This window comes from Peromyscus maniculatus, chromosome 10 (assembly GCF_049852395.1).
Source record: "Peromyscus maniculatus bairdii isolate BWxNUB_F1_BW_parent chromosome 10, HU_Pman_BW_mat_3.1, whole genome shotgun sequence".
Classification (NCBI taxonomy): Eukaryota; Metazoa; Chordata; class Mammalia; order Rodentia; family Cricetidae; genus Peromyscus; species Peromyscus maniculatus.
The window spans coordinates 82,471,645-82,543,733 of record NC_134861.1 but is presented as its reverse complement, the minus strand read 5'-3'; the positions used below and the strand labels follow the sequence as shown (position 1 = coordinate 82,543,733).

The window sequence follows — 72,089 nt, the reverse complement described above, 5'->3', positions numbered from 1 at the left end:
TCTGCATGTACAACTTTATACCAGAAGAGGGCATCAGATCCCACCAGAGATGGTTGTGAGCCACCATATGGTTGCTGGGAGTTGAACTCAGGATCTCCCGAAGAGCAGGCAGTGCTCTTAACCACTAAGCCATCTCTTCAGCCGGTAAAATGGTTCTTAATGTGAAGTGATTCTAGATATTCTAGTAACTTTATTTGGTAAATCTCATTCAGTAGTGGGAGTATGGCAGGTTTTTTTTTTTTTTTCACTTATTCAATACAAATTATAAGTGTATCTGGCTACAGATCAATCTGACCAATGCTGCTTGGCTGAATTTTTTTTTATTATTATTTATTTATTTTTTTAAGTAAATTTATTTTACAACATCATTTAGTTCAACATAATAGCCACAGATTCCCCCGTTCTCCCACTCTCGCCCCCCCTCCCCCTCCTCCCACCCCATCCCCCATTCCCACCTCCTCCAGATCAAGGTCTCCCCCGAGGACCGGGATCGACCTGGTAGACTCAGTCCAGCCAGGTCCAGTCCCCCCCTCCCAGACCGAGCCAAGTGTCCATGCATAGGTCCCAGGACTCAAACAGCCAACTCATGCAACAAGCCCAGGACCCGGCACCAACACACAGCTGCCTCCCAAACAGATCAAGCCAAATGACTGTCTCATCTGTTCAGGGGGCCTGATCCAGTTGGGGGCCCCTCAGCCTTTGGTTCATAGTTCATGTGTTTCCATTCATTTGGCTATTTGTCCCTGTGCTTTATCCAACCCTGGCTTCAACAATTCTCACTCATATAAACCCTCTTCTTTCTCACTAATTAGACTCTCAGTGCTCCACCAGGGGCCCAGCCGTGGATGTCTGCATCCAGATTCCTCAGACCTTCCTTGGATGGGGTTTATGGCACAACTAACAGGGTGTCTGGCCATCCCATCACCGGAGTAGTTCAGTTCCTGCCGTCTCTCGACCATTGCCAGCAGTCTTTTGTGGGGGTATCTTTGTGGATCTCCGTGGGCCTCCCTAGCTCTCTGCTTCCTCCCCTTCTCATGTGGTCTTCATTTACCATGGTCTCCTATTCGTTGTTCTCCCTCTCTTTTCTTGATCCAGCTAGGATCTCCCACTCTCTTTCCCTCGACCGTCGCTCTTCATTGTTCCCACTCATGACCAGGCTGTTCATGTAGATCTCATCCATTTCTCCGTGTCTTTTTTGGGGTCCCGTTTTCCAGGTAGCCTCACTGGTGATGTGAGTAGCAGTCCAGTCATCCTTGTTCCACATCTAGCATCTTCCTATGAGTGAGTACATACCATATTTGTCTTTCTGAGTCTGGGTCACCTCACTCAGGATGATTTTTTCTAGATCGATCCATTTGTCTGCAAACCGTATGATGTCATTGTTTTTCTCTGCTGAGTGGTATTCCATTGTGTATATGTGCCACAATTTATTTATCCATTCTTCAGTTGAAGGGCATCTAGGTTGTTTCCAGGATTTGGCTATTACAAACAATGCTGATATGAACATAGCTGAGCAAGTGCTCTTGTGGTATGATTGAGCATTTCTTGGGTATATGCCCAAAAGTGGTATAGCTGGATCTTGGGGGAGATTGATTCCCAATTTTCTAAGAAAGCGCCATATTGATTTCCAAAGTGGTTGTACAAGCTTGCATTCCCACCAGCAGTGGAGGAGAGTTCCTCTAGTTCTACAACCTCTCCAGCATAAAGTGTCTTCAGTGTTTTTGATCTTAGCCATTCTGACAGGCGTAAGGTGGTATCTCAGAGTTGTTTTGATTTGCATTTCCCTGATGATTAGGGATGTTGAGCAATTCCTTAAATGTCTTTCAGCCATTTGGGTTTCCTCTGTTGAGAATTCTCTGTTTAATTCTAAAGCCCATTTCTCAATTGGACTGTTGGTCGTTTTGATGTCTAATTTCTTGAGTTCCTTATATATTCTGGATATCAGTCCTCTGTCACCTGTGGGGTTGGTGAAGATCTTTTCCCATTCTGTAGGCTGTCGCTTTGCCTTGTTGACCGTATCCTTTGCTCTACAAAAGCTTCTCAGTTTCAAGAGGTCCCATTGATTGATTGTTTGTCTCAGTGTCTGCGCTACTGGTGTTATATTTAGGAAGTGATCTCCTATGCCAATGCATTCAAGACTACTTCCTACTTTCTCTTCTAGCAGGTTTAGAGTAGCTGGATTTATGTTGAGGTCTTTGATCTACTTGGACTTAAGTTTTGTACACGGTGACAGATATGGATCTATTTGCAGCCTTCTACACGTTGATATCCAGTTATGCCAGCACCATTTGTTGAAGATGCTTTCTTTTTTCCATTGTACACTTTTGGCTTCTTTGTCAAAAATTATATGTCCATAGGTGTGTGGGTTAATGTCAGGGTCTTCAATTCGATTCCATTGGTCCACATGTCGGTTTTTATGCCAATACCAAGCTGTTTTTATTACTGTAGCTCTATAGTAGAGCTTGAAGTTAGGGATTGTGATGCCTCCAGAAGTTGTTTTATTGTACAGGTTTCTTTTAGCTATTCTGGGTTTTTTGTTTTTCCATATGAAGTTGAGTATTATTCTTTCCAGGTCTGTGAAGAATTGTGTTGGTATTTTGATGGGGATTGCACTGAATCTGTAGATTGCTTTTGGTAAGATTGCCATTTTTACTATGTTAACCCTGCCTATCCATGAGCATGGGAGATCTTTCCATTTTCTGACATCTTCTTCAATTTCTTTTTTCAGGGACTTAAAGTTCTTGTCATATAGGTCCTTCACTTGCTTGGTTAGTGTTACCCCAAGGTATTTTATGTCATTTTTGGCTATTGTAAAGGGTGATGTATCTCTAATCGTCTTCTCATCTTCTTTGTCCATTGTATATAGGAAGGCTACTGATTTTTTTGAGTTGATCTTGTATCCTGCTATGTTGCTGAAGGTGTTTATAAGCTTTACCAATTCCTGGGTGGAATCTTTGGGGTCACTCAAGTATACTATCATGTCATCTGCAAATAGGGAAAGCTTGACTTCTCCCTTTCCAATTTGTATCCCCTTAATCTCCTTATGTTGTCTTATTGCTCTGGCTAGAACTTCAAGTACTATATTGAATAAGTATGGGGAGAGTGGACAGCCTTGCCTCATTCCTGATTTTAGTGGAATTGCTTTGAGTTTCTCTCCATTTAATTTGATGTTGGCTGTTGGTTTGCTATATATTGGAGTATGGCAGTTTTTAATTTAAATAAATTCATTTGTTTTAATCTTTAAGAAAATCATGTTCACAAAAGGCAGTCCATTGTTGACAAAAATGTAGTAGAAAAAAAGGGAAAAAACAATTAATTTTCACCTAATCCTTAGAAATTCAAAAAGTAAACAGTCCACCAGCTTCAAAATTGCTAGATAAATTATTCTCATAGCTAAATGTTTGTGATGATTTTCAACTTTAAGTTAAAATTTATGATTTCTGCATTTGCCTCTGAGTGTGGCATATGGATGCATCATACTCAGCGCCTCCTTGGACCCTATGGGGAGTGAAAACTCTAGTCCTTTTCCTTAATATGATACAGTGAACTTGGGAGTGCACAAGGAATCATTTCTGAGTAACTCTTTGAATGGAAATTAGAACACACACACACAAAACATTTTAAATGGAGGTCGTAAATAAACATAAATCTAATTAAATCTTAAGTGTTGAAAGGAAATAAATATGAAGGAGATGATCTGTGATATGTTTTCAGAAAAATTCTAGGTTATAATCTGGCTGGTGTACAATTACATTTTATCAATATATTAAAGTAATGGTTTAGAGATGATTCATTTGTTCAAGTGGTTGCCTTGCATGCATGAAGATCTGTGTTCCCCTTAAACAACATACAAATGTGGAGGATTTTAGTGCACACTTGAAACCTCAGCTCTGGAAAGACAAGGGCAGAGCATACTTAGCCTAATAGAAGGTCCCTAGGAAGATGAGAAGTCCTGTCTCAGCACAGCTATTGTACCTAAGCTAGAAGATCTTGGGGATGAGCTGGAGGAGGGAATCATAATAGAGGAACAGGAAGAGGGGATCATAGCAGAGGAACAGGAAGAGGGGATCATAGCAGAGGAATAGAAAGTTTGTGGTAAGGATACTTGTGGTAAAAATGTCATTGCAGGTACATGATTAGCATTTGATTCAAGATTACATCCTAAGCAAGATGTGAACAATGATAGAACAGTAGACAGGCTAATGTGTAAGGGGGGAAGCTAACCAGGCTTCAACTCTATAAAGAACTACCTGCAAATAAATGCAGAGAGTTGAAGAAATACTCTTCCCCAGGGGTGAGTCCCTCAGTTATCCAAAATGAGGTGATCAGCCCTGAATCACAAACATAAAAGTAATATGATATGGAATAAACACGTTGTATTAATGTATTTAGGACTATATACATATATTAAGAATACATGTATAAAATATAATTGTGGCAAATCTTTGCTATAGAGCAAATGGTGAGTATATGAAAGTGGCTAAGGGAGGAAAATGATATATTTTATTGTATTTAAAAAGAAGTCAGTATATACATTATATATATTAACCATATATATGTATACGTGTATTAACCATAATAACAAAACATGCTGCCAGTACCTGAGGGACAACACAACATCTGAGGATTTCATTTGTCCATGTATGTACACACTAATACATGCACGCATGGAAATTCAGAAAAATAACTTAATAATTCAGTGAAATTTGACTTTATCATTGTTATTTTCTAGTGTGATTTGTAGCTATAACAAATCTGATAATACCAATCAAATCTAGAGTATATTGACAGTGGGAAAAAGATTGGTAGTGTCCTGTACCTACTGAAATAAAACTGATGATAAAAATCCAAGTATTACTTAAGTCATTTTGAAAGTGTCAATGATATCCTTCTTTCCTTATTTTATATTGTTTTATTTGTCATTTCTGTCATTTCAATGATTTTTACAGTAATTTTAGATAATCTAATTGATATGGTTGTAGCAGATCTATGATATCTATAACAAAGTGAACAATAAACAAATTAATGATCCAAAGGCACTGCCAACCAAAAATGCATGCTACTGCAAATGGTTAAACACTGTGGTTATACTAGAATCAATTCAGGAAGTAGGAAATGTTATCACTCTGTTACTTATTTTCTGTTTCAACAATTTGGAATGTCAGAGATTATTCAAGACAGGGGAAACAGGAATAGTGAGCTCTAAATAGAACTAACATTCTTTTGTTAGTTATCATTTCATAATGCACAATAAAAGGTCCTTTGAGCACACTGATGACAGAGATCACATTTTGACATTTATAATTAATTAAACATGTATGTATCATCCACTTGTCACTACACAACATGCTCATTGAAAAATGCCACATCATCTTTTATTAGGGGAGCATCAATAAAGGGCTACAAGAATAACACTTGTGTGACCTTAAAGTGGGAGCGTCAGCTTACATACAGGAAGCAATATTGACAGTGATGTTTAAACAAGATTTAGTTCTTCCTTTTCCTCATCTCTTTCATTTATCCTGAGAATTGAAGCATGCTGCAGGATGTACTGGAAACTCATGATCCTTACTAAACACAAATAATTATTTTCCTGTTAGAATGCGTAAAGTAGAAAATTCTGACACACATACTGCATTATATCTGTCTAACAAATATTATAGAGTTTCTCTGGTGCTAGGAACACTTGGTGGTACGCTCTGTTCTTGGTTCTAGTGTCTTATCGTACAATTGATGAAACACTCATAGTTACAACAATCAGTTTAAAGGTATCACAAAGTCAGTTACACATGTTTACATTTTGAAGCAACATGTTTATACATTTTATTAAATTTGAGCCTTTTTGTGAACTTATTGACTGTAGTTAAAACCATGCAAAAAGAAGAGGTTATGACAAAATCCTTCATTGAATCACAAGTGAAGTGGCTGGAGACAGATATCTCATAAATAAATAACCCTGATGTAATATGATGGAGGAGAATATGAGAACAGAGGAGAACTGGTAAAGTCTATGAATATTGTGGTAGCAACAACAACAAAAAACTTCAAGAAGGAAAGCCATATGTCTGAAAATCAATGTTGCATTGACTTTGGATGATCCTTAATGGCAGGAATTTAAAATTTTAATATAATAGGTACAAGAATGACCAAATACTATATTTCAGAGAACAAGTATGCAAACAAAAATGGTTAGTATTATTTTGATACCATCATAGGTTTCATTCAAAATAATATGATTATTGAAACAATTCTCCATGAGTAATATGAGACATAGTGAGAGATAAAATGTCTACAAATAGCATGTGCTATATATCAGCTCTCAAAGCTGGGGGTGGGAGAAGCTAGAAATTAGATCACATGTAGATTCTTTTACAGAATGTTGAGATTGGGAAGTTTAACAGTGTTACAATAATTGGAATAAGTGGGCTCATTAGTTTGGTCTTGAATTGACTGCTGGTTAGTTGAATTAAACATTTCCTATGTTTAACCATGCATGAGGCTAGCTAACTATCATTTAATTGAAAGATATGCAAGATAAAATAAAAGGAAAAATGTACTAAATAATTATTAGCTGTACCTTTAAAAACATGTAAATGGCCAGGGGTAGTGGTGCATACCTTTAATTACAGCAAGTGGGAGTCAGAGGCAGGTGGAGCTCTGTGGATTGTAGGCAGCTGGTCAATATAGAGAATTCCAGAATAGCTGGAGCTACATGGTAAAACTTCGTCTTGAAAAAATATTTATTCTTGTAGTTTTTTTTTGGTAGAAACAATAGAATATGTGTGAATTTCTAGAGTTACTGAAATATTGAGGTTCACTGGATTTGTTTCATACATTTCATAATGATAGATATGTAGCCTTGGTTTCTAAAATAGTGAATTCTACTTAATTTAATACAAATAAGTATGTGGAAATCTTAAGATCATAATATTTTCTGTTTTGTGAAAGAGTATGTTCTCAACCTTTGCTTCTTTTCCATATAGTACATGAAATCATGTTCATGTGATTTCACTAAGCTTTTCAAAATCAAAGGCTGAATTTAGTTTTTTGGTTTGAAGAGCTGGCATAAACCAAAATCATTATTAGACACGGAAGGAAAAGGAAGTGTTCAGTTCCTTTTTCCAGATAGATGTGAATAGTTTCTCTTTGCCCTGCCTGAGTAAAAAGATTCCAAGCATGATGGAGACCAACGATATTGTGAAAGGAAGGAAAGGGATATTTAAGTACATGGATTAGTTACTTTATTGTCATCTATGGGACAAAATACATGAAGAGAACTAACTGAATAAAGGAATTCTGTTGATTGAGAGCATGGTCTGACATGTCAGGGAAGACATGATGGCAGGTGACTTCATGCTTATGAGTGGAATGTTGCCATTACAAAGAAAAGCAGATCAAGTATCTGATAAACAACACATCTTGAACTCAGACACTTATTCTTATCTAACCCAGTACCCAAGCATATTGAACAGTGCTACCTACATTTAGGATAAGTCTTCTTCACCCAGTTAAAAATTTTAGAAATGCTCTCACAATCACACTCGAGGTGTGAATCATTACTAATTTAGGTGTCTCATACATCGATCATAACATTCCAAGCTACACATTGTTATCTTTAAGCCAAACATTCCTTAAACCATAACATTCTGCCCCAACTCCTAAATTGTCATGCATATTTCATAGTGTAAAATGCATATACTGGATTACTATGGTGTAATGCTGTAACTGAAACAAATTCTTTACAACACAAGCTGACTTTAGTCATGGTGTTTTATCACTATAATAGAAACCCTAACTATGACACAAATTGCTTGTAAAGAGTTTTTTCTCTATAACTTAGATGGAGTTTTCCATATCATTTATGATTAATAAAGGGCCTACTATCTCTAACAATGACTACTTTCTTTAATTTTTCTATTAATCAAATATCCTTCATCTTCCTTCAATAACTTTTTATTTTGTGCTCTTTCATGAGTTTATCTTTTGTCAGAAAGAAAATGTGTCCTATAAAATAACGTAAGACATTGAGTCATATTGCCACGCTGAGTAACAGACTATGCCTGGTACAGTTTACACAATGACAATGAACTAAAAACAAAATATAAAAATACCTAGTGAATGGAGTGTTTGAGACCAAGAATCAAATTTCCTGGGAACATGGTAGAACTATTTGAAATGAGGGAAATGAATGAAGAAGTCCCGATAAAGAGAAGTAGACATATAGATTCTTCTCTCTTGTTTCTTGAATTGACCCAGATCCCCTCCCCACCCCCAAAAAATCTCTTATCTGAAAAAGAGTAGTCAGAAGGACAAACTCAAGCCAGAATTCTGAGTTTTTTCTATGGGAGAAGCACATGGCCCTTACAGGTGCAGTTTAAGAGCTAAGTTGTTATGTCACTTTTCCATTGACCCAATGAAAGAGCTCAGCCAAGACTAGAGAGTTTTCATGAACTGGGTATAGATAAGAATGTATGAAGACAAATTATCTTTCTTTGCAGATGACGTGACTTAAATGTGGAAAAGTATACACAGCATCACCAACAGAAATCTGATAGAACTGAATACAGTAATTGCCAACAAAGTGACGCACAGTAAGTAACTGTATGCAAAGCAGTTAATGGGAAAAAGTCCAATAACCTTAGAAATAAGTCTGCATGAGAAAATGAATTACATCCTTTTAGAATACTAGAAAATATATTATAAATTCAATGACGCTTTTTACCATATAGTTTTCCAGGAAATGGATATTTCTCATCCCTTTTTGTGGATTAGTTGCCTAGGAAAAGAAAGAAAAGAGCTTTGAATACATCTCAATTTTAAAATTCAAGATTCTACAATCACATTATTTATAGTAGTCATGATTACACAAGTTGAAATCATAGTCTTGAGCTAACAATAAACAAGAATTATAATTTTGTTTAATGGTATTTTTAGAACTCTTCAATGTTATTTAAACCTTAAAAGACATATACCTAGTCTTGCTCTGTATTGTGTATTCCTATGTAGTTTTATATTTATCAACTATATCTTTTATTGTATTAAAGTTTGTATGCACTGTTCTGAGATTTTTTAACTATGAAAATATTTGTACTTAATTGTTTTTGGAATAATAGATGTTAGCATTTGAATTTTAACTTTCATTCCCTTTATACGATGTGTTAAGTTCATTGGCCTTGATATAATGAACAACACAAAATCAACAGATAAATCCATCTTGAGCATAACTTATGTTCTGTTTAAGTAAATTAAATCATTTCAGAATAGTAAAATATAAGCTAGAAATTTAATTTAATTTTCATCATAAGTTTTCTGGTAAATGAAGATGTCTTACCTTTTCTTGTGGATTAACTGTCTCAGAAAACAAATAAAATAGTTTAGTTTCCCTTTAATTTTTCATTTAGGATTCTACTATTATATTATTCTTCATAGTTGTGAATAAGCAGATGAAGACAAAATACTGACTAAATAATAAATACATATTTTTCTCCTATTTAATGGTAGTTTTCAAAGATGTGACAGTGGGTTTTATATAACGTTTAAGCATCAATTTAATTACTTCATATTTTATGTCTAAATGGGAAGAAAGTTTTATTAGTGAAGAAGGGCAAATGAGTGATAATTTTCTACATTGCATCATGCAGTGTACCATCCATCCAGCGGGTGTGGCTTCCTGCTCAGGCCAGCTTGATATCTCCATGATGTAAGACTGAAAAATAAGATTCTCCAGCAATAGAGTCTTACTATTAAGTTCTGGAGGGTAACCAAGAGTAACAGCAATAGCCTGTAAGTTTGGGGTTTTGTGGAAATTTAATGGCTAACAATTCCAAAAGAAATAACCCATTCCTGCACAGAACCTTTTAATTTTTATTTGTTAGCCCGTGGAGCATAGTAGAGCTATTGCCATTCAGTTATAGGGTAAGTCCATATTACCTATTCCTCACTTCTCCCCGCCCCCCACACACAGGAGAGTGAGTTTCTGCCGAAGTAGGTAGGTTTCCATATGGCTTTTTAGAAAAGTCTTAGTCTGTTTACCCCTCCCTGTATTTCCTCCTGTACCCTGCCCTTTCTTTCACTATTTCAGTTTAACATTACTTGTTCCTTTAATCCTTTAAATTCATTTAGTCTTTATATCACTACTTTCTATCAGGCTTTATTTTTAGGCGCACCCCACCATTCCCTGACCTCTCTGTGTATTTCTAATGAAATGTAAGTGTCGGGGGATTTCAAGATACAAATCCTTCTTCACAGGGCTCAGAGAACTTTTTGAAAGGGGAGGCAGAAAGAGTGTAAGAGCCAGAAAAGATTGGGGGGAACAGGAGAACAAGACTTTCTGAATTAGTGGAACAAACTCACATAAATGCACAAGATTGACGTAGCAGGCGCAGGCCTACATGAGTGTGCACCAGGTCCTCTGTATATATTATAGATTTCAGTTTAGTATTCTTATGGGACTCCTGAGTCAGGGGTGGTTCTCTGATTCTTTTGCATTCTCTTTGACTCTTTTCCCTCTGTTGGTTTGCCTTGTCATGCTTCAATGTGATGGTTTTTATTTTATCAAATAACATTTTATTCTGTTATGCTTAGTTATTATCTCTCACAAGCTTGTTTTTCTCTGAAAGACATACAAGAAGTGGATCTGGGAGGGACAGAAAGTGAGGAGGAACTTGGAGGGAGTAGGGGGGACTGTAGTCAGTATACATTGTATGAGGAAAAATTCCATTTATTATCAACATAAGGGAAAAAGAAAAAAAGATAACACTCATAAATTATATCAAATGAATAGCATTTATCTTTCTGAGTCCTGGTTGCTTCACTTAGAATGTTTGTATTCAGCTCCATATATTTGTCTATGAATTTTATGATTCTATATTTCTCAGTAGCTGAACAATATTACATAGTGAAAATATACCACATTTTACCCAATTGTTAATGCAGACAGCTACAACAACATTTGTCCTGGATAAATGCCCATTGATGCAATAATACCATGAACATCATGAAAGCAGTTGTACTTTCTACTTGGATATAAATCCAGTTATACAGGTAAAATCGATACCTGGCATCATTGCCAACCTGGAAATCTGTGGCTAGACATGTCACTGACCCTAGGGAACAACCTACTACTATTATTTTACAACTGGTCATAGTATTGAACATATTCCCAATGGCTTCTTATATCCAAAGTTTAATGCATCTCTCAACTCTAATCAGAGATCCTACAATTTGCAGTAGACAGATTACTATCACAGAGACCCACAACTAGCCAAAGTGCAGTGAGTAAGAGACGGTAGAATGCTCAGCTCTGAAAAGGACACCTGTACCCCAGGTCCTTTTCCCATAGCTCAGGAATCACTGTGGAATCGTAGACAGAAAGACTGTATAAGTGCCAGAGGCAGTGGATGAGTACAAGTAAACAGTGTTCTACAGACTAGAGAAGAGGATCACCTGTGAACTCACAGTCGTTGTAACAGCACAGGCTGTTACAAGTACTTTAGGGGATCAAGACATAGGTGATGCACATCGTAAATGCGTGCTTATATTTAGAAATTGTGTTTGCTTTAGAGGCTTCAAGTTCTCATGTACATTAACAAAAATATTGTTTCAGTATGTGTTGATGGAGGGCTTCTCTCCAGGTTCCATCAAGCCCCGCAGTCCCACAATCCACATATAAAATAATCACTCAGATGCTTATATTATTTATAAACTGTATGGCCGTGGCAGGCTTCTTGCTAACTGTTCTTTTATCTTAAATTAACCCATTTCTATAAATCTATACCTTGCCACATGGCTGGTGGCTTACCGACGTCTTTACATGTTGCTTGTCCTGGTGGTGGCTGGCAGTGTCTCTCTGCCTCAGCCTTCCGCTTCCCAGAATTCTCCTCTCTCCTTGTCCCACCTACTTCCTGCCTGGCCACTGGCCAATCAGTGTTTTATTTATTGTCCAATCAGAGCAAGTTGACATACAGACCATCCCATGGCACTTCCCCTTTTCTTTTTTTTTTTTAAAAAGGAAGGTTTTAACTTTTACACATCTCCAAAGCCAGCTTGGTATATTTGAAAATTTGGGCGTAGCTTCTCTTACTACTTCCTGCTGGAGGGGGGCGCTGTATCTTATGGATACACAAAGAAAATTTTAGGATCATGGAGTAGTCCGTGAGGCTGTATCGTCTGAGCCAGTTGCCTTGAAACGATTCTGGATGTTGGATCCTCTGGGCCATGGTGTCATCAGAGACCTTTCAGGTGGTCTTGGCTGGTCAAACCTGATGTATCTTAATCTGGAACAAATCCATAGCCTCTGGTTTTCTGTAGAAACAAAAGCAGAACCTCTTTTCCAAAGCAACATATCCTTATATCCAAATTTTGAAGTCAAGGTACCTTTAAAATACACATTTTGGCATAACTCAACAGCTTTTGCAATCAAATGTTTTTCTTCAGTTACAAATATCAAAGAGAACATAATCCAGATTCTCTGTGTGGTAGCCATCTTTACATGGCTTATTTTTTATATTACCTTGAGCCTATTGCTTTAAACTGCAGCCTTTTAAGCCTGCTGACTCCGCCCACCTCAACTTCCCAACATGGCGGTGGTACGTTTTCCGCCAGCTTTGGGAGCCATCAATTCTCAGAAATAGTGGGTCTATGCTTCTTATTAAAGCAGCTTGTAGCCCAGAAACCTCTTTTTGTTTTGTACTAGCAAAGGCTAAATCCATCATGCAGCTTAATGTGCCACTTGCAGAGGCCTCATTCCCGCTACTCTGCAGATGGAGCTCGCACACTAGGAACCCGCCAGTAGCTCAAACCAGCAGCTGCCGCTCATTTGAGAGAGACAATTAGGAAGCTGTTTTTAGCTCCATTTTAGAATCTTTTCTCAGGTTTTAGGTAGAAACTCTTGCCAACACATTGGGCGCCATTTGTAGCTTTAGTTTTCCTGCCTTGCCCACAGTCAGGACAAATCTTTGTCACCCACCAGTCCCACAGCCGCTCAGACCCAACCAAGTAAACACAGAGACTTATATTGCTTTCAAACACCAGTGTTTTATTTATTGACTAAATTTTTTACTTTGCTATTAAAACTAGATAGTTATGTTTAATTATATGCCCAAATACATTTAAAGTGGTGCACGCCTTTAATTACAGCACTTGGGAGGCAGAGCCAGGTGGATATCTGTGAGTTTGAGGCCATCCTGGGCTACCAAGTGAGTTCCAGGAAAGGCGCAAAGCTACACAGAGAAACCCTGTCTCGAAAAGCCAAAAAAAAAAAAAAAAAGTGTTGATATCACCTCATATATTTTCACTCAAACAAAGGCATCTCCTCTTTTAGCTGTGTAATAATCCTGTATTTTTGGTATGTAAATATTTGATATTTTATAAAATTTAGAATATAGTGTTTCACATAAACAACTTTACTTTGAAACTTTTAAGTTGGTGATATTTATATATTGTTATGTTGGAATTATGTTATTGGTTTGAATTTGTATTGCTCATGTAATTTGTTGTGATCAGATATCTTAACCTCATTGTCTTACAAACCACATTGGAATGTTATCAAAATGGACCTTCATACTCCATGGCTTGTGTATAATTTCCTGCTCTCAAGTTCTCCTACTTCCCCAGAAGACATGTGTTTAGTGCTTATAAGATTGTGCTTTGGGAGGAAGAGATTTCATCAACATCCTGGGAAGGCCCTGGGTAAGGATGTGCTCTGTGTAGTGGGATGTAGTACTTCACATTGTAATGCTACCTGTTTCCTGAATGGCAGTGGCTAGACATTGCTATGGAAAGTGAGAACAATGCCCTGTATGTTTCTTCAGGAATAGATAGAGCAAACTTGACACTATGATCTAATAACAGTGTCGTCAAGACCAAGTAACTTAAGAACAAATGTAACCATCACATGTCAATCCCTCTGGTAACCAGAGAAAAATAAAGTAGAGAGTAAGAAGTGCATGCCACAACAAAACAAGCAGAAGGGCTAGGGAAGTGATGAAAGTGTTTCTCGAGAGCAATGACGCCCCCGTACAGCATGCATATTCAAGATGGCAGGACACTGTGCCACAAATTGTAGCATATGATGTCAATTTTACCAGTTTCTGAATAACGATAAAGATGTGATAAATGCAGTCATTGTTTATTTCATATATTTCCCTGCAGACTTCTATTTTAATTAAGCACTGTTGTAATCTATTTGCAATTGCTTTGACCTAGCAACCAATCTAAAGTTCCAAAAGCATTGACTAGCAACAGTATCATTCCAGAGAAAAGTGGTAGTTAAAATCTACAGTTAAATTCCATTCAACAATACTTAGGTTGATTTCCCTGAAAAATATGATATTTTATTTATTTTTTGTTTTGAAAGTCAGGAAGGTCATCAGTTATTCATGCACTTGGAGACAGACATAGTGGAGTACAAACCCAGACTTAACCACTTACATTGTAACACCACTATTCTGGAACAATCTTTGTAGGAGATGATAGCTAAGAACATTTTACACTTTGTGTCTAATATCTACTTATGAATGAGTACATACTGCATTTGTCCTTCTGGATCTGGGTTACCTGACTCAAGATAATTTTTTCTGGTTCCATCCATTTGCCTACAAATTTCATGATGTCATTATTTTTTTTACTGCTGTGTAGTACTCTGTTGTGTAACTGTACCACATTTTCTTTATCCATTCTTCAGTTGAGGGGCATCTAGGTTGTTTCCAGATTCTGGATATTATGAATAATGCTGCTACACCCATAGTTGAGAACATATCTTTGTGGTGTGGTTGAGCATCTTTTGGATATATGACCAAGAGTGGTATTGCTGGGTCTTGAGGTAGGTTGATTCCTAGTTTTCTGAGATACCGCTATACTGATTTCCACAGTGCCTGTACAAGATTGCACTTTCAGCAGCAGTGGAGGAGTGTTCCCCTTTCTCTGCTTCCTCTCCAACATTGTGAACATGAGAAATTGAGAGGGCCAAGTCTGGGGAGGGACTGAAAGAAGAGCAATGAAAGAGATATCTTGACAGAGTAAGCCGGTATGGGGTTAGCAAGAAACCTGGTGTTAGGGAAATCCCCAGGAATCCCCAAGGATGACCCCAGATTAGACTACTAACAATGGTGAAGAGGGTGCCTGATCTACCTTCCTCTGTACTCAAATTGGTGTGTACTCTAATTGTCATCATAGAACCTACATCCAGTGACTGATGGAAGCAGAGGCAAAGATCCATAGTCAAGCACTTGGCCAGGCTCCTGTAGTTCAGGTGAGAAGAGGAAGGAGGAATTATAGGAACAAGGGGGGATCAAGATCATGATGTGGAAAACCAGAGACAGTTGACCCAAGCTGGTGGGAGCTCATGGACTCTGGACTGACAGCTGGGGAACCTGAATGGGACTGAACTAGGCCTTCTGAATGTGGGTGACAGTTGTGTGGCTTTTTATCTGTTTGTGAGGCTCCTGGCAGTGGAGCCAGAACTTATCCTAGGTACATGAACTGGCTTTTTAAAGACCATTCCCTATGTTGAGGATGCCTTTCTCAGCCTTGATGTGGATGGGTAGGGGGAGAGGGGCTTAGTCCTGTCCCAACTCGGAATGCCAGCCTATGTTGACTACCCAAGGGACGCTTTACCCCCTATGAGGAGTGAATGGGGGGGGGGTGATGCAGGGGAGAAGGAGAGAGGAACTGGAGAAGGCAAGGGAGGGGGAACAGTGGTTGGTATTTAAAATGAAAAAAATTATAATTAAAAAAATATTTTACACTTCAGAACTACAGGTGTCAATTATCTATGACTCACAAGTTGGTCCTTGTAAATTTTATGTTCTTCACTTATAAGAGAGAAGTCATCAAAGGACATACGTTTACTATGAGTGTGGCATCAACTTGGTGGATTAAGAATACCTAATTAATATTTAAGCGGGCCTTTCTTCTTCCTGTATATGCACAAGCCTTCCTTTTCTTATGGAAACGAGAGATTGTTCTCATTAGACAAAGATACAGGAAGTTTATTTATTTAGCTAAAATATATTATTTGCCTGATCAGATATAAAACACCTAAGATGGTTTAATAACCCAAATATCAGGCTATTTTTGAAGACTTATAAAGTCCTTGGGTATTTTGAAAAAATGTCAGACAAGACAACATTGGATTCCAATGACTTCATATACCTGCTATAAAAATTTCTTCATTGTGTACAATGGGAAAAGAACATAATAAAGGGTTGTTCCTTCTTATGCAGAGTGGAAAATGGAAATAAATACCACAGACAGAAAAAGGTGCTTGATTTATTGCTTTATTTTTGAAATGGATTTCAGTGAAGTAGAATCATTAGTGAAATCAGATTTATAAGTCGGAAGTTAAAGAAGTCTAGCCCAACATGAATTGGAAAGCAAATATCATGAGGCAGAGAATAAACCAACAGAGATCTTTCTTCATTCCAAATAATTGCTTAATTATTCAGTTGAAACAGTATGACAATAATATGTGAATGTAGAGATGAAAGACACATTATTAACAGGATTGAATCAGACCTGAACGGGAGAAGAAAATAGTGGGTTATAATAAAAAATGATGTACTATAATAATTTTAATATAGTAACAAAATTATCTCTATACAGGTAATGTTACTTACTAAAACTCAGCACCCATTAAATATCACATGGAGAAGAAAATAAAATTTAAGCAAAAATACATAATTTATAATATTATCCATGTTTTACAATTTAAAATTCATTAAGCCCTTCAACAAACTACATTTTCCCATAAAAGAATCTAGCCATTACCTTAATGTTTGTTGTTTCCAAATAGTATCCCAATTTATGGTACGATTTTAAAACATCTTAATCATAAACATAATGACTAAGTGTTCATTTTCTGATTCTTCCTCTTTACTAATCATAACCTGAAATCAACTGGAATGAAATGGACAATGTATTTATAACAAATTAAACTGTTTTGCCTTTCATCTTTGAACTCTAAGATATTCCTCTATTATCTGACTTTGTATGACATGAATATTCCCATTTCTCAGAATTTGGAATGTGTCAGGATGTATGTAAATTGACATTCTAAAAAACTTGTCATTTTATAATTTTATACATCTCTATGTTAGAATTACGCTATTGTTTTTGCCTTAAATTTTATTGGTTTCAGCCAAAATTTCTCATCGGTATTGCTTAAGCTTTGAGTTTTATAACACTGTGCTATGAGTCACATAAGCAATGCTCTTGACGTACTTACTCTAACTTGTAAGTGTGCATATTGTTTCTTTTATTCTGTAAACAAGTTCCCAGATGGACATGTATAGCTCTATCAAGATTGTGTTTAAGAAAGATGATTTTTTTTTTTTCGAGACAGAATTTCTCTGTGTAGCTTTGCACCTTTCCTGGAACTCACTCTGTAGCCCAGGCTTGCTTTGAACTCACAGAGATCTGCCTGGCTCTGCCTCCCAAATGCTGGGATTAAAAGTGTGTGCCACCAGTGCCCTGCTAAGAAAGATGAATTTTAAACACTATCTAGAAAGTCTTTATTGTTCACACCGCCTGTGCTCATGAGTTCATGAGCATTCATAATACTTACTATGGCATTTATGCCTTATAACTTGCAAGAATCTTTTAACTGTATATTGTCTATTGCATTATCATATATATTTTGTAGATCTATGATAAAACCAATGTTAATGAACTTAGAAATAATTTATGGTTGAGTAGCAATTGACAGGCTAAGATAGAAACACAGGGATCTCCTTTACCCCTAAACCCAGACAGTCTCTTAACTGTGGCAGAGAATATCTTTCTCTTATCAGGATCTGAATGAATAATATTATTCATAAACAAAGTATTGATTTCTTAATTTGAGTTTTAGCCTGATTATTGGCTCATTTCTCTTCTTTTTTACACTTTTAGCATTGGTAACTTTTATTTTTTGAGAATTTCATATGTACATATCTGCATTTTGACCATATTCACTCCCCTTTCTTCTCCTTCAAAATAATATGTACTATAAACATATTATTTTATATATAACATATGATTCAACAGAGTTTGGGATTGGCTGAGTATTAGGAATAATGGTTGTCAGGCCAGGAGAGAGAAGACTGATATACTCTTCCCAGACCCACCTCTTGATTGGGTATAATCAGACTCTTTTGTTTTCCAGCATTTCAATAAGTAATTATACTTCCTGAATCATGAGGGCTATTGAAGTCCAGCCCCAAATAATCCTCTCCCAGGGTCTGCAGGAGAATCTGCAATGAGCTGGAAATCTAATTTTAAGGATATCAAAAGAATCTACGCACACTGTGTTCTTTTAGTCCGTTTACTTTATTATTCTATATATGCTAATTCCCTGTCTCTGATTTCTCTGCTGTTCTCTCTTTTTTCTACTGCTTCTCTAAATCTATAGCTTCTTTTCAGCTCTCATTCTTCTCTCTTGCCTGACTTCTCACATTTCTAACTGGAGACTCCTTGCAATCCTGAGAAAAGTTTCAAAACCTTCAAGGTCATAGAGCATTCCTAGAATAAAGGATAAAGAGCAGAACCATTACCACAGTAAAGCAAGGTTCCAAGGTCTCAGGACAAGAGGTAGGGGGCGTAGTGCTTGGTGCCACAAACACTGAGACATAACTTTTTGTCAGCAGACTTGGCAAGTGAAGAATTGGCAAGCTTTTCTTAGGTTGGTTTGTGTTAGTAACCTTGATAGACACCTGCGATTCTGACCTTGTGCATAACTAAAGTTTTAAACTTATGATCTATTTACAAAGACCTTTAGTCTAGTTTGAACTTGCTCTGAGATAAATGTGTGCAGTTTGTATTAGACTGAGGAGAGATTATTATTTTCTGTGTTAGTCTGAGCAAAAGGAACAAAGTAGCTTTAAGTGTCCACAGTCTCATGGGAAAATGGTTCTGTCTATGAAGCATATTCTAATATATTTTCTATATATCAAAATTATACAGCTAAATGAAAAGCCATCTTCCTGACCACCCACAGATATATGTGTCCATAAGTTAAGATATAATCATGAGATTACATAAATACATTTTATGAAAATGCATGGTAGTGGGGAAATATCATATCTGTTGTTGCACAAGAAGTTTACAACAAAAAACAGCCAATTCATTTAAAAGACAGTAATTCCAAAACATTTTGCACAATGGTATTGTCCACCAGAAACCTTGGTTCTGGTAGACTGACCTTCTGAACACTAGTTGTCACCTGCTGTATACTCTTATATTTAATTGGACTTTACTTTGTTCTGATGGGTTAGTTCTTTCTTTTTCTCAACTGACAGTACCAGTAAGTTTTTTTTTTTTTTAACTAAACACATATCCAGATCCATATTACCTCTTTAAACATTTCTTGTGGTTAGTAACCCCAAGTATTATAAGGTAATCCTCTTCCAACAACATACTGTGGAAGATCAGTAGTAGTGTCTACTACTGTTACAGTTGGTACACATCGACGATGATGTCTCTGCAAACACAGAAAGAGAAAGTTAAAGTTTTGAGACCACATGACTATAAGTACTATATCTGCCATTAATGAATTGCATGGCCTGGAAATTACTGTAGATTTATGTGTGAATTACATGATGCTATTCATACAGCTTTATGAGATTTTATATTGTATGCAGAAGATCAAGTTTCAAAGGTGGAAAAAACAATGTATTTATAGCTTATTAGTTTTTTATTTACAAGTTAGACAACTGGTAAAAGGAAAACACATAAATGAGCTTTAAATCTCTTTTATGATGTTATCTTCACCTGACCACCCCCGAATCCTTGAATCTACAGGGAAGTGACTTCAAACTTAGAGTTTCTCTATAGCACTGTTGAGTCCTATCAGCCTCTGGTCTCTTGTGCTGCCTATACTTATGACTATTCCAATGAACCTCTCTCTGTCACAGGTATCCTGAATCATTTTAAGCTTTGTATATTGTGTATTAGAGAAGAAATTTTGGAGACATCACATTGATTTGATACAATTTAACACAGCACCAAAAAAAATGTCAAGCTAGTCTTAGCAGTTATCTGTCACTCTAACCAAAAGACTGGAAAAAGAGAAAATGATGTGTCCCGCAATAGAGTGTTTGGGGAAGAACATGAAGGGCACTAGAAATAATGTCAAATTGAAATCATGGAGATACATGACAGCCTTATGCAGAAAAGTATTCACAGCTTCCTCCCTAGTCTTTTAAGATCAACAATGAACTGAAAGTTCAGCTAATACCATAACTGTCATAATAGAGCCTTTGTCCAGTGACTGATAGAGGCAGATACAGAGATTCATGGCCAGGCACTAGGCTGGGAATCCAATTGATGAGAGAGAGGAGAGATTCTGCAGGCAGGGGACATGGAGATCATGATGGGAAGATGTGCAAAGATGACAGGCCACACTAGTGGAAGCCCATGAACTGTAGACTAGTGGCTGTGGAGCCCCAACGGGAATGGACTAGGCCCTCTAGATATGGAAGACGGTTGTTTGGCTCGAACTGTTTGGGGGGCACCCAGGTAGGGGGATCGGGATCCGTCCCTGGTGCATGTACAGGCTTTTGGGAATCCAGTGCCTGTGGTGTGACACCTTTCAATATTAATTGTGATATTTCTGCTTGGCCTTGCTCAGCCTTGGTGCAGTGGGAAGGGGCTTGGACATGCCTAGACTCAGTGTGCCACACTCTGCTGACTCTTCATGGGAGACCTTGATTTGGGACATGTGGAGATGCATGGTGGCTTGGGAGAGAGGGCTGGGGTGTGGGAGGAGAAAGGAGGTGGGATCTGTGGGTGGTATGTAGAGTGAGTAGAAAATTTAGTAATAAAGAAAAATGAAAAAAATATTCATCTCAGCAAAGATAGAAAGCAAAAACAGAACATTCAAATTCTGGCTTTAGTGTCAGCTAAATAATTACAAACTTTAATTTTGTGTCTTTACTATAATAAATACATTCTCTGTTTTAAAACAACCCATGCTTAATTTAAATTCATCAAGTGTTCATGCTATTATGAATCCTACAGACTCTAGTTGTCTTTGACAAATTACCAAGTCATATATTAATACACACTTCTAAGATAAACATCACACAGCCATTCAGTTTTTTAAACATTTCTGCTTTATATTTTCATTCACTACCAAGGGTTCATTAGAAATGTATGTGTTGCTGTAGATACAGGGGTAAGGATGACAAGCACACATTGTGTAATGTAGTTTATAACATATATCTATGCTGGGAGCTATTAGTGCTTGTCAAGAGTTTACTAATGACTTTTTTTTTGCTTTTCATAAAATGAGGTTCCAGAGGTGTATGTGATTTCTACCATTTTTTCATTGCATAAAGTGTTATCATTAAAAAAAAAGAAATACAACTACTTAGGTGAAGACAAATACTAATGAGAGAATGTTGGGAGCCAGAACAAACACAAGACTTCTTAGAAGTAGAAGCCCCGATGAAAGGACAAAAGGAACTTTAACTCTGTGTCCTGGTTCAGGAAAGACTTGGCAAGGACAGTCTGAACCTGGAGTCAGTGCCGCTCTGCTAAGCGTGGACATTTCCCTCCTGCAGATACAGGGTGCTGTACTTCACTATAAACTAGCTTGGCACAAGACACAGCTTGTGTAAGACTTCTTGAGGCCAGGTTTTATCTCCCCTATCTTCTGCCTTCTCATTCTCATCCCTAGGTGTACTCTCTGCCTGGAATCTTTTATTGTAACAGCCTACTGGTCCAGTTCAAGAGAAAGTCATTTTACTTTTAACAGTAAATTGGTTACCTTAGAGTGACATTGTAGAATGGTTCCCTCAATTATTTCATAAGACACTGAGCACTTTTATAGAGAATCAAAAACAAGTGAAATCTTTGGAGACATTATTTGTTGGTGATACACGTTCATATTCACAAAGTACTATTGCTTCTTCCTATGGAGTGGATGCTTGAGAATAATATATAAATTATACAACATAATCAAAACAGTCCTTACATGACTTCTCTCACCATGACTTCTCTCTCTATGATCTCTCTCACCATCATCTCTCTCATCATGCTTAGACTGTCTCTGCAAAAATGAAAAAGAAATGTTAATAATTCAGTTCATGGCCCTGCTGTGGTGCCACAGGTCTTTAATCCTAGTACTTGGGAGGCAGATGAAGGTGGATCTCTGTGAGTTCGAGGCCAGCCTGGTCTACAAAACAGATGCCAGTATATCTCAGACACACACACACACACACACACACACACACACACACACACACACAGAAAATTCAGTTCAAGTATGATTATGAAGTTCCCAAGTTAATGAGAAGATCTTACCTTTCTAGAATGGTCAGCAGTCTAGGGGGGAAAAGAGAAACAGGAATTAGAGAATACACACCACTTTTTCTCATATTGACTTTATATTTGCCATTTTTATATACTGATATTGGAAAGCATTAAAATCGGACTTCTCTATGAATAATTTATCCTATTTAGTAATAATTTACTTTATATATCTTTAAAGTGTGCACGATAGTGAAATTTAGTTTATACAGATGGAGGAACGACAATGGAGAGGAAAAATTGAGTTTTTCTTTTACAAGGATAAATAGTAAGTGTTCAAAATCTGCCCAATACTGAAATTATTTGGGTTATAAAATCCATCCTTATCCATTTCCCTATATTTTATAGTTGAATTTTTCTTCATGTAATTTTGTAGAAAAATGTGACAAATGGTTATTTTTGTTTGTTTTGGAGACAGGGTTTCCTTGTGTAGTTCTGGTGCCTGTCCTGGATCTCGCTCTGTAGACCAGGCTGGCCTCGAGCTCACAGAGATCTGCCTGGCTCTGCCTCCCGAGTGCTGGGATTAAAGGCGTGTGCACGACCACCGTCGCCTGGTGACTAATGGTTATTTTATAAACAATGTTTACTAAAACATTGTTTTTTGGGGGGGTGTATTATCACGTTTTTATTTCACAGTTTTCAAATTCTAGATATAATTAAAGAGAGAACGAGCAGTAGGAGGCAATGGAAGCGCGACAGTAGGGGGATGGGCTGGAGAGACGCAGGATCTTTTCTCTGACACAGCAGCAAAGAAAGATGCACCGGGCAAATCTATGCTTTCATGATGGTGTAAAAGGCTCATAACTTCAAGTCGGAAAAGACAGCTGGTTAACTGGAATAAATGAGCTGTAGAAGGTATAAGAGAAAATTCCCATTGAGATGTAGGACACCCATTGGGGTTCATTATTAGTAATCTCATTCTGTGCTCAGTCTCCTTACTTCACATGTACCAGAGGTTTTATTTTTTTTTTCAAGTATAATTTCATCAGCTTTCAATTTCTCCGTTATTGATTACTTCTCCATATTTTTCATATGAAAACACACTTCCATGTTTGGGACGAGTTACTAAGAACTTCTAGATAATGTGTAAACTTACATAGATTGATTCCAGAAAAATCAATGCATGAAAACATTCACAGTAGTAAAGCTTCATTCAAATAATAAGTTACTCAAACATTACTCAGAGTGTTAAGAACAAGAGCAAATTTTTGGTGAGTTGCTGAATACCCCTTCTTCACACTTTCTGGGTATACTTACCAGAGTAGAGACCAGGAGAGCCATGATCAAGGCAAAGATAAGGAGCCTCATGCTTACTGAACCCTGTAAAAGCACAGGCAACATTTTATAGCCATCTCCTTTGCAGCTCCCACACAAAGGCATTAGTGACCATGCTGTGCTTTTAGTCAATTATTAATACCCTCAGTGTTAGCAATGATTCAATGGGGGAGTAGGCCAATCGGAAATGAGCTGATAAGAGTGAGCTGATAAGAGAACACTAAAGTTAAGTGTAAACACACTAATTGACAGCATAATGAATTATTTATGACCATTTAGAAGTTAAAATAAAAATACTAGAGAGAGTCTTATAGTATAGTTAATGAAAATGATTCAATGATCTTTACTTAGAATTTTCATATTAATGATAGCTTATAAAAAGTTAACTTGTAAATGAAAATAGAAAATACATTCATAGTTACACAGAGAAATTTACTTTTAACAATTTATTTACACAAATTATGAAATATGAACATTGGGCGAAGATAAAATAAGAAGTCTTTCAAAGATAGGGTAGAAGGCAGACAGAGAAACAGATAAGTAGTCGCAAAGAAAGACACACACACAAGTTGATATCAAAATGTATATTAATTGATTCATTGTTTGAGAAAATATTTACCAAACACAAATATAATATTTGAAATACCAAACTCTTTTATGAAATGTTATTAGATAAATTGAAATGAGTTAAAGAGAATGAATAGGTGACATTATGTGCATCATTAATAATGTAAGTACTGATGAATAAAAGATGTGTTGTCTGTGCTAAAAAGTATTATGGGAAGTTGGTAGAATATCAACAACAAAAAAGAGAGTTGATTGTTGAAATAGAATAACTCAGGGAAGTTGTTGTTTGTGTAACAAATTCATCCCAATTGAAAACATCCCTCCTGAAAGATTAGGAAAGCTTGCTTGCAGAACTCAGGAAGCTAATACACCTTAAGACTATGGAATCTCAAAAAGACACAAGTATCAGAAACTCCCTGTGTGTGCATAAGCAGCAAGCTAGTGCTGAAGAATATGATGCTCCTGGGAGGAAGTTCATTAAAGAATGACAGAGGGTTACAGAAATGCAGATTTAGTGAGGCCTCAGTCATACTGAGATGGTTTTTACAGTGGCAGGTTGCTTTTGGGCCCTCCCATGCTCCTGCAAGAAACCCCTACACAAGTTCCTATGCAATCCTTGTAGGCTCAGTTCAGTATCAAACAGGCTAGTTAGAATTCTTTCATTTCCTCTGTGGTCTGTGATCAGTGCACTGTCTTGTATGAGCAGACATATGTTCTCATGTCTCTGAGAAACATCACCCAGTGCACTTCTGTCTTGGATTTTGACAAGCACAAACATTTTCACAATGGATCTTGTGCTGTGTTCCTATGAATTTTAAGCTAACATAGAAGATCAATGTAAAAGTCATGATTGAGAAAGTGAATATTGTCTAGTGAGGAATGAAAATAAGAAAGATACAGAGATTTTTAGGAAACAGGTGAGAAGGAATACACCACTCCTAATTCCACATCCTTTGTTGGAAGATTTCTGGAGTCTGCTCATAGGACTCATATAGGGGCCCCCATATGTTAAATGATTTCTGAACAAAACTTTACAGTAGTTAAGATGCTCCATCACAGTTTACATTTGATCACTTTTCACAAAGAACAGTTTAGCCAAGACAGCAGAGGAGAAGACACACAAACATTTACCTTTACCCAGGATGAGCCTCGAGTGTCTGAGCAGCTGAGATGCAGCCTCCGGGTGACGAGGCTACCCAGAAGGCTGAGCATTTAAACACACTGAAAAACCAAGCCTGCTATTCAAATAGTGCCAGTTACAAGGTCATGGTAAGGAACCTGAAAATAATGCCCAAAATCTGTCTCTAAAAACTCCAGTAATCAACTTGAAAAGGTGATTTCTACAATAGGAGTTTGTGAGGAGCAGGTGACCAGGAAATAACAGGAAAGGGGCCTCTTCTAGGCCTTTGTGAATAGTCAGGACAGCTCATCCTGAAGTAAAGAATCAGAGAAATAATGGAAATATCAAAGCCAGGTTTCTGTAGAATCACTATTATTTTCTCTGTCTTGGGAAACACAGTTTCAAATCAGGGAGATCTTTTAGGAAATTTTACTGAGTAACATCATTTTTTTTCCTACTCAGTAAAAATAATGATGTATATGACAATACTTGAGCCCAATGTTTATTTCACATGTGTTTCCTGCAGAAAACTATTCAAATTATACTTTTACAATATTTTACAGTATTTTCTGCATAGGTTACAAGCAAACATTTGCCCAAATACATCATTGTCTTGTTGAGTTTAAACAATAAAAGTATCTTCTTCTTTAAAATAAAGTGACTCTGGGAGCTTGGTACTATGTATCTCAACAATAATTGTGTCTTGACAATTGGTAATTTAATTTACTGCCTTTGAGTTTTCCTGCACTCACGAGTCTGAATGGAAGTCAGATATTCACACAATAGAGAAAAAGAAGGAAAACACTGAGCATTATATTCTTGGGAAACTTTGAAATCTACTGGCTAGCTACTGTTCTTATTTCTGAGTAGCACAGACACTATTGCTTGCTCATAGGCAATGCATCTCTAGAACTTTCTCAAGACTGTACAATTACACAGAATATAGAAATAACTTAAATATGTATGATTTTTTAATTGAAAATAGTTTTAATATACTATATTCTCATTATTGTTTCCCCTCCTCAAACTTTTTCCAGAGCCTCTCCACTTTTCCAACCCTTCCAAGTCCACACCCTTTCTATCTCTCTCATTAGAAAATGAGCAGACATCAAAAAAAGAAAGAAATGGAAAAAATTAATGATAAAATAAAAACAACCAAATGTGAAAAGAACAAAACAAACAAATGAACAGAAAAAAAGAGCCAAAGAAAAAGCACAAGAAACACACATATATGCTAAGACACACATTCACACACAGAGAAATTTCATAAAGACACAACAACCAGAAAGCATAATATATAAGCAAAAGGCCTTTAAGGGAGAAAAATACCCAGAAAGTATTGTAAGACAAAAACAAAATAATCTTTCAAAAATGTTGTTAAGGTCATTTTGTGTTGGCCATCTAAAGCTGGGCATGGGGCCTGCTCTTAAGACTGCTTTGTATATTCAGTGAAACTCCGTGGGATAAAACTAAGTTTTCCTTTGTGAGGGGTTATCAATTGGAGATGGGTTCTGGGTTAGGGATTGGGGACTTATGTCTACTTCCCCTCTCTATCTTGGGATCCCCATCTGGCTTAGACCTGTGCTAGTCAATATGCATGCTACCAACAGTCTGATTAAAAACAAAAAACAAACAAACAAACAAACAAAAAACTCTAGTCATTTTGAATTGTTACATGACATTTTTTTCTCTTCTCTTTTGCTCTCTAATTACATTCTTCCCTAATTCTTTCATCTCCAATTCACTCACCTAAAACTGGAGTCATGGTGTTAACAGATCTGACCCTGAAAAAGAATATTAAAAATGCTCTATACCAGTGGTTCTCAACCTTCCTAAAGCTGTGGCCCTTTTTTTAATACAGTTTGTCATTTTGTGATGCCTTCCAACTGTGAGATTGTTTCACTGCCACTTCATAACAAATTTTGCAACTATTTTGAATCATTAAGTAAGTATATGTGTTTTCTTATGGCCCTAGGTGACCCCTGTAAAAGGACCCTTCAACCCCCACATTGGAGGACACATCCCACAGGTTGTGAACCATTGTTCTATACTATGACCTACTTCAGGAAACACACAGTGGTTGAAATATTTGAAAATTATAATTAAATTTAAAGTTTATTCATTTAGGTAGGAACAGTATAATGAAAGCATTATTTCACTCATTATTTTGTATGGTCATTTCCAGCTGTTTAAGGATGGAATGTGATGGTGGAATAGCATTCTTTCAACACTCCAGTGTGCTCTTGTCATAGTTATAGCCGCGTGATCAGGAAGAATAGGAGATTGCTCTAAAGTTTCATGTAACAGAACATGACTGATATTCCCTTACTATCCAGAGCCAACACTGTGGCCTTTAATAAAAGTGTGGCATTAATCTACAAAGGAAGCACCAATAAATGACTATAGGTTTCTGGCAAGGGTGTCATGTTATTGACACTTAAAGTTGCAACATCAAAATGGATATTTAGAGAAAATATCATGTTGCGACTCCTTCCCCTCCTCCACTTCCTCTTCTCTACCAGCTCTACCTCTACACTTCATCACTACCCCTAGCTGTGTAATTATTTTACATTTGAAATATTACGTTGACTGTACTGTTTATTTTCCTTCCCTATACCCATTTTTATTGAAGAGTGTTTTGAATATTACCTAGTACTGCCTACATTTGTAAATAGCTATACAATCTTAAAAATAATACAATCTCAGAATTTTATGGATTTGCATTTCCATGATGACTAAGGATGTTGAAGAATTCCTTAAATGTTTTCCCACCATTTGAGATTCTTCTGTTGAGAATTCTCTGTTTAGATCTGTGTCCCATTTTTTAACTGGAATATTTTGTGTTTTGATGTCTAGTTTCTTGAGTTCTTTATATATTTTGGATATCAGCCCTCTGTCCGATGAGGGGTTGGTGAAGATCTTTTCCCATTCTGTAGGTTGTCCTTTGTCTTACAGAAGCTTCTCAGTTTCGGGAGGTCCCATTTATTAGTTGTTGCTCTCAGTGTCTGTGCTACTGGTGTTATATTTAGGAAGTGGTCTCAAAGTGCCAGTGTGTTCAAGGCTACTCCCCACTTTCTCTTCTCTCAGATTCAGTGTAACTGGATTTATGTTGAGGTCTTTGATCCACTTGGACTTGAGTTTTGTGCATGACATCAGATATGGATCTATTTGCACTTTTCCACATGTTGACATCCAGTTATGCCAGCACCATTTGTTGACGATGCTTTCACCTAACTAGACCCTCTGAATGTGGGTGACAGCTGTGTGGCTTGGTCTGTTTGTGGGGCCCCTGGCAGTGGGACCAAGATTCATCACTAGAGTATGAACTGGCTTTTATGGAGCCCATTCCCTATGGTGCATACCTTGCTCAGCCTTGATTCAGGGAGAAGGGACTTGGCCCCACCTCAACTTGACATGCCAGACTTTGTTGACTTTTCCTGGGAGGCCTTACCTTCTCTGAGAAGTGGATGGGGGAGTGGGGTGGGAGGAAGGTGGGAAGGAAGAAAGAAGGTGGGGGAGGGGGAACTGTGGATTGTATGTGGATTGTAAATGAAAAAAAATTAAAAACTAATAAAAAACCCAAAACAAACAAAAAACACAAACAAACAAAAAATACAATCTCTCAGGTTTGAAGTTTTCTCACTTAAGAATATTGTATGAATGATTTCTAGGATCTCTTCTAGTCTTTACTTTTTGAGTGGTGGTTTACTTTATTTTACTTTTTGTATTGCAATTTTCTCCTTTTATGCTATGTATATGACCTCACCTGTTACTTTTAGGGGTCACTCAAAACTTATGTTTGCATATTTCAGACCCATCATATAAATCCTAGGACACAGTGCACTGATTGTATTTCCTTGCCCCAAGGCTGTTGAGAAATCTCAGTGGGTATGACTCTTTTTTTTTTTTTTTTTTGTAAAAACTGTATGTTGAGCAAGACTGGGTTGCTGTACACTGCTTCTTATACACTGGGGGTCTAAAGCTTACCTTACTCCAAAAATTTGCTTTATTTTAAGTCTAGTTTTTCAATTTTTTTTCTGAAAAATTCTCTTGCTTTAGTTTATTATTCATGTTTTTCTGGATCATGATTTTGTTTAATTTACTGGCTCAGACCAATCTGTAAGTACACTGATTAAAACATTTAAAGTTGCTGAGAGAGTCTCAAGGAGATGCTGTAGCTATTGCACAAGATGTAAAGCATTTTACTGAGAAAATTAAAAGGAAATGTTGTATGAGGAACGTATGCTCACTTTGTATTAGTTTTCTTGGAAATCATATGTTGTTGCCTGTGATATTGGCAATCCAGAGACCTGGCACAAGAACACACAATGAAGCTAAAATATTTCCTAAAATGGCTTAAGACATTGGAAGAATTTCAACATTTCATTTCCTAGATGCTCCTTGGCTCAGAATGCTCACAGACTTAGAGAGAATAATCACCTGAAAACAACAAACAAAAAAACAAAACCCAACGAAATATAATAGTCATTGACTTTGGTTTCTCAAGGACTATAACACAGATTTGACTATCAGGATTGTCACTGTCTACCATAAATTTAGTGTGATGTTAATGTAATACCTGTTCAGAAGAAAATGATGGTTAGCCAAATGGTAAAGTTATTACTTGAAAAGAGAAATTATCTTTTACAGACAGAGTAATAGAAAGAAATATTTAAAAATAACCAGTATCAAACACAAACAGGTAAATATTTTTAAGAGTATCAGTCCTTAAGTGGACAATGAAATTTGAGACCTACCATTTGAAAGTCTTTGCAAACCAAGTACTTTGAGACTTCCTTCAGTTTCTGCTGTGGTACTTCTGCAAAGACTCTGCATCCCTCTAAGTTTGGTTCTGTTTTTTTTCTTTTTATTTTTCTTACTACTATCTCCTTGAAATGCTTTCTATCACTGCAAATAAGAAAAAGAGAAAGGAAAGAAAAAAATGCCCATACATGGTCCTGTTTAAATTACTCAGTGCTAAGATAATTGTTCTCTGGAAACAATCATGGTCCAAATGCCTCTCTCCTGAGAACCTTCCATGCACCCCTGCCATTTCTATAGCACACAAGTCAAGAGACTGAAGACAACAACATTCTTTGCTTGTCACTGTCTGCCCCCTTTCTTCTGGTCCAGATAAACTGCTTAAACTAATTTAGCTACTTGGTCCTCACACCCAGTCTCTCCATATTGATTCTTGAATACTCTCTCTCTCTCTCTCTCTCTCTCTCTCTCTCTCTCTCTCTCTCTCTCTCTCTCTCTCTCTCTCTCTCTCTCTTGGTCAGATCAACCCAGTCTTCACCTGTATCACTGTTCTGCCCAGAACTCATGACTCTGTGCATCTTCTTTTCCTCTTTCTAATCATCATTTGAAATTAACCAGCTATCCCTTCTCTGTCTGTTCTTCTGTATCACAGATTTGTAAAATGCTCATTACTGTTCAAGTGATGGGATTTCAATGACATCAGCATTCAGTTATATCATGTATTTTGTTCATATTGACTTCCTATATCCCTTTCTAGTCTCTCGCTTCTTGCTAGTTATCTTCCTTTCCCAAAATTATCTCCCTTCCAATTTCAAATTTAATTTACTATTCTCTATCTAATTTCTGCTGTTTTTTGTATCTTGATTTGTATCACAGTTGACATTTCAATCACCATGCAGACATAGCCTATTCATTTATTTCTCCAATTCCTACTATTTCCCATTTTAACAACATCTTCTTTTCCATCATCCAAGTTCCTTAGCACCGTCTCCCTGCTTCAAGTAATTAAATATCTGTCTTAGATTCAGTCACAATTTCGTATAGTCACATCCTTTAGCAGATCATTGGTTTTATATATCATGTTTCAAAATCCAAAATACTTTACAATGCTTCTTTATTTTAAATCTTTAATATCATTTCATGTTTCCAATGAGTAATGTCAATAAAATATCTGAAATCCACAAGAATTTGTGATTTCATTCTATCAAATATCTACCACAGTAGCTTGTACTGTCTATGCTTTTTGGGTCCTCAGAGATGTCATATTGTACCGCTGATTGATATTTCAAAATTCTACTTATCCTTTATGACCTAGCTATAGTAGCAAACCCATCTTCCTACATTCATTAAATATGTACCATTTTGCTATTAGACAAATTAAATTCTATATGTTGCAACAAAAATGGTACATTCAAAACTGAGAGTTTTTTTCTACAACAAAACCTCTGAAAAGTTAAAGTCTGGGCTGCAGGACTTACATGTGACTCAATAAAATTACTTGTAGACTGATGTCGAATGGATATGACAACTTTGCTATTAAATATAACATGACTGAACAAGGTATTTGATCATCTGCTGTCTTCATTTCCTACATGTTAAATGAGAGAAAAGAACAATTTCAAATTGTTTATGATAATAATTCTGTATTTAGTGGCTAATATGCACATAACATTAAGTAAAGTAATAGTCTATAATCACTATCTTGGTTATTATAATTGAAGTAGAAAATGATAACTGCTTATTAAATAGATAAATCTCTATGGCTATATTCAAGAAAAAGGAAGAAAGGAAGGAGAGAATGGAGTTAGAAAGAGAGAGGGGGAGAGAGAGATAGAAAGAGAAAGAGGAGGACAGAAAAGGTAACATATTTACTGGTGTTGGTTGCTGAAACCTGAGGCTTTGGATACTTTAGTGGCTGATCCTCAGACCTTTTTGCAAACTTTTTGCTACAGATTCATAGTTTTATTTTCTATACAAATTTTACAGATTCCTTCTCTGATTTGTTTTAGTGCTGTATAAAATACATCCATCTGTATCGTAAATATTGGTTTGAATTATCTATTTTTTCCCAAATCCGGTGAATGTGAGTAGTAGTTTGCTGCACATGACTTAGATATCTTACAATCATTGAGCTCTTAGTGCTCAGGTTAAAATGAAATCCTGACCTCTGTAAAGCTCTGTGTATCTCTGATATCTATAGATAATTGCCCCACAACTGAGGTGAAAGCCCCCACAAGGATGCAAAGGGAACTGAATCTACAGCAACTGGGTACTAGACTGGAGGGCCAACCAGTTATTCTATGTTATTAGACAATTGCATTTCCTGGATGAGTTTCCTACACCAGCTTCTGAATTGTTGCTTTGTTTAATGTACCCCAGAATTTATTGGGACAGACAATTGAAAGAAACCATTTTCTAATCATGTGGGCTTCTTGGAATTGAAGGGACTTCTTGAATATTTTACAAACCACAAAATTAGCATATCATTAAATACAGTATATATACAGTCCCAGAAGCAGATAGACCATCATCCTCCCAGCTTCTCCTTCACTCTTGGCCTCCACTAAGGGTAAGAATTTCAGACATAATTTCGACATATTATTTTGCTAATTTATTTAAAAATAGACTAGATCATAGAAATAATACAGTTACTTAAATACAGTTTTTTGAATTAAATATTTAAGAAGTGATGAGATTATTTTAAAAGCTAAGCTTAAAAATGCAGAAATTGCCTAGAAAGATTTGATACAAATACATTGACTATTAGCTTCATGAAAATGAGAAAATAATAAATACAAGGACAATGAATAGTGTAAAGATGAGACTGAGAATTTATTTCTTATAAGGTATCTTATTTGATTTGATGCATTTTAGTAATAAAATGCACTCAAATTATATCATAGATAGATGGATGTTTATTAATAAGGCAACAATTAGAAGTTGCAAATTATATGCTTGTGAACAAAAAGATAGAAAGCATAAAACTTGTTCAGGCTCTTGGAATTCTTGATCTAGTTCATAATACTTTAAAAAATATTAAGACACGTGGAAAATAGAAACAAAGTATTCTATTTGTAAAAAAATTCTAGAAAGGTCAGAAATGACTTAGAAACAGTGATATGGAAATACGATGAGTTGAAAGATCAGAGGCCAGTAGCATACCAGATAACAATAATGAACTTGTTTAAACATAGGTATATAAAATGGTAAGGATAAAATATAAGAACTGCCATGTGATTCTCCCTACAGGCATAATATATAAGGGTACAACTTTCTTTTAAAGTAGGAAATCGAATTATGTGGAAACCCACAGAGGAGGCTTTAGACAAATACAGGTTAATAATGAATTATGCAACATCCGTCAGAAAAACCAAAAACTAATAGAATAATTTTCACTAATAGAATAATTTTCCACCTTCATGTATTGGAAGGAATGCTATGTCAATATATTAAAAATTTTATTTTTCATACTGAGATCACTCACAAGCAATGCAACAATTTATATGCATTGTCTATCAATTCATTCTAGAAGTGAGGCTCCCTAGTGCTGAGAGCTTCATATTCTGTTCACTGTCTGGCCACCTGTAAGTGCTAAATAGTTTTAAATAAATGGATCATCAAAGGTTCCCATAGTTATGACTTCTTCATAGCTTATGTAAGCATCTATATTCCTGTTAACAAAAGAGAACTAGCAAAAAAGAATAGATGAAAGCTGTGAGCTGAAAATCCTGCTGGTGGCTGCTGAAGTCTGAATTTGATGTTTAGTAATAGAAGTATTTAGGAGCCCGAGCAGGGCTGGACTTTAATAGCCTGACTAATCTCTTATGATTTCTTCATCTTTTCATTCACAGGACTTGACAGCCATGAAGGTCTTCATCCTTGCCTGCCTCGTGGCACTTGCTCTTGCAAAGGAGGTGTGTAAAGGAGCTCCCTAAGTAATTGAGATGTAGAGAATGGTCTGCTCACTTTTAGACAGTAACAGCAGTGACAACTCAGTGCATGATTAATGGAGAGCTTCAAATCTATTTAATCACTTCTTCTTTGAGAGTCACGTAGTGTCACAAAGTTTCTGTAGTGTCTCGAAGCTGGAACAAATGTTTACTGCATTATTGTACCACCAATTCCCTAACAAAAAGTAAAACAGACAAATAAGAAACAAAACAAGGCACTAGAAATAGAAATACGTGAAACAAATATGATTCCTCAGAAGTAGACTCATATATACAGCTTGAGTACCTTATTCTGTATGCATGTATGCATCTCTTTAGATGCCCAGGTCAAGTTTTACTGTGTCTGTCTAAAGACATTCAGAGGAAGGAAAACAATTGAGAATTGTGGTAGTCTCACAGGTACAATAAAAAAAGATTTTAGTAGAAATTAAAGTAACTTCTCTTTTGTCACTCATCAAAAATTATGCACGAATTCATCTAATGTAAGAATGTACCAATAAAATTTTACTAAATTATCAGAGAGATAATAAATATAAACTTTCAAGATTCTAAAAAGTATATAACCATTTTTTTTGCTTTTTAAGTTTCTGAAAGAGGTAGATGACATAAAAGTCAAATAGGAAGCATGTTTAGTAACAAGGTAGATGTAGTGACTAATAATGTTTTTGTTTGTTTGTTTATTTCTTTTTACAAAAGGAATCACTCAGCATATCCTCTGAGGTAAGAGATTTAATTAAGCACATTTTCTAACCCTAAAATAACTACATTAACTGGAAGTTCTAATTGGATCTAAAAATGAAAATATACGTATTATTAATTTTTTTTACATACTGAGTGCATTTCCAGCAGTGAGATAAGACAGTTGTCACTCAGAGGTAGCTTCTAGACTTAGAACAGTGAAGTGCTGTCTTTCTGTTGAGTTACATTGTGTTAGCCACACTATCCCATATCCCACTTAGGTAAATGTGCTTTGCATTATATTTGGGGCATAAAATATCTGGATAGCTGCATATTCTGGAATTTACCAAGTTGGTTTATTATTTGAAGTGTTTTCACTGCCTCTTATGCCCCTTTTTATTTGAGAAGCTCACAGTCGTATTCTCTGCTAAGAGCTCTCCCTAATTTGACCTGCATTTTTAATATTTACTATGTGCATTTTGTGGATCACTCTGGCTAGGAGCTACAGTCTGAGGTAAAGACAGATGCCAGGAGAAATAACATACTTGCTCTATAGTAGGTAAACCTGCTTGTAGAAGGGATGCATTTGGTTATTAAAGTTGTCATGTAGGTAAATGAAAATAAGTGAGATGCACCGCAGTCCAAAATATACCTGAGAGTATCACATAGACGTCTTTACCTTGAACTACTTATTTGTATGTGTTACCATTTGTTTATTGGAGAATACAAGTACGTAGTTTTCTCTTCAGAGGAAGTATTTATTTCTCATCATTTATTTGGAAGCTAACGTATTAGCAAGTGAACTAAGAGTGACTTCCAGAATGCATTGTCATTAGACTGCATTTTCAGCTACAGTGCTTTTGGTTTTAAGAATCAAATGGAATTTAAAGATCATTTGTAACCAGAGAAAGAACCATGGTTGTAGGAGCAATTAGCATTGTTCAGATGTCTCTTTATATACCGTGTTCACTAATTCACTTTCTCTCTTGACTGTACACAATAGACTTATACAAAATGTTTTAAGTAGTTTATAAGTTTCCTCAACTTTCCCATTAGGAACCTATTAAAAGAGCTACCAAATACCTTAATTTTTAATATACATTTAATTTATTATTTACTCAGTAAAACTCAATGTTTTTTTTTTTTCTTCCTGACACAGTCTACTGAACACACCGATGAGGTAAACCCATTATATTTAATATCCCTGGTTTGGTTTGGAAGTTGACAATTTCGAGGTCTTTAACGTTCACTTTCTTTCTGTCAGAAGCTTCAAATGGTGGAGGAGATGCAACAACTGCAAGCAAAGGTAAATTGCTCGTGAAGAATGCATGTCTCGTTCTTGGTGTGGGTGATGCCAGAAAGTCATTACCCTGTGCATGTTGAGTAAAGAGTGGTCACACACCAGGGCTACACATGCACACTCGGGTGTCAGCACATTTTCTAAACCATAATTGCAGTTACGAGTGGTATTATGTGTTCTTAATAGTTAGCATATGCATTTCTCCAGTAGAAGCCATGTTCCTTTTATTTTCTACATGAATCGGATGATAAAAGCAAGTATCAACAATGTGGCAGAAATCCTAAACCAACCACCTACCAGCTGAATAATCTTGCTTATTAGTCTCTTTGTAGTTCCCTTTCTTCACCTGTAAGCTGAAAACATTCTTAAAAATTTCCCACAGATGTTATTTGGCTTTCAGTTGAGTCAAGGGTTTTTACTTCAACTTTTGGCTTATGATAACATTTGTGCTTTATGTTTACCTAGTTTTGATGGCATTTCTAGTCCAAAGATAGGATGAGTGAGATATAGAACAACCAGATGAACCACTGCTTACGCTGTGATAGAATGTACAAGAGCTTGCCTTCAAATCAATGGTTTTCCACTATTAAATCACATGGATGGCCATATATCCAATGCAGTATAATAGTTCAACTTTGACAGTTTTTTTATTTAGTAAATTGCTTGCTGCTCACATTATATTTTCTAAATCAAACTAAAAATTTTAAAAATCGATACCTCTTGAAAAGGTTAAGAAAACTATTTTTACCCAGAAAAGCCATTCTAGAAGTTGACCAATATTAAGTAGCTCACAGAATTTAGACACAAATTAAGGCTGATTTTTTTTCTTTAAAATCAAATAAAATACACTTTAGTATGGTCCTACTACACCTTTTAAAATTAAATTGCCTTAAATTATACAAAAAAAATGTTCTATTAGCAATCTACAAAGGTTGAAAAAATCAGTGCTCTCTCATACCTAAGAATATATATTAGGGATAGATGTAGAAATGGCTTTGAAAAAAGCAAAAAGATAATAAAAAATCCTGAACATCAACTTCATTTTGCACCATAATTAGTCTATGAGTAGAATATGTTAGGGTGAAATTCTTTGAGACCACTTTAATTATTTTCTTAAAGTCTATTTTGTGTATCTTAAAAAAAAAACAAAAAAAGAAGTTGAGATCGCTTCTTACTCTGTACCGCAGGCTTGTCTAGAATGCACCATTTAGCTCTTAAAGTTGTAACACTCCTCCTGCCTCAAGCTCCCAACTGATAGATTTAGAGGAATTAGACACCATACCCAGCTAGGCCAAGATAGTTTTTTAAGCAAATGAAACATGATAGTTTCCTGAGCAAATTCACTCCTTTGCTCAATTATCATTGCCTAAACGATTATTAATTAAGAAAGATGCTGCTGCTGAATTGTGGACTGAAAGGTTGGCTCTCTTCTTTCTAGGATGTGCTCCAGAATAAAATTCCCCCCTTCATCCAGTCCCAGCCTCAGGCCTTTCCTTATGATCAGCCCATCTCTTGCACTCCCATTGCACAAAACGCCCAGCCTATTGCTCAACCCCCTGTGGTGCCTTCTCTTGGGCCTGTCATTTCTCCTGAACTGAAAGCCTTCCTTAAAGCTAAAGCCGCCACTATCCTTCCCAAAACCAAAGCCACACCCTACGTTGACTCTGAAACTCTGCTCCGTCTCGTTAGCCCTCTAGTCTTTAGCACTGCTGATTTTGCCAATCAGCACATTCCTCAGTCTCAGGCCCAGCTCCTGGCACAAGCCTTGCAGGCTTTCTCTCAGACTCCCCTGGTTTCTGCTCAGGCCCAGCTGTCTGTTCCTCATTCCAAAGCTCTGTACCTTCTCCAGCAAGTAGTACCTTTCCTTCAAAGTGATATGTCTGTCCAAGCCCTTCTGCAGTACCTAGACCTTCTGCTTAACTCCACCTTCCTGCCTTCCAATCAACCACTCCATCAAGTCACTGTAAGTATAAATTTACTTCCCTTTCTAATCCTTTCAAAATGTGCATATGATGACATTAATAGAAGAAACAGGAGCTCTGGAATGGAAGAATATATATATATATATATATATATATATATATATATATATATATATATATATATATATATATTTCATTAATAAATCGATGATCCTCAGCTATGAAATAGAATCACCTAGAGATCTTCACGTCAACCTGATTCCCAGTGCCTAGTGACTTACAGGTTCTGGTGGAACTGTTATGATTGCCAAGACAAAAGTAATGGCCTGTTGGAAATAGGCAATCATAAAAATGCTGACTTAACTGGTCGACTGGAATTCTGACCTTGAGAGTACTAAGGTTGACTAAACCACAATTAAACTTGGCAATTCAACAGATTTGAATAACAAAGTTTCTTTTGTAGAGTTCTAAAATTTCCTTGTGTATATGTATTATCCACATACTGCAGTTCATTTGTTCTTTTTGAATATATGTACATGGAGTCAAAAGATTGAGATGTTTCATTTGTTACCTAGGACATACTTAAGGCAGGTGTTACACTAAGAGGGGAAAACGTATACTTATTTATTTGTATTTGTTTGCATTTAAGGTCTAAGAGGATTTCCAGGTTAATATCTTCTCCTCATTTTTGGTAAGTTTCTGGAAATTGAAGATGGAATGATTATTTTTTTGTAGACATCTTTTTATATTTCATTCTCCTATAGAAACACAGCAGAGTAGCAAATTTCATTGAAGTATTAACTTACTTATCACTGTGTTCTCACTGGTTGACTGCTTCTTACCAACATAACACTAGGCATAGCTTACATTTCAAGGAAATTTTAATCTTGTTTGTTTGCCATTAATATAGATCTGTTTCATTCCAAAAGCTTTTATCTTAACATATTATATCATTAAGTTATATGAAACTCAGAAATAAAATTTCCTTGTGTTTTATGTGAACACACTGTAGCTTTTGTTACAGATCAATTTTAATTTTAGTGCATACCTTATGTTTCATAAACTTTATGTTTACTACATTTAAAATTGTTTTTTAATTCATTATTCAAAAGAAAATTACTCAGCCCAGGTATTAAAAAATACAATAGGGCAGAGAATGTAGCTTTGAGATTCTAAACTACAAAACCATTTGGGACTGAAGAAAGACTAGATATTTTGCAACAATAGAGTACTTTTGTAAAACAAATGTGTGTGTGTGTGTGTGTGTGTGTGTGTGTGTGTGTGTGTGTGTGTTTGTTTTGTTTTGTTTTTGTTTTTTTTTTTTTGACAACAAATGGTGAGAGGTGAATGAATATAAAATCAGGATTCTCAACCTGTGGTTCAAGACCACAGTATGAGTTCAAAGGCCCTTTCATAAGAGTCACATATCACATATCCTGCATATCAAATATTTACATTACAGTTTATAACAGTAGCAAAATTACGGTTATGAAGAAGCAATGAAATAATTTTATGTTTGGGGTCACCATGACATGAGGAACTGTATTAAAGGATTACAGCTTTAGGAAGGTTGAGAACCACAGATTTAACAACATAAAACTGATTCTACATCCTTTCTTTCACAGAATTGACTGAGACTGGAAATGCATCAACTTTTTCATCTTTGGATCATGCTACAAAAATGATATATTTCTGAACGAATCTACATAGAAAAAAAGAAATTTTATTCTTTTATTTATTCTATGTATTATATGGTATTCATTTCATTGAATTTGAGTCATGAACTCTTTGTACTTTCCAAATTTCATGTAATGTAAAAGATCAATATTGAGTTTAAAACGCATGTCAATAATGTATACAAAATTTGTTTGTACAATTGGATTTGCTATTATTTCTTTGAGAACCTATTTCCTTTCCAGTCATTTCAATAAATAATCCTTTAGGCATATTTAAATTGTCTTGTCTTTATTGTAATTTTTCAAACTTTCTAAAGATTATTCAGTGTTAATGTAAAATTATTATGGACATTTAAAATTAACATACAACTAACTACTGTGGGGATGCACACCAATATTGCTTGAACTTGAAGGCGAGGCTTGATAGCCAAGCATCTGAGGCCAGGCTGACCTACATAATGAGTTGTAGGTGGTTTGGGCTACCTGGTGACACCTTGTCTAAAAGCAAACAAAATAATGCAAAAATAAATTTAAAAAATCTAAACAATGAAAATAAAATAGATATACTAATGATAAATGTGAAAGAGCATTTTGAAATCAAATGCAATGTTTTAAAATGATGATTAAACAAAAAACAAGGCACAGAAGAAAATTTAGACTTATGTATATTCCTTTTGTTTTTGAAAATCTTGGTTCATACTTATTTTCCTGTGCACGCATAGCATCTGTGACTTACACTCAAATAGATGCTATACTGGGTGGTAAATTTTCTAGTCATCTAGAAAGATAATTACAAATGTGAAATCCGTGACACACTTCTGTCACATGGTAGCTAAGTGATGCTCTGGGAGATGTTTATTCTCTTATTAGTTCAATTTCACATCCATAATGTATTGCAAAGATTCTCACTAAGGTTTTTTATAGTGTCTTAGCAACAACCTTAAGGAACTAGAGAGAATACGGCAGCATCTCACTGTGTCTGTGTACTTCCAATGCCTTTACACTGTCATATCAGTACTCTACCACAACCGTAACTTTTTTAGCCCCAATTGTCCAGTGAAAAAAGTTGTAGGTGATGCTCTGATCATAACTTCCTCTGACTTTGTAGTGACTGTTACATCGTGATGAACTCTCTCTCTCTCTTTATAGCAACTTTTTTCATTTATACAGTATTTATTTCATTTTTGTATTTTTTCATTATACATTCCATCTCCTGAATTTATGCAATAACTAATATTTAACCATTAATACTTCTTGTATCAAGTGTTTCCCTTGCCTTATTATACTATAATTGCAATGAAAACCTTCTGTGTGCTGAAACGTCCATCTTAAAAGGAAAATCTCTTCCATGTAGTACTTCTAAATTGTTCCCACTTCTTTGGTTCACTCTAGACAGTCTTTTAAATTTGAAATCCACTCCAGGCAATTTTTGCTCAACACACACACACACACACACACACACACACACACACACACACACACACAGCGCTCTATTTTTTGAAGAATTTCAACAGTTGTCACCTCACTCACCGGCTTTTGTTTATCCAGTGTCTCTGTGATAATTGATAAAGTTGACTATCCTTATTATTTAAATACACTTCTCCTCATCTGAAATCTCCAACCACATCAACCTTTGATTTACCGTAACTCACCTGACGCTCTCATTTGTTCCTGTGTAAGTTTTGCTGCCACACAGTACTCTATGTATGGGTCTAAGCCTGAGTAACCACTGTCAGTTTGGCAGGTCCTCTTCTAAGCCAAGTTTCAGCTAACATCTCAGACTTACTCTGGTAGACACAAAACTTACGCCCTCAGTTGCCTTTTTGACTTGACACTTCATTGTCTAATGAGTATCTCACGCTGCCATGGACAAATAGAGCTTTTCATCTGGAATCTCTCCCAGTTTGCTTGTTTCTCAGTCTTCCCACAAAATGAAAATTGGAAACTTAGAAGTCATTATTAATCCATCCCCTTTATTCACTGTTAATACTGGATAGCACTGTTACCTAAATCCCATGTCCTCCTGGAATCTAAGATTTTAACTTTATTTGGGCTGTGACATCATGTGGATGTAGGTTTGGCCTTTAATTCGATGCGACAGTTACCCTTATGAGATGAGAAAAAGAAAGACAGAATTAGAAACAGAAGGAGAACATCTACTACAGTGGAGGTGGGATGTAGGATATTGATGTCACAGGTAAGGGAAGGCAAATGTTGACATCACAAGGTAAGAGAGAGATTTCAGATACCTACCCTTAGATCTGTTCAAGAAATCAAAGACCTATTGGCATCTTATTTTGTAGATCAGCTTCTCAGTTTAGTAATTTTTTTCTGAAAGTGGCATGTAAAGGAGTAGAGGGTAAGGACACAGGCTATGTAAATATGTCTCCTAGGTTTAAATGGGAGCACCACATGCATACTTAAACATAGCCGTTCTGAATTACTTTATCTTTCTGTCCCAGTTGCCTAATCTTTAAAATGTAATTAACATTTTATTTTTCAGGTTGTAGTATTCTTCAAAACTTAGTCATGAAAAACTAATAAAATGCTGATTGATTCTTCTTTCATACAAAACATCCTGATTGCAGTTTCCCCTCCCTCCACTCCTCCCAGCCCCCCTCCCACCTCCCATCTTCCCCAGATTAATTCCTTCTCTGTTTCTTCTTCAGAGAAGAGCAGGTCTCCAAAAGATGACAGCCAAACATGACTAAACAAGATACAGTAAGACAAGGCAAAAGCCCTCATACTGAGACTAGACAAAGACAACCTAATAGGAGGAAAAGGGTCCTAAGAGTAGGCAAAAGCTTCAGAGGTCCACCCACACCCACTTTTAGGAGTCTCTCAAATAATCAAGCTGGCAGCCATATACTTGGAGAGGACCTAGTGCAGACCCCAGCAGGCTTCAGGGCTGATGCTTCAGTCTGTGAGCCCATGTTAGCCCTGTTTAGTTGATTCAATGGCCCATGTTCTCCTGGTGTTCTTCATCCCCTCTGACTCATACAATCTTTACTTCCCCTCTTCTGTGGGGTTCCCCAACCTCAGCTAGGAGGGACCCAATGGAGACCTTCAATTTAGATCCCCTCTCTACATGCATTCTGCCATTTCTGGTGGGAGCACAAACTTGTGCAGCCGCTGTCGAAATCAGTAGGGTGGTTCCTCCGAAAATTGGGAATCAATCTACCTCAGATCCAGTTATATCACTCTTAGGCATATATCCAAAGGATACTCCATTCTAACAAAAGAACACTTGCTCAAGTATGTTCATTGTGGCTTTATTCATAATATCCAGAAACTGGGCAATTTACATGTCCCTTAACTGAGGAATGAATGAAGAAAATGCGGTACATTTAAAACAATTTTTAAATTTGAATTATTTTGATCATATTCTTCCTCTCCTCCAGGTCCTTTCAGATTCTCTCCTCCTCCCTTCCCACCAAATTTTAAATTCTTTTAAAAAAAAAAACCAACACAATAACAACCCCCCAAAATTCAAGAAAGCAACATAAAACCACCCCAAAAGAAATGAAGAAACAAACACCAAACTATAACCAAATGAAAACACACACACACACACACACACACACACACCAAAAAAAAAAAAAAAAAAAAAAAAAAAAAAAAAAAAAAACCTGTGAAGTCAATTATTTGTTGTTCAACTACTCCTGAATATGAGGTCTTTCCTGGAGGGGTTGATATACCTGATTTTACTTTATTACAAAAAAACTGATTTTCTCTCCCCAGCAGGTATAAATGACAGTTTAGTTGTTAACCTTTACCCTAGTGGCTAGGTTTTCATTCATTCATTCATTCATTCATTCATTTTTAAATATTAAAAATTAAAATATAATAAGGTAATACAAAAACTATCATGTCAGAGTTGGACAAGACTGTTGCTGGAGGGCTTCTCTCCAGGTTCCCCAAGCCCCGCAGTCCCACAATCCACTTATAAAATAATCACTCAGACGCTTATAATACTTATAAACTGTATGGCCGTGGCAGGCTTCTTGCTAACTGTTCTTCTATCTTAAATTAACCCATTTTTATAAATCTATACCTTGCCACATGGCTGGTGGCTTACCGGCGTCTTCACATGCTGCTTGTCCTGGCGGTGGCTGCAGTGTCTCTCCTTTCAGCCTAACGCTTCCCAGAATTCTCCTCTCTCCTTGTCCCACCTACTTCCTGCCTGGCAACCTACTTCCTGCCTGGTCACTGGCCATCAGTGTTTTATTTATATAGAACAATATCCACAGCACAAGACAAACCAACAGAAGGAAAAGAGCCCTAGAGAAGAAGGCACAGGAATCAGAGATACACTCATTTGAACCCAGGAATCCCATAAAAGCATTATTTCCAATAAAGGGAAAAATGTATAGAAAGACATCATTCTTTGAAAGAGATCAGTGGATTAAGTTGTCAATTAGAAATCCCTATGTATATGTTGTGTTTTGACAGATACCTTAATATCATTGAAATGTGGATGTCAGATTTAAAAATGAATAGTAAACTTTAAAGACTCCCAGGAATTAACTTTGGAAATGTTGATATCAGCAATTACTTTTACTTTAATAATGAAGTTACTAAATCATATCATTTGTAAAACAATGACTGAGACATATGAATTGTTTATGAATTGACTTCCTCAAAGAACTTAAAGTTCATTACAAGAAGCCATTAAACACGTGGAATGGAACATAAGAGATGGGGGAAAGAATCCACACTACCTGTAATGGCTTACATATGAAATGTATAAAGAACCAAATTCAGGTTAGTAAGACAATCATCACTACAGTGTATAACCTATGCAACAGAAAGGGTCACTTTTGTATAAATAGCCTAGCTACAAGATGTAGTAGTTGGGAGGAAAATGGTCCCTAAAGGAAGTAACACTATTAGGAGCTGTGGCCTTGCTGGAAGAAGTGTGTCACTGTGAGGGTAGGCTCAAGCTTCCCTCAGTGTGACTCTCAGTTAATTTCCTGTTGCTTGCAAGATGTAGGACTCTTTTTTTTTTGGTTTTTTGAGACAGGGTTTCTCTGTGTAGCTTTGCGCCTTTCCTGGAACTCGCTTTGGAGACCAGGCTGGCCTCAAACTCACAGAGATCTGCCTGACTCTGCCTCCCAAGTGCTGGAATTAAAGGCGTGAGCCACCCTCTTAACACCAGCACCATGTCTGCCTGCATGCCACCATGCTCCCCACTACGATGATAACAGACTGAATCTCTGAAACTGTAAGCAAGCCCTCTCAATTAAATGTTTTCCTTATAAGAGTTGGCATAGTTATAGTGTCTTTTTACAGCAATAGAAACCCTAAGACACCTGACCATTCTTAAAGTTTGCTAAAATAATTTGTTCTATTCTAGCCTCAGATACTTGACTAGATAGAACAAGAAAGAAATTTTGATGACCAATAAAATCAGGAAGGTGTTCACATCTCTAGTTCTCAGTGAAAATACAAATCAAGACGGTATATAATAGCCACAGGGGCTGAAATGAAAAGAATTAAAGTCCAGAAATACAGTATAAAATCAGAACAAAATGAAACAACAACAACAAAAAGAACAGAGATAAAAGAATGCTTTGCAATGCTGACTTAAATAAAAGTTGGCAAAGAACATGCAAAATATCTGTTAGTATTTGTTAAAAATTGATGATAGTGTATTTTGACTACTGGTCAATGACTATTGGTCTCATTGTAAGGCATGTTGTGTTAAAAAGATATTTAATAATTATTAAAACACAATAAGGAAGAGTTTGTTCAGAATCACACACACACACACACACACACACACACACACACACAATGACAACAGCAATAGGATTTTGCAAAGACAGCAACTTGACTTCAGTAAATGTAAGTCTGTCCATAACAACAACAACAACAACAAACAGGAAGGGAGACAGTCCATGCTTACTTACTAAGAGAAAGGATCAGGAGTTAGAAGGATTCTAGTAAAACCAAACTCATATGACACTGAGAACAAGACAGAGTGACCAGATATTATTTAAGGGAATGATACAAGGAACTAGACCCGATAGTGAGAATAACCAAATACTGAGGGGCGGGGGTGGGTGGGTGGTGGTGCTATTAGATCAACTAAGAAATGTTCTTTGCTAAAACTTGATTTTCCAAGTGAGTACATGGATGGGATTATATATTTCAGATGCCTGTATAATATATGATAAAGTGAAGAATAATTGCCAGTTGCCGTGATAAATATGTTCAACTAAAACATGTACCAATGGCAATAGTAATATATGTATTGATCCCTCAAACTAAAATCCACAAAATTGTGATTTAATAATATTTTGGATAAGTTGAGTACAATGGAATGGAGTATTTTACTATAATTAAAATGAATGAATTCCCACTACCTAAAATAAAATGAATGGATTTTGTGTGAATAACATTCCATGGCTGTAGCTCAAATGCAGGATAGAAGAGACTACACAAACCATAGTAGAATATACTAGTATCTTAATAGAATATATAAATAAATCTTTATTTATTCTTCAGTGCTTTGCCTACCTGTATCTTTTGCCCTGTGTGTGAATCACATGTTCATTGCTTTTAGAACTGATTGAAAATCCACACTGATGCATAAAATCTTTTAAGATTAGTGCTTCATTCAGGTCACAGGTACTAGATGAAATAGCACTTGAATTTACAAATTTTGCTGCTCTGGTATATCATTCTATATTCTGTGAATGTGTGTTGCTCTGATTGGTTGATAAATAAAACACTGATTGGCCAGTAGCCAGGCAGGAAGTATAGGCAGGATAAGCAGGCAAAGAGAATTCTGGGAAGAGGAAGGTTGAGTCAGGAGTCACCAGCCAGACACAGAAAGCAAGATGTAAAGGCAGAACTGAAAAAAGGTACCAAGCCACATGGCTGAACATAAATAAGAATCATGGGTTAATTTAACTGTAAGAGCTAGTCAGTAATAAGTCTGAGATAACGGCCAAGCAGTTGTAATTAATATAAGCCTTGGTGTGTTCATTTGGGTCTGAGTGGCTGAGAGACCATGGGGCTCCAGGAGCTGGGTGGGACCAGGAAAACTTCAACTTCACTTTGCAGGTCTTAGGTGACATTTAGGAAAGTGGAACATCAATGATAAAATCTACTGTATCAGAAAATACAATATTAAATAGAAAACTCCTTAAAATACTCAAAAAATTCTATTATGTTTATCTTTATCATGATAAGCATTGCATAAAAATGGTTAGACAAGAAGTTATGACATATAAGTCTTATTATTTCTCCATGAAGCATTTAATGGCAACAATAACAGAAGATGTATTTATTATTGGAATATCCATGAATGATGAGCATATTCTAGCTATCATTAGAAACACTCTCAGATTCCAAACAAGAATCAATTGTATGTTTATATCCCTTGAATGCAGAGAAATTAAGTCCTATAGGAAGGATCCTGCAATTAGATCATATTTCTCAGCTTAATGCTTGCTTTCTACCTATGAGTTTTACATCCTTTACCTGGTGAAAGAAATATAATCTTACGAAGTCTGAGATCCATGCTTTTGCTCCTTAGTACTTAGTGTGGAGAATGCTTTGAAGAGCTGTGGTTAGTGACTCAATTTCTTTAAAGTCAAATAATACATGGTGTTGCATGAGATTTTGCCTTCACTAATTCTAGGATGAACATAAACCATTCCTAGTTAATTTTCAGGCTGCTCAGGTTGCAGTATATAGTTTGAATGGCTATAAAAGACGGATTCCCCGATGTATAGAGTAAAGAGGTAGAAAAGGGTGCACTAAAAATTATGTTTCCTATAGTTAAGGTGTAAATTAACAGTGTACTCTATTTCTAGGTAAAAAAAAAATGCTATTGGCTAAAAGGGGGAGTGTTAATGAGTCATATGGTAATGTGATTCTATTTCCTGATGTTTCTTGGAGGATAATGAAGGATCATGAAAAGTTCACAAGGCAATGATAGGTACTTGTAGTAGAATATTTTAAGGTGTGTTACTTTTGTTTATGTTGCATTTGTTAAACTCTGTGAAGTTGTGTTACTGTGCCTGTCTAAAACACCTGTTGGTCTAATAAAGAACTGGCCAATAACAAGGCAGGAGTAAGAATAGGTGGGGCTGGCAGACAGAGAGTATGTATAGAAGGAGAAAACTGGGAGGAGAGATCTAAGATCTAGCAGCTAGAGGAGGAGGACAATGCTAGGGGTCAGCCCACCCAGCTACACAGCAAGCTACAGAGTAAGATTTACTGAAGTCAGAGAAAAGGAAAAGACCAGAGGCAAAAGGTAGATGGGCTAAGTTAAGAAAAGTTGGCAAGGAACTAAGCTAAGCTAAGGCCAGGCATTCATAATTAAGAATAAGCCTCTGTGTGTGATTTATTTGGGAGCTGGGTGACAGTTCCCCCCCCTACCCCCCCCCCCCCAAAAAAAAGAGAAAACGATAGAACAGGCACTTATTGCAGGTGACACATATTTTAAGTGCAGAAATTTTAAAGTTCCTGGTATTTGTCTTAGACATAGCAATCTTGTCTATCTTCTTCAAACTGATTTAAAAAGTAAGGAAAGAGAAGCAATTTGTTTTATTCTAAAAATAAAATGTCTCACTTCACTCAACAGTCTCACAGACAGATTTAACCTACTTTGGCACTACAGTTTAGACTGCAGAAAATACAGTTGTCTGTTCTGTTAATAACTTTGGATTCAATTGATATGTTTTCTCTTGTAGGGTTAATTTTTAACATATGATTGTGATGCTGCCTCAAATGTATTTAGAGGGTAGAAGTAAAGCATAACCAGGTTCAAACTCCCAGTGTCCCACCACTCACATAATGATGCATAATTCTGTATACTCAGGTGGTAGATAGTCTGTGATAAAATCAACTTTAAAGATGCTGTATATAGCTTACAAGTATCCTTTATGACTTTCTGTACCCGCTAGAAGTAAAGATATCTAAAAAAATTGTTAAAATGCCATAGAGTTAGCTCAAACACAATTTCACACACACAAACACTCCACAATGTTATGTAAATATCCAGTAATGACAAAAACATGATTTGTGCCTTAAAAAGTAATTTATTGAAAAGAGGAGAAAGAAAATCTCAGTTACTGCACACAATTACTCCAAATGATAGCATTTACAGAAGAATCAATTAAATGACTTTTAAAACAAAATTTCCATTATAGAAACTTAGTTAAAGACTTTGATTCTCTCTGCTCGGGTGTTTTCCCTACTGGCATGATGCGACCAGAATTTAAACAGAATCTGTCTATGAAAGGTTAGCTTAAGGACGGGTGCTGTGCTATCTAATATGCAGTAGACAACTCAAGGTGAATGAGTGCCTTCTCTACAGCGTTTTCCTATTCTAGAATAGCAGGTAAGCCTTGGTAAGATGATGGTTCCATATGATGGATGGAGAGGAGAAGTGAAGAGGATAGAGTCTCCGGTCACATCTGTAAGTAGAGGTGGAAAGGCATGGTTAGCTATAGTATTGGATTTTGAAGGAAGAATTGTTATGATTTTATATACTTTGCTAGTCATTTTCTTTTTAACTCATAGGGTCATTTTATTTGTCTACTACTGATAAACTTTACTCCTGTTTTTTTATGTAAAGATAATTTTTTACTAAGCTGTAACTTTTTGTGTTATTATTACAAATGCCACCAGGTAAACACAAGAAAATGCTGTCACGTAAGATTATCATTTTCATTAATGTGATATTTTTGGCAGGGGAAATAAGGAACATCTTATACCACAAACAAACATAAACACTCACACGCACTTAGTGTAGCTGAGATGACTAAAACACCTGTTTAGTTTTACTGTGTGATTTGCTATCAATTCCTACTTTAGTATCAAAAAGCACAGAACCTTACTGTTTGGCTTTACATGTGTCAGAGGCACTATTCCATGAAGAAGGGGTAACATTCATACAGACACGCATAGGCTTTTCCATTATTATAACTTTTACTAGTGAAACATTATTTGCTATTAAATACATTTTAATACTTATGCTTTTTAAATATATAATTATGAAAACTCAAATTTCAAATGAAAGTAGGACTGAACACTAGACATATAGCCTATAAACTCACCAAGTGTTATAATTCTGGAGTTCCTGAGAGTTGACTTAAAGTCTCTGAAAGAACAAAAATCACTCGCATCAGTGGCTGAATTTATTCAGTAGTAAAATTTTAATGAGGTGATGATGACAGTCACTTATTAAAGTGCATGTTTTGATAATACTATGATTGACAAAGATTACCAAAATCAATTACCTTAAGGATAAGCAGAAAAAAGTGTTACCATAGTGTTTCAAATGAGGAAAAGGCCAGGAGTTGAATTCAGGGTGAATGTGTGTTTACATAGGTGCTCTTAATTCATATGTAGCATTTCCATATTGATCATATGTATACACAGATGGAAAGTGCTTAGAGATTAGTGAAAACTGAAGAAGGATAATGTTTACTGTGTGTTGGCAGTTTTTCTGCTTCCATCAATACAAAGGGTTGCACTTACTGAATGGAGAATTCTGCTCTGCATGCTTCTGAGGAGTGATTTTTAAGTCTTAGATACCAGAAAGTTATCTGACTGGTCATTTTTATTTTAAATATTTTCTTGCAGATGCTCTTTAAGCTTCCTTACTTCCTTTGGTAGAGCACCAGCATTCAGTAATTTTCATAAACTTACCACCATACTTTGGTTTCTTCGGCATTCTTGGGGACAATGGCCTTGAGGGTGTTAAGTACAGCTTCGGAAGTAAGGTGCTGCATGTCTTGTGGAAAATAAGCCCAAAGGGGATAGACATCATACTGTGGGAAGGCCTATAGGGAAAGACAAACAACAACAACAACAAAATGTGTGTGAGCGACTGCTGTTTGAGTCCATGAAGAGCTAGATAGCATTCTCACTTCTTAAAGTCACTGTTCAAAACTGAATCCCAAGGACCAACGTTGTCCATACAGAATTCAGTTACCGGAGCCCAGAAGAAAATAAGAACATGAATCTGTGGGGCCCTGGCAGTGAGACCAGGACTTCTCTAGGGTGTATAAACTGGCTTTCTGAAACTCATTCCCTCTGGTGGGATACCTTGATCAGCCTTGATGCAGTGGGGGAGGGGCTTGGTCCTGCCTCAACCTGATATGCCAGACTTTGTTGACTCCCCAAGGGAGGCTTTATACCCTCTGAGGGGAAGGGGGTTGAGATGGGGGTGATATGGGGAGAAGAGGGACAAGGGGTGGGAGAGGGAACTGTGGTTGGTATGTAAAATAAAAAAATAAAGAAAAAACTATGAATCTCATTAGTTCTTATTCAGAACTCGTTGATATTTTAACTACAAAAAAAAATTGTTTTGCTAATTTAAACCTTTTTAACTTTCTTAACTTTTTTAAAGACTCTGATGTCCAAAGAAGGGTCATTTATCCAGGGTCAATATAGCTGATCCCTGAATGTCTTATACGTAGAAAATAATTTTCTAAATGTTAGCTCAGAATCTCCCAAGAAACTGGTTTGGGGTACAAAAGAGTGTGTTCCTTTCCAAAATATTGGAACAGCTTCCTCTATTGATCTATCATAGAATTTCTGTTAGAAATTTAGGAATTTCTACGCTAATGCACACAAAGCTCCCTATATAAGTGGAATTTGTATTTTATGGGTTCAGGAGTAAAATTAAAAATGTCAATTTTTCCTGTGAACATTTACATAAACAATAAAACAAACTATATATGAAATTTTCTATTTTTCTTAGTAATACATATATATATATATATATATATATATATATAAAATTAAATTAAATAATAAAACTAACTGACCTGAACAAAGAGCTGGGCCAGTTCCTTGGTGGAGACAGAGAAAAAAAAAACAGTCTTTTTAAGTTACATATAGCTGGGGACCAATAGACACCAAATTATTGTACCGAACTTGTAGAGAAGAAAATCTATATGTACAATTTTCACACTGTCTTTTAAAAGAATTATATGAAAGGTGAAACCAATATATTTATTGTATTGTAATAAAAACAAATCATTGTCCTTAATTTGCCTTTACTTTGAGCAGTGAAAATGATTGGAGTATTCAAGAATGCAATCAACTTAAAGCACACTGTCAAATCATTAAGCAACTGATTGCTTCAATATTTAAAATCTTGGGAAACAATTTAACCATAATCATTTTCACAGAAAGAAAATTTCCTCACTTTTCTACACATTCTTTTTAATATTAGAATATTCTATGTAAGATGTACAAGTGGAACCATCCATCAGTGGCTACAGGGCTACAGTCTCCAACTTGAACATGACTTCTTTTAAAACATAAAGATATATATATATCAGATGTGCGCATAAATGAAGCTTTACCTGATCCATTGCACTCATAGGCTGTCTCTGGAAAGAAAAAAGGAAATAGGAATTACAATTTGGGATCTATTAACACTGTAAGGACAGAAGAAACAACCTGTTTGAAACTTTCCTTGTCAGTGATTTGGGAACTGACACTAATTTTGTCAACTGCTATTTGATTACCCAGTGACATCTTTTCCTCTAAGACACAGAGGCACCCCCAACAATTACTAATTCACTAAATTGTGAGTTCCTGTTAGAAATCTCCATGCCTGGTGTGCAATTGGTCTAGTGATCTGCCTGATTCATAATCGCTAGGCAACAGTTCTTCCATAGTAACTGATTTTTATCTCAAATCCCAGAGACACTGTGGGACCAGTGGTATACAGAATAGAGCAGACAGTGTCTACTGTTTATGACTGGATAAATTCACCTCATAGGTGACAAGAGAGAAAGTTGAAGGATATTGATCCAGTCCCCTTGGAATCCTCAGTCTATAATCTAGATGGTCTCTTTAAAGAACAGCAAGTCAGTCAGTAAATCAATTTCCAACATGTACCCATTAAGTGAACGTGACTAAAACTGATCTAGACATCCCCAAACCACATTGATTAAGTTTGACAATCCTAAATATACAGGTACAGTTACATGACAATAAAAGAGGCATTGACATGAATAAATGTAAGTGTAGAAAGTGCCCCTTTGTAATGTTTGTGATTATAGCTGTGCTGTCCACAGGAACTGAGATATGCACAAGGAGGCACAGGAGCAGATCCCACCCAAAGGATGGAGACTGACCATTCTTTTTCTTGTAGTTAACCAACACAAATTAGTTTAGAAATGGTAGAAAGAGAAAGAGGAAGAGAGAGAGGATTCTATACAAGAGTGAGAAGTTTTAAAGCAAAAATTTAACAACATATTATTATTTTATAATACAAAAAGAAATATTACCATTTGAACTTGGTTGTGGGCATTCATTCTGTAAGCCTGCTCCTGTATAGAAGGAAATGTGTTCTAGATTACTCAGACATCTGACTTCACACTACTGTGTTCACTACAATGAGTAGAGATTACATCACTATCCATGAAACTTACAGTATACAATATAGATATTACTCAAGGATTATTGAAAAAAATCTAAAGTTTCATATTTTGAGTGTATAAAAAACTTAGCTCAGGCTAAATTCTCTGGAGTTTAAGAACATAAATAGTAAATAAATTTTATTTCCTGTAATACATAAAAGCCTATAAATTATTTAAGACTATATTTTATTTTCATACCTATTTGTAATCATTATTAACATCTTTGCTAAATTTCAAGTAAAACATTACCATATTTGGGTAGTAAAACTGGCTCTGTCTTGGAAGATGTTTCTGTGTTTAGAAAAAAGTACAAGTTATAAAATTGTAACACAGAATATAAATATTAAAATATTTAAAATTGAATAAATTATCTCACCTGGGCAAAGACAGATTGCTAAAGAAGAAACATATTTTGTTTCTTTTAGTATACTGGTTTTTATTCATTAATGAATAGTCAACATTACTATGCACTTCTCTTGTTGAGAGACTGTAATTAGTGCTATGAGATATAATGAAAACCTTGGGCAAATCTAGGATGCCGCTAACATATGTAAAGTTTATTATATAAGCAGAAATACAGAGCTAAGACAATCGGCTAGTTTCTGAGAGGAGTAATGACATTTGTGCTGGTTAAGTAAAATATTTAAATTTTTGTAGATTTGTTCTAGACAGAATCAACTTGAAAACTAGAACAATAATATCACATAACACACAATGGAAATATTCAAATAATTTAAATTTTAGTAAATAATCTTACCTGGGCCAGGGAAGATTGCTAAGGAAGGAAAGTAATTCTCCTTTAGTATATTGACATAGAACTTGTATTGGCAGAGTATTTGAAAAATAGTAAGATAATTTAGATTTAGTAAAAAAAAAAAAAAATCCTACCTGGGCCAGGGAAGCTTGCTAAAGAAGAAAGATAATTCTCCTTTTAGTATATTGATTGACATAGTATTTAAGAAATAGCATGATAATTTAAATTTGGTAAAAAAAATCTTACCTGGGCCAGGGAAGCTTGCTATAGGAGAAAAATAATTCACTTTTTAGCATATTGATTGACATAGAATTTGCATGGGCATAGATAGTATTTAAGAAATATTAAAATAATTTAGATTTAGTAAAAAAAATCTTACCTGGGCCAGAAGAGCTTGCTATAGGAGAAAAATAATTCTCCTTTTAGCATATTGATTGACATAGAATTTGTATAAGCATAGTATATAAGAAATATTAAAATAATTTAGATTTAGTAAAAAAAAAATCTTACCTGGGCCAGAGAAGCTTGCTATAGGAGAAAAATAATTCTCCTTTTAGCATATTGATTGACATAGAATTTGTATAAGCATAGTATATAAGAAATATTAAAATAATTTAGATTTAGTAAAAAAAAAAATCTTACCTGGGCCAGAGAAGCTTGCTATAGGAGAAAAATAATTCTCCTTTTAGCATACTGATTGACATAGAATTCGTATAAGCATAGTATATAAGAAATATTAAAATAATTTAGATTTAGTGAAAAATCTTACCTGGGCCAGGGAAGCTTGCTAAGGAAGAAAAGTAATTCTCCTTTAGTATATTGACATAGAATTTGTATGGGTATAGTATTTGAGAAATATTAAAATAATTTAGATTTAGTAAAAAATCTTACCTGGGCCAGGGAAGCTTGCTGTGGAAGAAAAATAATATTCCTTTTAGCATATTGAGATAGAATTTGCATGGGCATAGTATTTTGAGGATTATTAAAATAATTTAGATTTAATTAAAAATCTTACCTGGGCTAGAGAAGCTTGCTGAAGACAAAAAATAAGTCTTTTAGTATATTGATTGACATGAAATTTGTATTGTCATAGCATTTAAGAAATATTAAAATAATTTAGATTTAGTTAAAAAAAATCTCACCTGGGCCTGGATAGCTTGCTAGGAAAGAAAAACAATTCCCCTTTAGTATATTGATGGAAATAGAATTTATATTGGAGTAATATTTAACATTGACTCCACTAACATAAATTGTTCCCTAGTTAGCAATTAAGTATGTGATGTCTCCTTTAGCTCAACTTGAAGAAGTCCACATCCACTCTACAGTATGTAATAATATTCCCTCTTTCTCTCCCCCGTCTCTTAATGTCATGTTTACGTCAAAGAGTTGATAAACCTGATCTCTGCTCCAGAAAAGTAGAAGGTGTAAACATTGCATCTTGATATTCAGATCAATAATTGGATAATTATTATTCATTTCAAAGTTAGAATAAAGTTTACTTAGGAAGAACGATCGATGTGAGTAGAACTCATTTATATGATCTTCATAATTGAATAGGAATATTATAATGAATAAAACATTACCTGGCACAGTTGGTTGCATTTCATCTGTCTCTTAAGCTGTTCCTGTTTAAACTGAAAACATATTCTCAATTTCATGCACACAATTCAGTAGTTTTAGATAGTAAAACTTCAATGTCTTTTCTCTGGACTAAAGGATGAGGAATTACTAATTTTAATTTAGTACCCGTTCTAGCCCCAAATGAATTTAGCTGTTTTACAATCATTAAGAAATTATCTGTAAAAATTGCTTTCATTTAAATCATAATGCAGTTATCTCTAAGTGTGGGTATTAGGCAGCCACACTGATAGCATTCCTCAGTCTTCCAGAAGATGGAAGACTGTTTACTTTCTAACTGTAAAAATTAGATTTTACCAAGCAATTCGAGCTCATCATGAACCAAGTTAAAAATGTTTCTAATAATAGTTAAAGTTCATTGAGAGACTACCATGTGTTACCTTTAACACTATTATAATTTAATATTTATATTATCACAAGATACAGTGAATGCATCAGATTGACCGAAAGCACAGCTTCAATTGGAGCTTAAGTTTGACAAGTTAATGTGCCATGATTTAGTGTGTAATTCAGATTCAAAAATGATAAACCATGAAAACATCAAATAAAATATTTAGCTGAAATGAAAGAATCATAAACATAGGATAAATGTTGTTCATTTAAGTTTAGAAGTTGGCAAGTGGCCATTTAGATTTTGTGAGACTACATATTGTAAGTCAAGCTGCTATCCAAAAGGAGACACAGCATCATTATAAGGTTCTCACTGATGCCTGACTTTATGCTTTTGAAAGATTCACTGAAGTCTTACCAGGGTGCACTGGTTGAGTATGTCTTCTCTTGAAATGTGTTTAGCCTAAAAAAAAAATTAAAAAAAATAAAAAAATAAGAAGAAGAAAGAAAAGATAAGCAAGAAATAAACTACAGATGTCTAGGTATACTTTGTTTACCTAAGTTAACAATAGCACATGGTTAACTTAGGTTAAATTTAGCAAAAATACCTTACCTCACTGATATTGGGAATAGCATTCTCAGTTTCCTAACAGAATGAAGAAAACACAGGTGTGTAGTTAGGACATATTCTCATTTGAGGTATTCTAATCAGTAACATGCTGTATTAATAAATTACTGCACTGAACTCTTCTTAAGGCACAAACACCTGGATAATAAGATGGAACCAATAATTTAGATGGCACATTATATTTACACTGTTTTTCTTCTTACTATTTTTACTAAGACATTACTCAGAATGTTGTAGTAGATGGAAATAAACCATTCTAAAAATTAACACAACTACCCTCCTTGTCCTACATTTTATTTTAATAACTGGAAATTTCAGTTTTAAAGTCAAAGCCTTGGCCTCAGCATCTGATCTACTGTCCTTTCTTTAGATTTACAAGAGGTCAAGAATGAATACTAGTTATATTATCCCAGAACCAGGATGATCCAGATCCCAGTGACTTCTACACAGAACATAAAGCACACACATCGTTCACTTGGAAGGGATAATTTAATAAGTTCAAGTTCTGTAAAATATCTGAGGACGATGAAAAAGGAAACTAAATATAAAGATAAGCAAAATGACACCACACGTGGTCGGATAGGATTGTTTGCCCAGAAATAACTTTAAATTCATGTTTGACAAGTAGTTACTTTCTTCTTTTTTGGGGGGTGATAATTACGTACAAAAGCTGACAGAACGTCAGACACAGAGAATCTAAGGCACGGAGATCTTATGTTGTCGTTACATATCACACGACAGATTTTCACAAATGGCTCCTCATTAGCTGGAGCTGGGAGTGGGAATGAATATCCGTTACCTCGCTTGATGAACTGCTGCTGGAGTCTTCCTGCTAAAGGGAAGAAAAGGAATGTTGTGAACTCCTGCACGTTTAGAATTGGAAGAGAAGAATCCCATGGCATTGAAGGAGTCATTTTCATGTTGAAACAAACGATGTAAAAAGATTTGTGGCCACCATAGTACATTTTCTTAAGAATTTTACTTAAAAATCATGCGGGAAACCCAAATAACTGAGCAAGGAAGTGAAAGAAAACCTTAAATAGTATTTTTTTTTATCTATTAAAAGAAAGACACTACCATGAATGTAAAATTTATGAAAACTCTTGATAAAATATAAAGTTAAAGGAATAGCTATTGAGTATGGTTATCAAAGGACCTAGGGTCAGTGTTTATTCTCATATGCCTTGGGCCTAGTTTATGTGAATAAACGGAAAACATTAAGATAATAGTCTCACTATGTGAATAAATATCAAATCATATACCCTTTGAAATATTTACTCTTTCTTCTAATTTATACACACACACACACACACACACACACACACACATATATATATGTATGTATGTATGTATGTATGTATGTATATATGTAGTTTCATCTCCAGTATTACATTTTAAAAGATTGGTTTTAATATTCCACTGATTATTTGCTTCTGGAGATAGCTGATTGACTATATATGCAATAGGCCCATTGGACTTCTCTCCATGTTTTGGCGTTGGCAACACAACACATCCATCCTAGGTTGCTGGTATGTGGATCCCTTCCGTTTCAGCACTGTACACAGGAGCAGAAAAGGAAGTTCTTGGTTCCAAATGTCAAGCAAAGTGTTTTGCTGCAGTATCTGATTTTGATGCACACTTTGCTTTTTAGTTTTTGTTCTAATCAATAAGCAATCTTTTTTATTATGACTATTATTTAAATGGCTTAAAATTCTACTTCCAATTCTAACTGGAGCACAAAGTGTTCTTTATTTGTAAAATTGTACACAATTCTCTGAGAAGTCCAAGAAAGAAAATCCTTCTAAATTCACTTTCCCAGTGTGCTCAGAATAAAGTAGTTTTCTTAAAAGGGAGGAGACTGCACACAATATATGTGATGCATAGTTGCCTAGTTCCTTAGAATAACAGAGCCTCACCTGAGCACTTGCCATTGCTTGTTCCTAGACAAAAGAAACAAGAAGAATATTTATATTATTTTTCATGACAAACACTCAAATATAAAATTAATAACTAACAATTCAAATATATGCTAGAAAAAAATAGAAACGGAACAATATCTAAGAATCGAGGAAAACAATAAACCTTACAAAACTGAAGTATTTACTTTCCTACTCTGCATTTCCAAGATTAATTCAAATCTTTTGAGTTCTTCCACATTGGTAGTGACTGACAACATGTTAATGTATCTGAGAAAGTGCAACTTTTTGTTTTCTTTTAACTTGGCTTCTGGACATTGAGCAGAAGCACTGTATATAAGGTGTGCAATAGATAAAATTGTATCAGAGTAGAGTGGTTCAAGGGTGCATTGATATTTAAGAAACATATTTTTTTCTACTTAATATCTTGTGTGCATGTTGTAACATCACAGTAGTGGAAAGATATCACTCCCAGGTCTGAAGTTCAAAATACCAGTGTTGGTGTGTCATCTACTTAATTTCAGCAAACACATCAGAGTATCTTTTCTTTCTAGGAATTAGAGATATTTGTCATAGAATGATTGGAATTATTCTCTGATGTAGGTAAGATGATGCAAGGGAATGCTTGTTATGTGTTGTCCCCTCCCCATACATGGTGGAATATTTTTAAAGCGAAGGGCTTTACCTTGGTTGATTCATCCATAGTTAGCTGTAAGAAAAGATTTCAGTCATCAAATAGATTTTCAAAAGACACACATCACTGGTCTTACAAATTTTGAGAACTATATACTCTTCCAATATTTAATTTATGTAAAAAGTATTAAGCAATCAAGTTCAAAAGTTGTGATTGGTGAAAGAATACCGGTTTGATGTAAAATGTTCTTGGGTAATGCTTTTTTAATCATCCCTACCAATGCATTCCTTCAGCCTTCATAGTACATGTGAATTATGGACCAGATTGAAAATGCATTTATTTGTTTGGTCATTGAGTTACATGTATGTCTTATTCCATCATAGCTGTTCACATAAGTCCATAAAATTAGAAGCTCTCCAAATTATCAATAGAATCTACTAGTCATTTTGAATGTATGATTGAGAGGTTCAAGTAAAGGATAAATGACATAGACAGTCCAAATAAAATTGTTTGTTTGTGCTAGGTAGAGGGCCATATTTGTCACATTATTTTGTAGAAAACTTTCGTACCTTGATTTCATCACTCTGTTTTCCTGTCAGAATCTCTCTCTGCTGAAAAATTAAAAAGTAACTTGTGTAACACATATTTAAATCACAGACTTTAATAATAGTTTAAGTTTTATAGATGTTTCTTACTCTGTTCAGGCCATTGATGAATTTCTTATGGTTACAAAAGAAAGAAAAACAGTATTAGTGAAAAGGACATAACTAGTGAAAATCTGCAATCAAATGACATTATCACTTCCTGCTGCAAATTTTAAAAATAAATCTATTTTCCATTGATTCCCCAGTGTTTCTTGTCATATCAATTCTAAATGTAAGTGTTTCTTTGCTGTACTGTCTTTGTATACACTGCCAGTAAATATACTCTTAAAATATTTTCAAATTTGTTTTATGAGGTTTTTTGTCTTTGGTTAGTGATCAGTTCTGTGGTCTATTGATTTCAACACTTGAGTACCTACTTTAACTCTATGTCATATCCCATGGAGTCATTTTGACCTGCCCTAAGTGTGCTGCTAATTAGTCTTAAGACAAAGTTATGTTGTCTTTGCTCAGCTCATGTTTAGGCAGTCATGTTAGTGAGACTTTATGGGCGTGGCCTCTGACAATAAACATGCTAAAGTGGATAGTGGAAAGCCTAGGAGGCTTCAACCCTACACAAAGAACTACAGGTAACTAAAGAATCCTGAGAGTATGAGAAATAGTCTTCTCCAGGGAAAAGAGCACAACAATCCACTAACAAATAGTCAGCCCTGAAAACATACATTTTATATATATATATATATATATATATATATATATATATATATATATAGTTGTATTTATGTATTTAGAAATATATGTGTATAAGCATATGTGTGTGTGTGTGTGTGTGTGTGTGAGTGTGTGTGTGTGTACTAATTAAGGAAGAAAGAAGAAGAGCTGGGACAGCTATCTTGGAGGGTTTAAAGAGAGGAAAGAGAAGGGAAAATGGAATAATTATATTAAAATATCAAAAAAAATAGGGGAAAGAATTTTTAAAAACTTATGTTAAAACTCATTCAGACAATGTTGGCCTAGCCATCAAGTCTTCTAAATAAATCATGGTCTTCCATTAGACTTTGATATTCTTACATTCAACAAACAACATTTTAGAGAACTGTAGCACATTTGAGGCAACATCCATGCTCACAGAATACTCTACATTGTGAACATGGAATCTTGAGCTGCTAAATAGGTTATGGGGGGAAAAAGACAAGTGTTTTGGTCAGAGGCAAAATTTTAGATACAAATTAAAATTAAAATCTACCTTTTAATGAATGAAAAAGGGTATCGACTCAAGTGAAAATGCTTTTACAAGCAAACGATACTTTGTTTTATTCGTTTCCTGAGAACAAAGTATAGTGACACATGCATGGAAATGCCATAATAAAACTCACGACTTGTATGTTAAAGAATGAGTTTTCTTCTAAGAGTGCATTTGTGTGTTAAGAACTCATAACACTTACCTCATTAAACGTGAGATATTGTGGTTGTTTAACAAGTTCCTGTTGTTCCTGTTGGAATTACGTTTTGAATTACAAAATGATAAGCTGACCACTGAGTATACACAAGTGTTGAAACATATTATTTCATTTATATATGAAGGTAAATGTAAAAACACAAATATGAACTCTTTCCCCTCAGGAACCCAAGAGTTTGATTTAATTCAGTAAATTATTAGATTCTTGGGCAGAAGAAAAATCTATACTTTTAGTTTTATATTCTAAATCAAAAATCTGAAAGAGGCACTGTAACTGGTTCCCTTTTTGGCCAAGCCTAATAATCTGTTAGGCATGTTTTCCAAAATGTCCAACAAACACTTTACATAGAGAATGAATCAAATCAGAATTGGGAGGGCAGCCCAGGTATCTGAACACTTAGATACTTTTGAAGATATATAAAAATCAGTGTGTAGAAGGCATTCCACATTCATGATCACTAACTGAAGGTTGGAGAAGACCAGGAGAGCATGGATTCAGCTCCTTACACAGGCAGCTTACCTCACTGCTGTCCTGGAGTTGAGTCTGCAGAGAATAAATGATAGCATGGCATTAGTTTATATACTAGAAGGAGTGGAGAATTATTGCCTATTGTACTGAGTGCTGTAGAAGTAATGAATTCATGATTCAGAATACAGAATTAGAGCAAATTAAAAGTCACAAAAATTAAATGGAAAAGAAAAAAACAAGAATATGTTAAAATATTAACATATTCAGTTTTGTTAACTATTTCTTGTGAATAAGTACGTGAAATAATTCTCTCTCTCTCTCTCTCTCTCTCTCTCTCTCTCTCTCTCTCTCTCTCTGTCTCTTTCTCTCTCTGGTGTGTGTGTGTGTGTGTGTGTGTGTGTGTGTGTGTGTGTGTGTGTGTGTAAACGGAAGGTGCATGTACGGAGGCCAGAGGACAACCTTACAGGTCAAAAGTTGTTTTTTCCCTTCCCATTTGAGTTCTAGGGATTGACTTAAGACATCAGGCTTGCACAGCAGTCACATTGACTTGCTGAGCCATTGTGCTGGCCCCATGTGCTCTTTTATAAAAAGTTTGGTTGACTAACTAATCTTGTATCTGGTGGTACTTTGATGGAAGAAATATCACTCATAGGTAGATAAGGGGGTTATTCCCCAGGGAAAGAAAGATAGAGTTTGGGTCTTTTTGCTGTCTATGCATCATCAGTGGAGCCCCATGATGAGGGAAAGTTCTCAAAAGGCAGAGTACAGAACTTACTTGGACGTGTGCCACTTTTTTATGATGAAGTCTCTGAAAAGTGACAGAGGAATTAAATAACATAAATAAGACTAAAATCAATTCAAATAACAATAATATTGCACACATAATACCATTTACGTGAAGCTGTTATTTAAAAAAATCTTTAACAATAATGTTAAAAAATTGTCAGAAACTATTGCTCTGAGAATAGAATGAAATAATTATTTTATTGACAGTTATTAAAGAAAAATAGTTTATCTGTTGTCTTTCGATTATGGCAGAGACTTGAGAAAACCATGTAAAATGCCTGAAACATAAAGCCTTCAGCTAGTTTTAATTGGTTCAAAATGATAATTTAGTTCTATGGACAATTTATATTTCATGAGAATTTTAAAAATAATTTAAAAACATTATATTAACTAGGGGGCAAAGTGGGCAGTGTCCTAGCTAAATTTTTGTCACGATTGCATTTTATCATCAATTGTATTATATAATTATTTAAATCCACATTTTGACTGTGAAGATAACAATTACATTTAATTAAATGGTAACATACACAAACAGACACCACACTGTTTTCTGTGGCATATGAGTTTTCAGTTTCTTGGGAAATCATGCTGATACAAGAACCCTAAATGAGGATTTGACTATGTAGAATATTTTGGAGTATAGAGCTCTTTGTCACACTTGATAAGGAAATATCACATACCTGTGGTATACTTAGAAGGACATTAATCTATGGTGTACAGGGGAAATAAGCTCCTTTACAACCTGTTATGCTATTTATAGTGGTGTGCAATATTTTACTTTTTTTCCTACTTTTACTGGTGATTTTCATTGTGGGTTTATTTAATTTCTAATAGGACATTAATTTCTAATGGATTTGGGTGGATTACATAATGTGATCGAAATGTGAAGTTATAACCCCTCTCTCATTCTGACTACAGTTATTAATTAGAGATCATCAAAGGCTTAGGGTTATTACTGTAGGAATCTCAGGTGTGGACATCTGGAGGGTCATTTCTAACAAGACAGCAGAACCTATTACCCACTGTACTCACAGGCATGGCAAGGGCAGCAGCCACAAGGCAGGTGAGGATGAGGAGTTTCATGGTTGCCCAGGCCTGTTTAAGAAAAAGGGGTGAAAAAAAATGTTAGGTCTTGTCTTCATAAAGTTTTTCCTTGGCCTTTCGACAAAGGACTAATTATTATGACAAACATAAATTGGTTTGAGAAGTAGTAGTTTTTCCTTGGAGACCAGGCTGGCCTCGAACTCACAAAGATCCTCCTGCCTCTGCCTCCCGAGTGCTGGGATTAAAGGCGTGCGCCACCACCGCCAGGCTGAGAATTATATAAGAGAGTAGTAGTTTTAGAAGCATAAGATGTTTTGTCAGGCAATTAAAAAGTGTGTGCCGTTTTGTTATCTTAGGTCTTCTAATTTTAAAATTCCATTTCTTTATTCTTTCTCCCCAATACTTTCTCTCTGAGCCCATGTATTGCCACTGCAGGGATGTGTATAGGTCAGGGAACAACTTGTGAGGTAAAAGTCAAAGTCCGTTCTTTTTTTTCTACCGTGTGGAACCCTGGGATGGAACTCAAATGCCTTGCCCTGTAGCAAGTGCCTATACATGTCGAGCCACCTTTCCTTAGTTCTTATATTATACCAATTTCTCATCGTTTTTATTTACTGTCTAAAAATGATTTGACAATTAATATGATATCCTTTATAAGAAGGAAAGACCGTAAGTCTTCAAAAAACAGTTACAAAGAACAATTCCCCTTGAACAGCCACACTTGCAAATTGGGCAAAATAAAGAACTAAAACCCAAATGGAAATTTTCATGTCTTTTTTTTTCATATGAAATTCCTTGAAAAAGTAGCTTTCGTGTAAAATAATTTGAAAAAATTCTATCTTTAATTCTTTGTGAAAGTTCTCCTGGTTATTTCTAACTAAACTCTAGCAATTAATTTTAAAAGTATTGGTTCTCACATCATGACTTTCTTCCTCAAGCTATCCACATCACTGCATGGCAATGACTCAATTAGATGCATATAAGTTTCCTATGTCTTTATATGGTTCATTTCTAGAGGTCCAGGAAATTGCACTAAATTAGAGATAGTGGAATTTACTTAAATTGAGAAAATCAATTAAAACAAAACAAAACAAAAAAAAAAACCCCAAAGGGTGAAAAATAATAGCTGGTCAGTGCTGGTGCATACCTTTAATCCCAGTACTTGGAAGACAGAGGCAAGTGGATCTCTGAGTTTGAGGCCAGCCTGGTCTACAGAATAAATTTTAGGACAGCCAGGGCTGCCTAAAGAAACCCTGCTTTACAAAAAAACAAAACAAAATCACATTGTACTGTAATTCTTTTACATCTTAGTCAACAAACTAACACTGATATATCAAGAATCTAAAAATGCTCTAGGAAAAAAGATACCTTTAAATGCTATCTATTTTAGTATGAATCTATTTATGATTTTCCAAAGTTCTAAGTTTAAAAATATGCACAAAATAAGTTGCTTATAAATCCATATCATTAGTATATCCATGTTTATTAGCCAAATGGCACAGATAAACAATGATCCTGAGAGATCCTGTTAAATTGTTCTTTGCTATCATATTTATAGATATCAGAAAATACTTTGCATGGCAACTTTCACAGAATTGGACAAAAAAATTGAATTTTCTTTCCAAAGAGAATATTAAAATTATGTATCATTTTTAGTATACAATATTTTAGTTACAAAAAATATCAAAGATAAGTTGGTTTATACAAAACTATAGTAATCTCTCCTTAATTTCTGAGAAGATATCAAAATTTGCAAATGCAGTTTTAAGCACTTGGCATACTGTAACAATGTATCAATGTTTCATAAAGATATAGAAAATGTTGCAAATATATTTTAATTGATTAAAAGAGGTTAGCTTTATGGAATCATAGCATAATTTTTTTGGTATTAAACACAATACCTTGAACCCAAGAGTGGGAAGAAGCAAGCTGGGTGATGATCGAGATGATGGCCGATGAATTTTCTTCACAGCTATTTAAACTCAGTGATAAGTGAAATGCTAATTTTGCGGTTTTGTTTCAGACAAAGGATTTACATAAATTCTAAGTATTTTTTCAAATAGGAAATCCATTTCTGCCAAAATTCTTTTCTGGGAAATTCTGAGGCAAGTCTCCCACAAAGGACTGATTCATGTGGTGATGGCAAATTATACAGGAAATCAGATGTTATTATTCAACATTAAAACACAGATTGTGAAGATTCACGGTTATTGCTGGAACATGGCTTTGTGTTGATTGTACAGTTGAGAAGACTTGTCTATCTACAGAACTTTATTAAAGCTTTAGGAAAATCCATTCTCAATGAAATAATTGTCCATGAAAAAAATCCATGTCTCAATGAAACATCCTCAAAATGTTTTAAACTTTAGAATATCTAAGACCATATTTAAAATACTAGCATGCATCCTACCTTTTAAAATGTCATTTGTCCTCAGTTCTTTTTTGAGTAAATTAATTTGTGGCATTTTTTATATTGTATGTACTAGATATAATTTTTTTTTGGTGGTTGTTGAGCTTACTAGTCTTTTCTGTGCTTCCTTTTTAGCCATTTAGCCATTTGTCATTTCTTTTTAAATTAAGATTAGACATAAGAATTATAATTTAATTGTGTTTAAGTAAAAATAAATATAGAAGAGGAAAAATAAAATCCTCTTCCTCCAATCTCCAATTCTGTGTCTAAAGTTAACTTTAAGCATTAAGCAATTTTTAAATTTTTTATATCCTGAAAAAAATACTATCACATAGAGACTATTTAAAATAATTATTGTGATGGTTCCTTTTTATTTTATCTTATTGTTTTACAGAGTCATGGTACATGTTTTAAGTAAGTTTAAAACTAAGACAATAGTCACAGTTTATTTATAGATACATGACATGGGGCATTATTCCTGAGTTAAAAGACATTCTAGGGCCTCCACACTTAAGAACCAGAGGAGATTGTCGATTTGCATATCAAAGCTGTGTGATTAAGATGGTATCCTCCTCTGTCTTCCTGTTAGACCGCTCCACATCTATTTGAACAAATCGCTAATGTCTCCTCTTCACTTTGATTTATTCAGGGGCTTCAGGACTGCCGCCACCTGCTGCTGTTCTTTAACGTCTTCCCTTTTCTCTCCCAGATGTGTACCTGGAGTGGTCGATTTATTTTATTCCTAACTTAGAATCTCACTATATGAAATCCTTCTGAGTTCTCAGTTGTTTCATTATTATATTTCATTCATGAATTTATTCATAGAAGTGAAAAAGAAATGAACAAGTTACAGCTGTGAATAAAAGTTGTACCAGGTGGGGAACGTACAAGTAATCTCTATAGATCATAAGTAGTCCAGAAGGAGGAAGTAGCCCAGGGCTTCTGAGTTCCAGCAGCACCTGAGAATCGGTGAGGCTTCTAGAGAAGAGTCTTCTTTTTTTTTAAAAAAAAAAAATTTTTATTTTTATTTTACAACACCATTCAGTTCCACATAATAGCCACAGATTCCCCTGTTCTCCCCTTCTCGCCCTCCTCCCCCTCCCCCCAGCCCACCCCCCATTTCCACCTCCTCCAGATCAAGGCCTCCCACGAGGACCGGGATCGACCTGGTAGACTCAGTCCAGGCAGGTCCAGTCCCCTCCTCCCAGACCGAGCCAAGCGTCCCTGCATTAAGTCCCAAATGAATTCAATTGTAATGGGTCATCAAAAACCCTCCCTGTTAAGGAAGTGAGTCTCAACCGATTTGGTAAACCTCTAGCTCCCAAAGTATTTACATTACAATTCATAATAGTAGCAAAATTACAGTTATGAAGTAGCAAGGAAAATAATTTTATGATTTGGGGTCACCACAACATGAGGAACTGTATTAAAGCATCACGGCATTAAGAAGGTTGAGAACCGCTGAATTAAGGCTACCCAGTGCTTAGCAAATGTCTTTAACTTCTCTTATGAGGGTTCATGAACTCCAATTCCATTTTTTCTATTTATAACTCCCAGAGACAAGAGTTAATTCTACTTTATGTTTGGTATTGCAGAAGTTTAATTAGAGCTGCCTTTTAATATAAAGCCACTGTTTGTGATAATATGCCAAAATGGTTTGGTTGTTCCTTGTTAAATTTGTATAAGTTTGCAAGATTTTGATTGAAATTTGTCTCGATTGTTTTCTGTTTTCTTTATACTCATTAAATTGTTCAAATCTATCTATCAACAAAGTTCAAATTTGAAGCACATATTTAAGCCATTTGTGATCTGATTCACTTTTTTATTTTTTTCAGAATTTTGTTATTGCATACAATGTATTTAATCAAGTCCACCCTGATAGTTTTTCCCCTCCAACTCCTCCCTCATCCCCTCCAAATACTATTCTTGCTCAATTGCAAGTATCCTAAAACAAAACAAAATAACAACAAAAAACAACAATGAGTCAACACAAGAAGGTGCTGTCTATGTGTGCATGTACTATTCAGAAGAATCACACTTTTGATTCTCTGAGTGTGATTCAGAGAAAATGCATGCTGGTTAATGGAAAACATCCAAAAATGTAAAATGAACTTATATTAGCAATAAAAAAGGAGCAAATCAAACCAAAAAATAAAATTGTTATTGTGTTGCTAAATACAAATGTTTGAATCCTTTTGCAGAATCCATGGACTTTTAGATATGCAATGACCTAAGCCCTATATTATATGGCCATGATCTTCACTCTATTTTCCTTTCAATTACCATAACATTATCAACAACTAAAATGTTCTTTTGATTAATCAAACTTTATTAGTTTCTGATATGAAAGTACTAAAGATTCTAAAAGTAAATATTTAAGCAGAGAAGGAGTTTTAGGTTTAGTGAATTTTAAATATGCATTGTGTATTTATAATGACTCTAAGAGGCTGGAAAATGAAATCATTCTTATAGGAGACATCAGAATTTGATGGCATCCTTGTATGTGAAGAAAGACAGCTCCAATTCAGGACAGTTTGGAAAACAGGATAGACTATATCCGTGACCAGGATCCCAACAGAGACAAAGAAGGGTTGTAGAAAAAAGCGGTAAGACTGAGAAGGCTGCTAAGTAGCAGAAGACACGACTTTTAAGGCTTCTGTCACTTTCCGTAAGATTGATAAAGTATATAGTCAGCTGGTGCAGCAGAAGCAGAAGGATAATTACTTCCCACAGTGGAAGTGACAGTGGAAACAGGTCACTTGCCTCCATCTGAGTGGGGTTATAATGTGGAAAGAACTTAATCTGAAAAGAATAGTACAACAGTGTTTAAATGTCAATCTTTCTTAGACAGAAAAGTGATGAATGAAAGTTCTCAGAATTCTCAAAAATTATGAGTACAGTAAAGGGAGCTTCAAACAGACCGTGGAAGTGGAAAGTTCAGAACAGGAAAAACACCCCAGAAGTAAAACAGGGAAGAAAACAGCAGGGCAGAGTATTTTTAATATCAGTTATGATTAAAAGTTACAGAATGAAAGATCTAGTATAGTCAAAAGATTTTACAGAGTCATATGCAAAGTCAAGAAAAGATAATAAATAGAAGTCACTTCAGCATTTAATCTCCTAGTGGATATGAACAGCATAAGATGGGATGAGAAGGCTTGGGATTTGAAATAACCTCTCTTTTAGAAAAACATGGAAGCACTGAAAATATGATAGAGGCTTAGAAATGAAGGAAACACTACAGCTAGGTGTGTGGGAGCACAAAGATAAAGCTCTAAAAATATTTAGATTAATGAAATAAGCCCACAGAATGATAAATATATAATATTATAAAAAGCAGATCAATCGTTGCAGAATATGAGAATTTACAGGGGAGCAGAAAAGGAAGAGTCACTTCCCAGTATGAAAAGATTGTGAAAGGTGTCATGAAAAATGAGTAGAAGGATGTGAGCTAAGAAAAGAGAGAAAAGGGGCAGTTTTGCCATGAAGTCGGGGAGTTGGGTTCATAGCAAAGGTTTGAAACAACTGCTCCATGGTGCCAAGAAAGAGAACAATGAGTTGTGAAGTTGAAAAGGAAGGCAGAAGAGCAGAACAGGGAAGAAGGTGGGGTGTATGGAAATTCTCCTTCTTTGGGAGGGAGGAGGAAGCCTGAAAGGTTTGCACTCTTCTGTGGGCCTCCAGGCTTTACCTTTCCTGACCTTAGACCTCAGCTCCTGTTTGAAACCTTTATGATCACTTTTTTTTTTTTTTCTGCCTAAGTACCCTTGGGCCTTTCTCTTCCTGTGCCTAGATCTCTAAGAAGGATACTGACTGAGGACCTTTCCTTGTTTCACTGATTCGTTTGTCATGATTTTGGCCTCATTTCGCCTGTTTCCAAGCATTCGGCAGAGCAGACAAAGGCTCATTCTCCATGGCTAATGCACCTCGTCAGGAGTTTTAAGCACTGAGGTTTATTGAGTTTTTCTAACGAGTAAGTCAAGCACTGAGACATGATGCCATCACATTAAGGCTTTCTTCATTACAATGGTTTATCATAACAACACAAAGAAGGAAATATTATATATATTTTCAGAAATAAAAGTAACAAAATTTACAGTAGTTCTGGGATCAAGCTCCTTTATTGCAATACTTCTCTTAAGTACTGAGTTATTTTCTAATTATATCCCCAAGTCTTTCCGTGCCCTTAGACAAAGATTTGTACTAAAGAAGAGTTTGCTTCATAATATTTTTGTGTGTTATATTTTAACGTTTAATAATCGAAGAGATAAAATGCTGGTAAGTTTTGAAAATCTCTGTTGTTTAAAATATAAATTGAAGTATACGGTTTGTGTTACATGCTTTTACTTATTGTAGAACCATTATAAACATGAGGTTAGTTGTTATTTAAATATGTAAAATGTTTTAGAATACATGAGTTAAAATAAAAACAGACATTACCATCTATAGACAAATAATCATTGATAAATTATGTAGTATAATTTTTAATTTTAAGGCTTATACATGTGTTTGTATAGTGTATATAACATGATTCAGAAAACCATTTATTTATACTTACTTTGCTCTCTTATCTTTTCAGTTTTTACTATATTGTTTTATGATTGCAAATTATTAAATTATTTTTCAACAAATAATTTGCAACAAATCTTGTTCTTCTAAGCTCAAAACATAAGAATGACAAATGTAGACATTTAGAGTGAGCTGGAGCAGGGACCACAGTCTTATGTTCCTCCTTAGTGATTCTCAGTGCTTCCTCTCCCCGCTACTTGAGTATTGGCCACCATTCAAAGAATGCTCATATGATTTTCAGAATTGTTTGAGGGCTTATTTTCTACTGTTACACATGCTACGGTGTCAGGTATACATACATACAGCTTTACTATACACTCTGTAAAATTATCTTTGTATTCTTCAAGAAGAAGAATTGTGAAGTGTTCCATTAAAGAATGCAAACACTTGACATTTGACTAACATGTTCAAACACCCTCCAGCCACGCATAGTTTATTTTCAACTTAAAAAAAAAAGAATTAACAGTTAAAAGTACCTGCTTGGCTAATAGTTTTATATTATTTATCTTGTCTGATTTATATTTTGTTCATTTTTGCTTCATATTTCATAATTTGATAGAAAATTAAAAATTTTAATAGTAGTAGTAGAGTAAATTGGCCTATTGGTATATCTTATTTCCAACATGTTAAAATTTCATAAATCTTCCCAAGTGTTTGTTTCTGCTGTTCTTTAGAGACATATAAGGCAAATAGTCTTTTTGTAGTTCCAGTTCAATTACAAATTAAATCTAGCTTTGGAGTTGGATTGTGGCTCACTCTTTCTCTAAACCAAAGCAGGCTTGCTAAAGAAAAATCTAAGATCTCAGTCTCATGGCAGAAGAGCCACCTGGTATGGGACAGAAGAAGACCAAAATTTAGGGACTATTCTATTGTCTCTAATCTCTATCCTTTGGTTTTATTTTGACTCTTTAAAACTTTTCTGAAGATATAAATATTATCTCAAAATTTGTTATATATATTTATATATATTTAAACTTTCTGTCATGTATTAGTGGTCATATAGAGTACTAACTAATTCTAGAAATAGGCTTCATTTAGCTTCCTTTACATGACTTTGAGCTTGAATCTGAAGCAGGTAACTAGGAAATAAGCTTGTATGTACCCTAGATGTATTTAATAGGTTGTGGTCCTTTAACCATAACATATCTGATGCATATGACATTTAAAATGTTTCAAGTTTTCTGCAGTGAACTGTGACCATTCTGAACATCGACTTTTAAAGTCTTCAAAAAGATGATGGGGTCCCACAATGACAATTCCACCTGGATTGTGGTAATGCTACTAAGCTATCCAACACCACCCAAAGACCAGCTTTGGACTACAAACTGCTCAGGACAATTTCTCTGCAGTTAGCTAAGATGGTCGAGCCTTACTTACAACTCCAGCCAGGACCCAGATTAGCCTTGCACTTTCCCATCTCACAGACTGGACAACAGCTAGCTCTCCCAGGACTTGAACGTTATCTCAATTTTCTCAGGGTCTCCTAAAGATGCTGCCACTCCCAGACAGTAGGAAGTAATTTTAAGAACATGATGTCCACATTCCCAAGAGGTTGAGTGGGTCATTTCTGGTTGTTTGGTGGATGTTTGTCATTGGTTAGGGGAGTTAGTTGCAAGTTGTTACTGTTCATAGTCAGGGAGGAAACTAAGAAAAGGATATTAGATTCAAGAATCTCATTCTAAAAATAAAAAGAAAGAATATAGGGATGATAGATAAAAGGGTAGACTATTAAATGTACCTTAAAGTAAAAAAGCAACTGCTAGCCTTAAATGTTTTACATTGTTATGGATTTTTGTATATTCACACAGATTTAAGGTTATTTTGTTATACAGTATATGTTTCTATTCTTGTTTAAGGTATTGTACCTATACAGATCATTTAACAATGTAATGCAAATTTGTAGTCCCTGAAGTT

The 72,089-nt window shown here is 35.4% G+C and overlaps 2 protein-coding genes and 2 long non-coding RNA genes across 4 annotated transcripts; 1 reads left to right on the top strand and 3 right to left on the bottom strand.

The window, feature by feature from the left end:
• Window positions 1–16,261: 16,261 nt before the first annotated feature.
• Window positions 16,262–19,450, bottom strand: LOC143267531 (uncharacterized). Its single transcript, XR_013042671.1, has 2 exons — window positions 19,328–19,450; window positions 16,262–16,515 (listed from the first exon to the last, which is right to left on the bottom strand). It is a non-coding gene; the product is annotated as an uncharacterized LOC143267531 (long non-coding RNA).
• Window positions 19,451–21,637: 2,187 nt separating this feature from the next.
• LOC143267530 (uncharacterized) lies at window positions 21,638–23,657 on the bottom strand. Its single transcript, XR_013042670.1, has 3 exons — window positions 23,545–23,657; window positions 22,282–22,302; window positions 21,638–22,027 (listed from the first exon to the last, which is right to left on the bottom strand). It is a non-coding gene; the product is annotated as an uncharacterized LOC143267530 (long non-coding RNA).
• Window positions 23,658–33,873: 10,216 nt separating this feature from the next.
• Csn2 (casein beta) lies at window positions 33,874–40,661 on the top strand. The gene is made up of 6 exons (XM_076545640.1): window positions 33,874–33,924; window positions 35,390–35,392; window positions 35,798–35,818; window positions 35,903–35,944; window positions 37,377–37,901; window positions 40,461–40,661. Exons 1-6 carry the CDS (start codon window positions 33,874–33,876, stop codon window positions 40,659–40,661), a joined length of 843 nt encoding a protein of 280 aa, XP_076401755.1.
• An 8,948-nt stretch (window positions 40,662–49,609) lies between these two features.
• On the bottom strand, window positions 49,610–65,174 carry Csn1s1 (casein alpha s1). Its single transcript, XM_076545639.1, has 25 exons — window positions 65,101–65,174; window positions 63,188–63,250; window positions 62,145–62,177; window positions 61,421–61,444; window positions 60,887–60,934; window positions 59,535–59,558; window positions 59,409–59,450; window positions 58,891–58,914; window positions 58,206–58,229; window positions 57,089–57,121; window positions 56,275–56,307; window positions 56,080–56,124; window positions 55,277–55,327; window positions 54,836–54,853; window positions 54,336–54,353; window positions 53,940–53,957; window positions 53,828–53,845; window positions 53,697–53,714; window positions 53,316–53,333; window positions 53,189–53,230; window positions 52,808–52,849; window positions 51,875–51,901; window positions 51,332–51,355; window positions 50,208–50,341; window positions 49,610–49,656 (listed from the first exon to the last, which is right to left on the bottom strand). Coding segments are annotated over exons 2-25 (810 nt in total). The 5' UTR covers window positions 63,239–63,250; window positions 65,101–65,174; the 3' UTR covers window positions 49,610–49,655.
• Window positions 65,175–72,089: the final 6,915 nt, after the last annotated feature.

Excerpts from the sequence above, each read along its gene's own strand:
- Csn2 (XM_076545640.1), top strand. The coding sequence starts at position 33,874 with ATGAAGGTCTTCATCCTTGCCTGCCTCGTGGCACTTGCTCTTGCAAAG. Across the intron at positions 35,945-37,376 it reads TGCAACAACTGCAAGCAAAG|GATGTGCTCCAGAATAAAAT; the intron begins GTAAATTGCTCG and ends TCTTCTTTCTAG. Across the intron at positions 37,902-40,460 it reads AACCACTCCATCAAGTCACT|TGTCTTAGCAACAACCTTAA; the intron begins GTAAGTATAAAT and ends GGTTTTTTATAG.
- Csn1s1 (XM_076545639.1), bottom strand. The coding sequence starts at position 63,238 with ATGAAACTCCTCATCCTCACCTGCCTTGTGGCTGCTGCCCTTGCCATG. Across the intron at positions 59,451-59,534 it reads TCATCAATGGCCTGAACAGA|CAGAGAGAGATTCTGACAGG; the intron begins GTAAGAAACATC and ends TTAATTTTTCAG. Across the intron at positions 51,356-51,874 it reads CTATGAGTGCAATGGATCAG|GAACTGGCCCAGCTCTTTGT; the intron begins GTAAAGCTTCAT and ends GTCTCCACCAAG.